The sequence below is a fragment of the Cyprinodon tularosa genome, unplaced genomic scaffold, assembly GCF_016077235.1.
Source record: "Cyprinodon tularosa strain WSP-4 unplaced genomic scaffold, ASM1607723v1 ctg270, whole genome shotgun sequence".
In the NCBI taxonomy this organism is placed as follows: domain Eukaryota; kingdom Metazoa; phylum Chordata; class Actinopteri; order Cyprinodontiformes; family Cyprinodontidae; genus Cyprinodon; species Cyprinodon tularosa.
Window position 1 is genome coordinate 608,834 of NW_024038975.1, and position 70,835 is coordinate 679,668.

The 70,835-nt window shown below is 36.8% G+C and overlaps 5 protein-coding genes across 7 annotated transcripts; 3 read left to right on the top strand and 2 right to left on the bottom strand.

Moving 5' to 3' along the window:
* Positions 1 to 6,566: 6,566 nt before the first annotated feature.
* Positions 6,567 to 27,554, top strand: tfdp1a (transcription factor Dp-1, a). Of its 3 annotated transcripts, none has more exons than XM_038289690.1 (12): positions 6,567 to 6,711; positions 8,700 to 8,770; positions 13,783 to 13,849; positions 14,034 to 14,149; positions 17,198 to 17,319; positions 17,813 to 17,978; positions 18,080 to 18,226; positions 18,324 to 18,392; positions 23,420 to 23,571; positions 25,225 to 25,391; positions 26,177 to 26,252; positions 26,395 to 27,554. In XM_038289690.1, exons 2-12 carry the CDS (start codon positions 8,759 to 8,761, stop codon positions 26,531 to 26,533), a joined length of 1,233 nt encoding a protein of 410 aa, XP_038145618.1. In that variant the 5' UTR covers positions 6,567 to 6,711; positions 8,700 to 8,758; the 3' UTR covers positions 26,534 to 27,554. The 3 variants fall into 3 exon arrangements, with proteins under 3 accessions (XP_038145618.1, XP_038145619.1, XP_038145620.1); XM_038289691.1 differs by lacking the exon at positions 6,567 to 6,711 and adding an exon at positions 7,764 to 7,880; XM_038289692.1 differs by lacking the exon at positions 6,567 to 6,711 and adding an exon at positions 8,112 to 8,301.
* A 4,519-nt stretch (positions 27,555 to 32,073) lies between these two features.
* On the top strand, positions 32,074 to 37,302 carry LOC119786381 (rhodopsin kinase GRK1-like). Its single transcript, XM_038289685.1, has 7 exons — positions 32,074 to 32,961; positions 34,184 to 34,311; positions 34,895 to 35,052; positions 35,203 to 35,286; positions 35,674 to 35,798; positions 35,900 to 36,101; positions 36,274 to 37,302. The coding sequence occupies exons 1-7, from the start codon at positions 32,263 to 32,265 to the stop codon at positions 36,561 to 36,563; spliced, it is 1,686 nt and encodes a 561-aa protein (XP_038145613.1). The 5' UTR covers positions 32,074 to 32,262; the 3' UTR covers positions 36,564 to 37,302.
* On the bottom strand, positions 37,098 to 40,441 carry LOC119786383 (protein-lysine methyltransferase METTL21C-like). The gene is made up of 5 exons (XM_038289687.1): positions 40,341 to 40,441; positions 40,117 to 40,230; positions 39,787 to 39,950; positions 39,303 to 39,420; positions 37,098 to 37,871 (listed from the first exon to the last, which is right to left on the bottom strand). The coding sequence occupies exons 2-5, from the start codon at positions 40,223 to 40,225 to the stop codon at positions 37,474 to 37,476; spliced, it is 789 nt and encodes a 262-aa protein (XP_038145615.1). The 5' UTR covers positions 40,226 to 40,230; positions 40,341 to 40,441; the 3' UTR covers positions 37,098 to 37,473.
* A 3,248-nt stretch (positions 40,442 to 43,689) lies between these two features.
* si:ch211-160b11.4 (ABC transporter F family member 4) lies at positions 43,690 to 49,888 on the bottom strand. Its single transcript, XM_038289686.1, has 6 exons — positions 49,733 to 49,888; positions 47,879 to 48,946; positions 47,554 to 47,636; positions 47,299 to 47,433; positions 46,988 to 47,090; positions 43,690 to 44,628 (listed from the first exon to the last, which is right to left on the bottom strand). The coding sequence occupies exons 1-6, from the start codon at positions 49,767 to 49,769 to the stop codon at positions 44,558 to 44,560; spliced, it is 1,497 nt and encodes a 498-aa protein (XP_038145614.1). The 5' UTR covers positions 49,770 to 49,888; the 3' UTR covers positions 43,690 to 44,557.
* A 5,565-nt stretch (positions 49,889 to 55,453) lies between these two features.
* jam2b (junctional adhesion molecule 2b) lies at positions 55,454 to 65,378 on the top strand. Its single transcript, XM_038289609.1, has 10 exons — positions 55,454 to 55,665; positions 59,485 to 59,550; positions 60,302 to 60,412; positions 60,527 to 60,676; positions 61,772 to 61,953; positions 62,086 to 62,194; positions 62,285 to 62,392; positions 64,043 to 64,061; positions 64,152 to 64,200; positions 64,354 to 65,378. Exons 1-10 carry the CDS (start codon positions 55,623 to 55,625, stop codon positions 64,390 to 64,392), a joined length of 876 nt encoding a protein of 291 aa, XP_038145537.1. The 5' UTR covers positions 55,454 to 55,622; the 3' UTR covers positions 64,393 to 65,378.
* Positions 65,379 to 70,835: the final 5,457 nt, after the last annotated feature.

Genomic DNA, 70,835 nt, shown 5'->3' on the forward strand with positions numbered 1-70,835 from the left:
ATAAAATCTGTAATACTCCCTGCATAAATTATAATAAAGCTATTTAAAAGCATAAATCAAGCGGAACACTATGGCAATAGCCCTACTGCTCTACTTGTGAAAGCAAAATCTGTTGGGCTCTTTTTGGCAACAAGACAATTATTCATATTGCAACATCGCCAGACAGGACACTGTTAAAAGAAAAAAGAAAATAATAATAGTTATTGATGACACTAATATTTATGATTATTCTTTCAGAAAATTCCTTGATTTATTCAAGCAGAGATTTTGTCTAGATGTTGGGTAGGAAAAAGTAGCCAAAAAATTGTGAACTTTAAAACAGGGTAAAAAGTAAATTATGAAATAAAAAAAGTTCCTTCATTTCAAAGGTAATATTTGATGTGCAGAGTTAATGAACATATGCAGAGATAAAAACTGGGGCTTATTTAACTTTTCCTCATGTTTTGGACATTTAGTTAAATGCACCTTAAATGTTGACTATTCACCATTATTCAAGTAGCCAATCGAGATATTAAACTAAGTTATTATGATCCACCCTGTTCCATTTGTAACAGCTGTTAAAAAAAAAAAAACTGTCAAAATTACAACACATGCTCCACGCTTTTACCTTCACACATGACCGCTCTTTGTCAAAAACACATCTTTATTATTCCCCATAAACAAACTACACAGAGCATACAATCCAAACATAGGTAGGTCTATTCAATCATTGACTGTAAAAGTCTAGCTGCCTGGCAAACACAACATGTGATAAAATATACTATTTGATGAGTCCTCATGAAGTTCCACTGCCTTACATAAGAATAGTTTATGGTTATTTCAAAGTTACTATAATTCTTTTTTTAATTATTATTTTTTTTTTTTGCTTTGCCTGTTATTTTCACCCCCATTTTCTTTATGTGTATAACTTAAGAAATATAATCTCTACTAAAACAAGCAAAAAATTTGCTGATGGATTATATATTGAACTCTACCTTTCCATCAAATACATTGTTATAAATTGTTATTTAAAGACCGAATATCAATCAATAATGATTCAAATGAGTCCATATTTTTATTAGAGAAAATATGAAGAGTACAGCTATTTCCTCAGGCAGTCTGAGATATCACTTTTAACATAGCTGTCAGCAGGCACAGCCTCTTTTATCTCGTGTAAAAATGAATCCACCCTTCAACAAGTGTTATTAAAACACCATACAGTAGAGTCACTGATACTTTATCTGTGGACATCAGCTTCCTTTTCGTCGTCGCTGCCAGTTTATAGTGAAAGCAGGGTGAAATAAAATAAGTCAGTGGTTCGATGGTACTCTTATTACTGCAATGCACATGTATAGTGTGTGTATATATATATATATATATATATATATATATATATATATATATATATATATATATATATATATATATATATATATATATATATATATATATATATATATATATATATATTTTAGAGATGGGAAGTTACAAAGTACAAATACTGTACTCAAGTGGATTTTTATGATATTTTTAGTTTACTTTACTACTTATTTTTATGGCGACTTTTTACTTCTACTCCTTACATTTTTACACAAATATCTGTACTTTCTACTCCTTACATTTTAAAAAATTGGCTCGTTACTTTAGTTTTGAATCATTTCAATGGAGTTACCGTTATTATTTTTCACGTCATCAATACCAAATTCAATCTAATTGGATGGGAATCTACATTGCATCGGCTGCACCACTACAAGATGAATCGACAGATTCAGCGGTATTCATTCGCTGCAAACCCTTACAGCTTGGTGGCGGTGGCGTTAGCATAGTAGTATGGACGACGAGATGATTGAAAATTAACACAACGGAGATCTAGTCCTATTGGCAGACATCCATTTAAAATGTAGGCAACGGCATGAAAAAAGTGGTTTCTACTTTTACTTTTATACTTTAAGTAAATTTACAAGCCTGTACTTTGTTACTTTTACTTGAGTAAAGAAGTTTAATCAGTACTTCCACTTTTACCAGAGTACTTTTTAACACAAGTATCTGTACTTTTACTCAAGTACGGAAAGTAAGTACTTTTGCCAAAAAAACACACACACACACACACACACACACACACACACACATATATATATATATATATATATATATATATATATATATATATATATATATATATATATATAGATGTATATGTGTGTGGTTTTTTTTTTCGTTTTTTTTTTTTTTGCCATTGTGGGTTATGGTTTTTCAAATTGTTATTGATTTTAAGCTTGAAAGCTGAAGTTACAGGCTGGTTTCTGGCCTCCCAAATAACAAACCACAAGGGTCTGAGCCCAGACCCCCGACGACATGCTTCATTAAACAAAAACACAGATGTTACTTTTAAAATGCTATAAACAACATGCACAAGACAACCCTAAAAAATGAATAAATAAAAGTAAACTAACTTGATATATAATGATGATGGGGGGATAACCCTCCTACAAGTTGGTTTCGAAAATTCTGTTTCTTGTTTGCCTACTTCTGTTGTACAAACTTTTAGTAAACTGTCTCTACAGGCATATACAAGCAATGCAAAAATCTTGCATGTCAATTTTTTTTATCTGACACTGACAGCCAATTTACCTTTAAAAAAAAAAATCAAATGGATATTATTTAACATGAAGGCCATATTTCTAAAGAAAATGTTCTATATTGATCAGATTTTTGTCATGGCATGTTTTTTTTTTTTTTTTATAAGCACTTAAAAACACAAATCTTTACCTCATAAGATTAGTTTCATTTGGTTCCTATAATAAATTGACTAATTTATTGAATGGGTCTGTAGCACTGATCTCTGTTTATTCACTAGATTGCTGATAGTCAGTTGGTAGAAAAGGGTGAAGTGAAGTCACCGTCCGCCATATAGCTACACAGGTCACAACAGCGGTCCACAACCTTTTTTGCTGCATGGACCGGTTATATGTCAGACAATATTTTCACGGACCGGCCTTTAAAATGTGGGGGGTAAATATGATCATGTAAAATGATCCAACTGGCATAAAATCAAATACAGACATCATGAAAATAAAACTGACCAATATGTTGAATTAGTGGGAGCCCTGAGCTTATTTCTCCAAAACAAGCTGGTCCAAGCTGGTCCGGAGACAATGACACGAAGTGTGCTCCTGATATCCAGTCTGCTCCATAGTTTGCTTTGGTCGCTCTAACTGCAGGAAATAGGATGCGGGTTAGGGTTATAGATAGGATGCCTCTTGACCTGAATTAACCTGTGTCAAGAGGCACAGATGCGCCGACTGATGTAATTGCGAGAGAATAACCCAATTTTTTATATTTTTTAAAATAAAACATCACTCAGACTCTGATCCTCCATAAATTATTATTTTTTTTTTTTCTGTGCGGCCAGGTACCAAATGTACCAAACATACTATACAAATCCATCACAACAAAATTTGTGTTAATGCAAATTTTAATAATAATACAAATTTTCCAAAAGTGCTTAACTGATAATCTACATGTTATATACATGCAATAATTACATTGTTATGGTAATTACATATTACATATAATTTCAAGGTTTTACATCAAGACTTAATTACAAGTACATATCTGTTAATGCTATAGTATTTTCCTATTTGCAAATTTTGCATGCATGATGCCATATACTTTAATACTGTGTCTGTGCATTAGCCTTTAAATCTAACATAGATTTACAATAGAACTAAATTAATGAACCAATGTATTAACTCCACAGAGCTTCAGTTTCTACACTAGTAAAATCACATAAATTGGCAAAAAAACAGGCAACGTGAAATTCATATTGAGTTTTGCTCATAGTTACAAGAACCTGATCATTTGAATATACTATACATACAAGTATGTATGTACACATGAACACAAACACACATACACTATCCAGTGATTGAATACCTTTAATAATTTAAGTTACACATGTAGTGAAAATTCACATTCAAATATACATATACAAAAGTATATGCATTTCAAAAATCAAATATACATGTAACAAAAAAAAGTGTTTTTACACTATACTATCAGATATATCGGCGTATATATGGATTTTCTTGGTTAGTACATCCACTGACTGTAAAATTACCTGTGAAATGTCTTACCAGAGCCAGCAAACTGCTTGTTTTTGTGGCAAAATGCTAAACACTTAGACATTCTTATGGCACGTCTCCATGAGTGTGGGGAGTACCAATATGGCGGCAGGTAACTTCACATTTTTTGGGCTATCAAATATCCAGTGAATAAACAGAGATTAGTAGTCTGTAGTTGATTGTTATGTTTTAGAGTGGTGACCAACAACCTGTGTCTCCACAGCTGCATGTTAAGTAGGGTATCTTAAGTATTTATAAAGTGTTTAGGCAATTTTTAAAATTACCTGATAATGACATGAAAAATACTGTGTATTTATTACGGCTTTTCTTGTCATCCTGACCAGATCATTCACAGAGATATACACAGCTCGTTAAGCCAGACTACAGCACAAACACAACTTAATATGAAGATATGGAAATCGGGAGGTAGCCTTGGACGAATTTTCTTAATTCACAGTACATCCACATGTGACAGGGCAGAAAGTTGGAATGAAACCCACAACTTTTAGAATGCAACACAACTACTATCAACAATGACAAGAAAATTGTAAACATAGAGTCCATAAGAAAGAAAAAAAGACAAGTAAAGGACTTCAAATGAAACTGCTGTAAAATATAAAAGAAACATATGTAAACTGGAAAATTATATATTAAAGTTAAATTTTATCAAAGCCAAAAAATAATACTGTTTTATTTCGTAAAATAGTTCTATCTATACATTATTTATTCAGCACTATTCCAAAACTGAAACAAATAAAATGCAACTAATAAAATCTTCTGATATCTTGTATTTTGTTACAGATTTGTCATTATGCATAAGGCTTGGAAATTAACTGCATTTGCAATATAATGGCAGTTTAGCAAATCGCAATTTTCAAATGCTAGCTTTAGTCTCATTACATTTAAAAAGAGTAAGATGCTAAATTTCTCATGCCAGCCTTTTAATGCACTTAAAGTGACATTGCCACCACATAGAAAGGAAGATATTGTTGTAGCTAAAACCCAGATCCATGCATGAAATGTAAGAACTTTTTCACACTAACAGTAAATTCCTACAACAATGGACTCTGGGCAAGCGATTTTTTCAAAGTCATGAAAAAATAGAAAAAATATCTACATGCATGTGCTCAGTGCAAAGAAAAATCGCAATATTGGATGAGATAATCCCAATTTTGATTTTTGGCAAATCATTTATCCCTAATTATTCATATATAACGTTAGTTTTAACAATACTGAGAGAAAGTACAAATCAAAACTGAGAAACCAACCCGTTAAATCTGGACAAAAATGTAATGAAAACTATGAATATGTTTATAAAGGCTTTATATGACATGATTTTGAGCTCCAGATTTGTTTCTGTTTTCTGTGAACACCATGGTGGGGTATAAAAAACTGTCTGAGGTCCACAGAAAGAACCTTATAACAGCTTATTGTAATAGATTTAAAGGGTCTGGAAAGAATTTCAAATCATCATTTCTCATCTTCAGAAAATAGCCTTAAAGTTGAGGACATTCAAAACAACTGTCATCATATCAAGGTTTGGCTGTCTAAGTAAGGTAATCTCAAATGCTGTAAGATGCTTTAATTCATCAAAGACCCTGCAAGACCCCCACAAGACTTACCGGTATATAATTCACAAATGTTCATATAAAAAAGTCAATATCCATCAAAAGGAAACATGCAATTTTAACTTTCATGGGATGTTTTCAATGAGGAAGTCTTTGCTTTGAAAGGAGAATGTCCACAAAAACCAGATCTTGTGATAATTTTCTATGGTGAGCTCAGCCTATATAACAATTACAGTAGACGGATACAGAAAACTCTATTAATCTCAGATAGCAGTTTATTTTCAGTTGCATTCTTTTGTTACTAGGCTCAAAAGATTATTGTAAGATGGCTAAAAATAGATTAAGAACGAAATCAAAGGAGTGTAGAACAGCCAGGTTTCACTATAAGATAAAGTAAACACAATAACAGGAAATGCTTGCTAGACTTGATAGAAACACCCCATTTGCAAGAGAGCAAGCCCACTTGAAAGATTAAACTAAGGGAATAAATGAATGATATAATACTAGTAATTGCCTGGAGCATAGGAAGAGGTTTTATTGAAAAGCCGTTACAGTTTGCAAATAAACATCAGATACATGTGATGGTTGGCTTTAACTACACAGCATATATTTATATATATATATATAATAAATTTATAACAACTCATTATATTCTAACTAAAGTTCATCTCAGTTACACTAGTTAACTTCAGTTAGTCCAACTTCCGCTGATACTCAATGGAGCTGCTGTGCATTTACTTGAAGGTTTTGGGTTTTGTATACAACAGAAAAGCAGAAGCAAAGTGCGGGAAAATAAACATTACTGTTCTACTCCTATGCCGTAGGTGGCGCTAACTGCATTTCAAACACCGATTCCTATCCACCAATCCCAGGAGATGCAATGGTGTGGGCGCTGACTTCTTTACTGTTTTGCTTTCGTCTCCTCTACGCTGACCAATCAGAAGAAGCTGTTGCGAGACACCGCCAAGATCAGATTATGAGAGGCGCTGCTGTGAGCTGGGCTATTAACAGAGTGCATTTGCTACCTTGGAAGTGCACCGGTAAGATGCGTTTACTGACTTGTTGGTCGATCTTCACCTGTCGTAGTCCAAATCCGATGTGATTACGCATTAACCGAACGAACGTTTCTAATGTTACATGCAAAAGCAGCCACGAAGCTAGCGACGCTAACTTTAAGCTAATTCTAGCCCAGATCTTGATGACAGCTGGGAGTTAGCTTGCTCGCTAGCAGCGGGGCTAACAAAGCAGCGGAAATCGCAGTTTCCTAACTCAGCTAGCTCCTAGCTGAGCTGACCACATAACATAACTACTTATTGATCTTCTGTACATGTTTGGGTATTTCAGAAGAGAGACTACGGCTTGTATATCGAACATGTCAACAAACAGTTCTGATATGGCTATCGCAATAGTAATACATAATGTAGAGCTTTAGTGGTGTCTTTACAAGGCATTAACGCTTAATTTAAAGTAAACGTATAGACTATGTTGAAGCTTTAGCGTAGATTTCGCAGTTAATACAGCCATTATTTCCTCTATAAGGGCACTTATTGATTTCAAATGTTAAAAAGAAAAACACCGTGGTTCAAATATCTTGTAAAGAACGTATTTATCTTTAAAAATGCAGATTATGTTAGGCTAGTGTTTTTGTTTTCGTGACTGTGATGTGATTCTTGGATTAAAATGATAAAAGCAAATTCAACTCGAAAAAATAAATAGTGAATACTGTTTTATTTTGTCATATTTTAGGCTTTTTTTGTGCTTAAACCTGATCAGTTCACCTCTTAGTACACATTTTATCCATTCAAATCGTCCTGTTAAACTCAGATGGTTTACTCATTTATCACTATAGCTGCAGAGCAGAGGTAAATGAGTTCCAAAGTTTGGTTTATTCAAATCTTATTTAGTTACTTAACTATAACAGCCTTGGGTTGTAGTCAGCACCGATTACAAACTACCAGCTGCCATACATGACCAACAGGCAAATTCTGGCATCGCTTACCGAATTAGCATACACAAAGACAAAACATAACACAAACCTTTAAAAAAAAAACGGTTCTATCAGTAAAACGTATATTTTCGATTTATTCCTGAAACGAATTAAAAGTGCATCGACATTGCATAGTTTCCTGTTTAGATGGGAGACACCGACACCTCTTCCTCCATTCTTAAATGCCAACAACAGCCGTCGAAGAGACAAGAGAGTGCACTCGTAAGTGCACAGATCGAGTGATATTAACTGTGCTTAATGTGGGGAAAAGCACATTTATTTTCCCCAAAGGCAGCTCTTGGTCAGACGAGGCTTTAACGTGCAGCAGGGGAGCAGGGATCTCTGAATTTGTCGGGAATCGGCTGAAAGCGTGCAGGGGCTAACTGGTAGCAGGCTAACAGCAACGCTCGCTGTTAGCAGAAACGGTTAGCTAGCTGCAGTCAACAAAAGATTTCTACATTGCTGTCAATATATGATGTGAAGGCTGCTGTTGTAGCGTGAGGCTCTACGGTCTGTCACCATATCGGCCTCTCAGCGAAGCCACGCCAGTAGTTGTTCACTGTTGTGATAAAGTTAGCTTGTTTTCGTGACCTGTAGCAGAAGTTGGACGATGCCTCTCCTCCGGACGTGCTCTGTACCTGAAGTAGGCCTTGTGCTCTCTTAGCGTAGTGAAAGTTCACAGCATCTAGGGATGATCAAATGTGCATTTTTTTAAATATACAGGACTCATTCAGATTAATCGACTTTAGGGGTTAAAAGTAAAATAGCCGAAGCACATCATCCGTATGTTTGCCAGTGTGAAAATAAAAGTGGAGCTAACCATAGGGATGTAGTTAGCTTTGAATAGTGTGGTCCCAGTCAGCAAATCAACTGGGCCTTGGGTTTTCTAATAAGTTGGAAGGATCTTCTGGAGACATTTTAGTTTTTATCTGAACTAGCTTTAGTTTTATTATTATTGTAAAATGATGTTCTTTTGTTAAGCTTGAAATGTTCCAGTCTTTTGTATTTTTTACATTTTTCCCCTTCTTTTTTTCTTTGCAGGAGTCTGAGTATTGAGTGACATAAAATATTTTTTTATCCTGACACAGAACTTTGGGGTCATGGCTAAAGATGTAAGTAAATGTTTATGTTTATTATGAAAGAATATGTATATGCCTCCTTTTGTTTAATTATAATAATAATAATGGAACTTTAATGTTCTCAAATAGGAGAAATTTACCTCTGCATTTAACCCTTTCCCTTGTGGAGCAGTGGGCTGCCATTGTACAGTGCCCAGGGAGCAATCAGGGGTTAAGGTTCTTTCTAAGGGACCTAATTTGAAGGCAGTGGGATTCAAACCATGTACTTGCAAATCTCTCAGAGCACAAGTGGACTGCTCTAACCCACTAGGCCGGGATCGGCAACCCGCAGCCGTGGAGCCGCATGCAGCTCTTTAGCGTGCCGCTTGCGGCTCCCTGGCGCTGTTCAAAAATGTATGAAAATCTATATATTGTTTTTTTTATATGGTGTGCAGGAGGTTAAAGAAAAATTGTGTTTTTAATGCTGTATACATTTGTGTAATAAAAACATTTAATCAATAATTTGCATCATAGCCATAGAGATCAGTCGTTACAACTGTGCGGTGCCAGGCAAACAAAGCGGCAAAGGGAAATAAGGAAGATAGCTAATGAGAAAAGAGGATTCAAAGAATGGACCGAATCGTTTGCTTTCATTATCAATGCGGAAGGATTGCCTGCATTTTTGCTTTATAATGAGAAGTTGTCAAAAAATAAAAATTTGGAAAGGGAAGGCAAGCTAAATATACAGCCGATGACCAAGTTGGGAGGGAGGGAAAAAGTGCAATTGCGGAACTTCTGGATAAATTAGTGGAGAACAAAGATAGATTTAAGAATTGGAATGCATCTCCAAACTCCACTACTGCTGCTAGTTTTGTTGCAAGGATGGAAAACCGTCCATAGATCAAACAGGTACCGCTGCAGGTATGTTTACTTTCTTCAATTCTTTCCCCAAATCCTAAATAAAAATCACACCAAAAAACGCTGGTGATGGAGGATGTGGGATCAAATTTGTTTAAAATTCTCTCTATATTACCTGAGAAGATTTTTATTTATTTGTTTTAGTTTATTTTGATACAGGCCCAGTCTTATCCAAGCCTGGCATCTCACCTGATCCTGATGTAATTCATTCATTAGTTACCCGCTGAGGCCAGAAGTAAAAACTTATCGACTTGAAAATGTCTCAACTTTGAGAATTAGGCATTCATAGTAAACTCATAAATATTTAATTAAATGTTTATATGTCAATAAATGTATCTAAATAAAGTTTAAACATTTTCAAGGCATACCTAGTTTTATTTACCCAGTGTTACATAAAATCCATACCATCTTAAGGCACATTACTTGACATATGGGTACTTTTTATATGCAGTTTAATAGAATTCTATATCGGTTTAGATTTATTTTTCGCGAAATAAGGTCATGTTATTATAATTAAATCCTCTATCTGGTTACACACAGTTCAAATTGAGTCCGATTACAGTCAAAATCAGTTGATATTTTGCATAAATCTTGTATTTTAAAAGATCAGTGATGCACTACTCGGTTGTTAATGGATTAAAACCAACCAGTTTTCCATCATCAATCAAGAAATCCCCAGATTGATTATTAGGAATCTTTTTACATGTTTTTTTTATTAATTGAATTAATCAAAACTTTTTCTTTGGGTCATAACAAAATATTTTTGTTTCTCCGTTGGGTTTAAAGCTACCATCTTAATTGAAAAACCTGCAGAACATTTTATTTTTCTTCTTGCTTTTTACCAGTTGTAAAATTTCTCACCCCAATTTCTTTCCCAGGTCTGTCCTTCCTAATTCATTTGTGTTTTAATGCTAGAAGCAAGCCATTTTGTACCTATTCATTTAATGTTTTTATTACAAACTAACTGAAATACTTGAGTCTCTCTGGCTATTTGGTTTATTTCCAGCTTTTCATTTTTTCCTAAAATGCTTATATTTGCAGCGTTTGGTAGTTTATTTTGGCTTTGATACATGTTAAAGGTCAGGTGAGCTATATTGCATTTTCAGATTTTGGATCCTGACCCAAACCAAAATGAGTGATGAAAACCACATTTCCTACCGAGAAAGTACAGACACAGTTTCATTTTTCTGTTACTGTTATTTGCTTATTATAAATGTTAATGGAAAAATAAATATAAACTATATTTAATTTAATAAAACTCTTAAAGGGAAACTTCGAGTTGGTCAAAATTTTAGTCTGTAAGGACAACCTAATAGAAAACTTCAATATGTCACTAAAAACCTGATTAGTGCGTCTGTAGTGGGCAAAACAAATAATTTTTGTAAAAGAAAAGGCTTCATGATTTGGGAAAATAATGCAGTGGTGATGAGGGTAAATATTCTGATGATGCTATTGGGTGCAATGGATGCTTATTTTCTTACATTTTCTCATCTGCGCTTCTCTTTCACCCTCTAAACAATTTGGTCAATGTCACACATTTCTGGTCTTGCCTTTTTCTTGCCCTTCACATTAAAATCTAGAGCCCTTGTAAAAGCAAATACAAATATATATCTAAGGTGAAACCTCAAGCTTCACACCAAACTATCCTTTACCAACCTGTTCTGTTCACAAGAGTAAAAACTACTCATCTGAACTTTCACTGCTGAAGCTTTGTAATCTGTTCGTCCTCTTCACATTTAGCAAAAAGCTCCTAAAACCTCCAGTCCAGAAGCACATCATCTGACCTACCTTTCTATTAGAATTTGAAATCATGTCTTTTCTTTTTGGTAAAAAATGTTTTAGCTTAAAGGTTAGCGCATTATCAACCAACATTTTAAGATGATAGTATTAGTATAGTATAATAGCATGATAATAGTAATTATCAGAAAAATATATCTACAATTACTCCAGATTCAAGAAATATTCTGCTGTTGGTAGATCTATGATCATACCTCTCAGGTCTGAATAGAAAGATGTGCAGTTTAAACCAGGTATTTAAATGCAGCATACAAGTGTATCTTTTATCATTTATATGCAGTATTAAATTAGACCAGGCATCCCCAAACTCGGTCCTCAAGGCCCCCTGTCCTGCAGGTTTTAGAGGTTTCCTTGCTCCAGCACAGCTGATTTTAATTGAAAGCTGATTAACAGGCTTTTGGTCTACTGCAATCATTATAACCAGCTGTGCTGAAGCAGAAAAACCTCTAAAACCTGCAGGACAGGGGGCCTTAAGGACCGAGTTTGGGGATGCCTGAATTCGACTATTCTTATTTTTAGGTATGTAGGTGACCTTAAATATTCTGTTTATTTAAAGTCATAATTATTTTCTTCTTATGTATATTCTACATATACTAAACAGAACAAGTCTTTTAGTTTGGAAGAGCCCAGATGAGGATTTCATGTTTTTGTAGGGCTCCATTTTGAGGTCATCTTTACACATCTTAGATTTATTTTTTTTAAATGCCACTATTCGAACACTCTGTATTCCCTGGAACATCCTTAAAAAGCAGATGGAAATTAGGAAGAAAAGCTTGTGAAGTCTGAGAGCGCCCTCCCACCTGTAAAGTACAAGATTGGCAGCATCATTTCCTTTTGATCCACTTAGTTACACGGAGGGCATCTTGAGGAAAGAAATTATGGAAAGATCAAAGCACTGTCTTGATATCAGAGAGGAAGTGTAATCTTGGGCTCAAACAGGCTATGGAAATGGAGAATGGCTCAAAGCACAGAACTACATTGGTTCGAGTTTGTGTTCTGTACTGTGGAGTTGCTTTCACAAACCCTGATTTCAGTCCAACAGGAAAGTGTGGCCAGAGCTAAAGTGTATTAGCAAAGCGGGACAAAAAAAAATGACTAACACCAGTTCCGTCATGAGGAAGTGCCATCAGAACACTGCCATCATTTATAGCAAGTCATGTAGAATAAAGGTTAAAAAGTCTAATCACCAAATGCTGAGGAATGCAAAAATTTTAAATTGAAGAACAACAAAAGAGGCTGAGGGTCATTTGTTTTCTTTCCTGTATACATTATATGTACACTTAAACTGTTAACATGAAGACAAATTAATATTGTCCTTTAAAATTAGTATATTCATATATTGCCCTAAAGGCAATATTTAAACTGAAAAATGAAAATAGTTGGTCAGAAATGTTGTCATGCTACGCTGCAGATCAAAACCTTAAGACCAGTTAAACAAAGGCAAGACTTTTTGTTTTGCTCTGTTTGATCCTAATGTTTTCAAGTAGAGACCCTTCATGTTAAAAGGAGAAATGGGAGCTTGAGAGGAACAAATATGTCTAAGCAGGGAATTAATTGGAAAACAGTTTAACGAGAATGGGCCTTTCAACACACTATCAAAAGTTTTATACCAGAGCTAATAAAAAACTAAAAACATGTTCAGTTGATCACTTTCAGCACTGTATTTCAAGTGCTGAAGGCGATGTCATGAAGGGCTGTCGCTAACTTCGAAGCTCTTCTCTTTGCAGACACTCTGATTGTTTCCGTGCTGCAGTCAGCACCAGTAATGACCTTTATTTTGGCCCAGAATCATCCTGCACAAGGACTGGCAGCCTTTTACATAATTCCTATAGTTTTAGTACTACAAAATTGTTTTTTCTGGGAGTCTGTCCCTAGACTTTTATTACCATAACCCTCAAGACCGCCTCGCTGCATCCAACTTTGGACAGAGTAGAATGTGGTTACAGGTCCAGCTCATAATGAAGCTCAGCTCCTTCCATCTCCAAAGTCAGGGATCATTTTGCCTTTGCCACCAGGAAGTTTTGACGATGGAAATACTTGGCTGAATATGACATGGAATCCTTATTTTTATTTTTTTTAAAGACGATTCCAGTTGAACTTTGTACAAATTACCTGCTTTAAAGTGTTTTTTAATTCTCCTTTGTCCGTCTAGCATTATGGAGCTCTACTTATTAGGATTGGATTGCAGTCTTAGTTTTGTTGCTGGTCTTTAGTTGTAATTCAGGACTGAATTTATTGGTGTATTCTAAGTTGTTTGACGCAGACCTGTTTCTATTTTGTTAAGGATCTGCTTCACTTATTCGCATATTTTTTTCTATATCCATAATTGTTTCTGTTTTTTGTTTTTTCAGGCTGGTCTGATGGAAACAAATGGAGAGCTGAAAGTTTTCATCGATCAGAATCTTAGCCCTGGCAAAGGTATTCCCTAATGTTTGTTAATCTTTCAGTGTAGCAGTATATTTTTTTAGGCTAATCTCTTCCCCTGGTGTACTTCCATTTCTTTCCAGGTGTATGCCTTGCTGTTTGCGAGTGAACAACAGGGGGCAATGGAGTTTCATTCAATAGCCCTCTTCATCACTGATCTTCCCTATGTCTTGTTTAGGTGTCCTGTCTCTGGTTACTGTCCAGCCTACAGCTGCTCCCAAACAGCTTCTACCCAAAACCCTCGGACCGTCTAACGTGAACGTTGCTACACACATGCAACATGTGCCACACATGGTGAGTGCACCTTAGGCCACCTTAATAAACGATTACCACAGATTCATTTTTTTTCCACAGCTATTAAAACTTAGTTTGCTTGCAGTTCTTCATTTAATGTTGTGTAAGCCCCCCTATTATCATTGTGAGGTGACCGGGCAGAGGGTAGGTGCAGCCAGTTGATCCTAAGCCTATCAACTCTGCAGTCAGCAGGATTACACCCATCATCTCATTATGCTGAAGCAATGTATACACAACGGAAATCAGCTTAAATATTACATTAGCAAAGGAATAGATCACTTATCCTCTGGAGGCTTCTTCGTGTTAATATTGGTGAGGCTGTTATTTACCAAATGACAAAATTTTTTTCGCCAAAAAGCAGACATTGGATCCATTTGGTTATGTCTGTATATTATAGCAATAAAAAACCTCATTGAATTATAATTGTCTACATAGTAAAGCTGAGTATTGTTTACATCGAAGGGTCAGTCTGAGTTAAATCTCCCCCATAACCATTGACCCTCAGATGTAGCTCTTCTTTTCCCTGACATGAAGCTGACCTGAAATGTGCATCATGGTGATCCTGACTATCAGCTTGGTGATATTCATCCAGGGCCCTATCATAGTCTAAAGTAACATAGCTTTTGATGTAGAATCTGAAGTATCCCTGATCATATCTGCAGTTGTAATAATATTTTAGGTAGAACAAAAAAATGGCTCTCATTGTAAAAGTTAATTTCTCTGTTTGTCAGGGCCGTTGCAGGGTTTTTTTTCTTTCAGCATCTGATGCAATATTAATCAAATGGTTATGAAAAGTCATTATATGTTCAAATATGCTGAAGTAGAGAAATATGGGTTAAATTTCATTGAAAGCCCCTGTCACACCTCGACAATTTAGCCAGTATATGTCTGACGTCCCAGAATCTTCTAAAACGCTGGCATATGCTGAACTTTCTGTTTTTTTTTTTTATTATTTTGAACGTAGACATAGAGTATTAATAACGAGTCCAGAAATTATGTCCGACGGCCTAACTTATGCATAACGCATGGCAGCATAATACCCACGATATGTCACAGGCCAGTGTGCTGAGGGGGGCAGCACACTGGCCTGTATTAAAAGATTTCTTTGATCGCCGTATTAACATAGCAGCTGTTTACCAACCTCCCCTAAAAATAAAAAGAGAGTGGGTTTGCAGTTGCAGCAGATTCAGCTTTATGTCTGTTATGAAGTTTGTTGGTTGTGGCCTTCACCTTCTCACTCACCCTACAAGTGTGGTAAAATTGATGAAATCATGCTGATGTTGGAGGGCAGCTAGTATCTGTTCCCATCTCAGCCTTGCTAGATCGTCTATCTCGTTAAATCTCTGAAGTCTGGTGGAAAACTGACTGTTTACTCCTGTGAAGCCCCTTGTATACCAAAGTGCTGCCAATACACCTTTAAACAATAGCTGTAAGTTAGAAACATGTTCATTGGTCGTCTGGAACACGTCAGATATGTTGATATGCGTTGTAAGTTATGCTTTATAAGTTATGCACAAGTTACTCACAGGTTTGGAATAAGCTAGGGGCTGTGACTTTAGAGTAACTTACACTTAACGTCTGTCCACGGTCAGATGACTTACCTGTAACTTATGGCGCACGTATGGCAACGTTGGCATACTTGCCATATGTCGATGTGCTAGCTTACTCATAGGGCTGGGCGATATAGAAAAAAAGCTTCTCGATTAAAAAAAATGCATATTGATCGATATCGGTAATTATTGAAAAGATTTGAAACCATATTTTATGTGCAGCTATGCCTGGACTTTTTATAATATTGCTAAATGATTTAATTTTAATAAAAAACACAAACACAGACTTCCAATTAAATATTTATTTAACCAACTTTTTTAACTATAACAGAATTGTTTTAAAGAAAAATAACTTATGAGACCTGAGTTATGTTATTAAATACTGACAAAGAATAAACTAAAGTGACCAAAATAAATGGATCCCCCCCCACCACCGCTGCCCCATTCTTCTAAGCTGAACCAGGTTCAGCTTAGTTTCCTGCTTTAACCTGAGTTAGTACTTTGAAGTTTCTGGCCCCTCAGCATTTTTCTCTCAATTGTTAGAACTACGTGGGAAACTGCCCAGAACTTAATATATATATTTTCCCGAAATTCCCGAAGATTCCTCGGAGGAGAGCCGCACCGGGGCCTACACAGCTCGTACTCCTCCGGGTGTGAGCGGCTGAGATGATAAAAAAAATAAATAATTGGTTGCGTTATCAGACTTGGTTTTCACTGGTTCCCTACACATTTTACAGATGACTGTGGTTTGTTTTTTGTCCGACTTGCCATGACCGAAATACTGCCAGACTGCCGAACTACAAAAACCCTTCTTTGGAATAATTTCCTCCGCCTCTCCTTGCTGCATCTTCATGTGCTCTGTGTTGTGGTTTGAGAGGGCGGCGCTTGGTGACGGCATTCCTGGGTCCGCGATTGTGATTGGTTGGGAGGAAGCAGTGACTAGCATAAACCTACATGCTAGGCTACAATAAGAAGGAAGGAAAACTGCGTTTCTTTTTTATCGAACTTTTATCGAGCCTATTTTTTTTTATTGCGCCACACGTCTATCGATCGATATATATCGTTATTGAATTATCGCCCAGCCCTACTTACTCATAACTTATACAAAACTGACCCATAAGTTATCCAACGTATGCCAACGTTTTTGCAAGATATGTTTTGTACATCGAGCATATGCTGGCTAAATCGTCATGGTGTGATGGGGGCTTAAGCAGTTGTTTAAAGCCCAGCTCTTATTCAAACTTTGGAATGCTTCTAAACACCCATATAACATTTGATCTTATATTTAGATGCTTTAAAGACCAACAGCAAGACAGAGACGTGGTTAAAGGTCTCTTCTTAGGTCAGCAGAGCGAACCAGATTCCCTTAGAGTTGCAGGAGCCCAATATTTTCCTGAAACCCCGTTAAATAATGTGCATGTTTAATATCAGATTAAGAAAAGCTCATACAATGACTGGTCATTCTGATTTATTGTCTCTGCTTACCTCTCCATCGTAGGTGATTGGAACACCGCAAAGGCCGACGGTATCAAACACGATTTTAGTTAACAGTCCACACACGCCAAGTTCCCAGTTCCTAACTCAGAGTCAGCCCGCTGATGCCTCGCCCTGGTCATCAGGGTAAGTTCCTGGAAAGTTGAACTAAAACCATGTGGATAATGATGCCTTTGCTTTCATTAGATACAAGGAGAACCCTGAGTGTATTTTATTGGGATTTCATCCCAAAGACCAATACATAATGTGGAATGAAAAGGTTTTTTTTAAAATACATAAAATCACAAATAAAATCGAAAAAAGTTTACTCTGTGAGCAGCTGCATGTCATTTGGGCTACGCCTGCACCAGATCCTCCTCATCTGGTCTCAATGATACTGTTTGTTCATTGATGATCTTCAACAGACCTTTAAGTCCCTCACATACCAGGAGTTGTATATTATTGAGATTAGGCTGGATTCTTATTCTCATTATTTTTCTGTAAAATATTTTCTCCGTTTAACAACTAGGCACTCAATTGTTTTGATTTTTTTCATTATGTTTGTGGATTGTGAAACAGTTCTAATATTCTACCAAGTAGTTTGACTCTATAGTGACATGTTGATGACTTCTGTTGCCAGAAAACGGGGTAAGAAAGGGGAGAAAAATGGGAAGGGCCTGAGGCATTTCTCTATGAAGGTGTGTGAGAAGGTGCAGAAGAAAGGAGTCACCACCTACAACGAAGTGGCGGATGAACTGGTGGCAGAATTCAGCTCTTCAGACAACCACATGTCTCCTAACGACTCGGTGAGCGTTTGAGCTTGGAGATGTTCCCAATGTGGCGTACAGAAGGTTTGAAAGCTGGCCATTTTTATTAGTAAACAAGAAATGTTCTGCTTTGTTTACAGCATGTGTACGACCAAAAGAACATACGGCGGCGTGTTTATGACGCGCTCAATGTGCTCATGGCCATGAACATAATCTCCAAAGAGAAGAAGGAAATCAAATGGATCGGCTTGCCCACCAACTCTGCACAGGAGTGCCAAAACCTGGAGGTAAAGATGCAGACGAGACTTTTTCCATCTTGGCGTCTCAATAAATGTATTTTTCCCCGTGGTTAACTATCAAACTTTTCTTTCTGTTATTCTTCAGGTGGAGAGACAGAGGCGACTTGAGAGGATTAAGCAGAAACAATCACAGCTTCAGGAGCTCATACTGCAGGTGAATCTGGTTCTTCTCCTAAAGCTGTTGTTTCTTTCAGATATAACCTTCTCTGGCATAAAATAAGATTTTTTCCCCCTCTTTAACTGATAACAGTAAATTCAAAAAGCATTTTTTAAAAACATATTTTTTTTTTTTTATAAGTTAAAAAGAAGTGGTGCAATGATGATCATCAATTTGTTGACTATTTCGGTTCATTTAGAACAATTTGATTAAATCCAGTTTAGTGACATGAATTCGATTCAGTAAATCATTAGCCAAAAATGTAACCAGTGAGCCTGTGAAATTAATACCTGCATACTGGAGATCTAGAGTTTTGTTGTTTCGTTTAAGGGAACTTGAGTATAAATAATATAAATATTTTACTTGAAAATATTAAAACTTTAACCCGAAAGTAAAGTGCAAGCAACCCTTCAGGGAATCAAAAGTAGACTCACTCTCTGCTTTCACTGCTGTTGTTCAACATAAACGTGAAAAAGGAGCAGCGCATGAAACGAACGCAACCCACGTGAATTGAACCGAGACAGTCGAACCGAATGGTTCGGACGCTTTTCATGAACAGTTCCATCCCTAGCTTATAGTATTAAATAATTTATGTTAGCAGAAAGACAGCTGCCAGGTTATAATTGTGTAATTAGATATTTTACTGATAAAGAGCAGCAGGAATTCACACTGTGTCACAAACCTCAGAACACTGCAAAATGTGAATGCTTTAATTTTAACAAAAATGTATGTCTAAAAGGTGTAACGTTTCCTTTCCTCCAAAGCAGGATGCATCTCGCAACCAACAAGATTTCTGTTTTTATTTTAAGTAGGCCAAATCACTTAAAGCTACAGTGTGTAATAATTAGAGGGATATACAGTCAGAAATGTAATATATTATACATAACTATGTTATTTATCATCATCTACGAGCTCAGCCTCTTAACCTTAATATTTGCGTTGCCTTAGAATTCGTTATTTATAATTACATAGGAGCGGGTCTCGCAGCCATGGAGGCAGACATCTTTGCGCTACGGCAGCGCAGAGCCAACAAACTAGCGATTGCGAGATCGCCCATTGCAATAACATGCTGCGTGATGATGCTGTTACTCTCCAGTATACTTATTCAGCCACGTCCCTGACGTTTCACAGGTAAATGATTCAGTAATTTTCTGTAAAATAATTTTCTGCATATATACCTCGGTTACTTCTCTCCGGCTCCTTTGGAGATCTTCAAGCCTTTCCTCCTCTGCTCTAGTCACCCCGCTGGCACCTCTCCCTCGCCTGGCCCTGGCTGCACGCCCACCCCGGCCTCTCTGCCCTCTTCCTCTCCCTCTTCCTCGCCTTGTAACCCCCGTGCCACAAACAAGACTTGGACTCTAAACGGGGAATATATATTCTTCTAGCGAACACAATCTCGCTGTTAAACTAATGACTACAATTACTTCGTCTGTTTATATCACCATGCAAAGCAGCTCACCAAAACGTCACAACGACGTAGAAAAAATAACGGGTATATTTATTATCTTAAGTCTACATGAAATCTATACCCTACACAGACTAATGAAATACTATCTGTAAAATTATCTATGTAAACAAACCTCATCACTTGAGAAGGTAGGTGATGCGGACGTCGTGGAAGACATTTTGTCCCGTAACGCTCGCCGTACTGTTGGGGGGGAGAAGCGGTGGGGGGGAGATGTTCATGTTGCTGCGGTCTGCAGTCTGGACGTTAGATGTCGCTGAAAATTACACACTGTAGCTTTAAATTAAAAGTAAACTAAAGGAAATGGCTGCTGTAATCTCTTATTCTCTTAATAAGCTATGTAACTTTGTATGATCCCGGGTTTAAAAAAAAAAAATTTATATTGATATGTGGCCTCAGCAAGCACCTGCAGCAAGCCTCTGATATTGCTCACAGTGGTCCTCTGTTAAATCAGGGGACTTGTGTATATGTCGACATGAAAAATTAGAGGGACCACTGATGTTAGCCTTATACAGGTGCTGGTCATAAAATTAGAATATCATGAAAAAGTAGATTGATTTCAGTAATTCCATTTAAAAAGTGAAACTTGTATATTATATTCATACATTACATACAAACTCATATATTTCAGATGTTTATTTTGTTTAATTTTGATGATTACAAATGACAACAAATGAAAATCCCAAATTCATCATATCAGAAAATTAGAATATTACTGAAGACCAATAAAAACAAAGGATTTATAGAAATGTTGGCCAACTGAAAAGTATGAACATGAAAAGTATGAGCATGTACAGCACTCAGTATTTAGTTGGGCCTCCTTTGGCCTGTATTACTGCAGCAATGCGGCGTGGCATGGAGTCGATCAGTCTGTGGCACTGCTCAGGTGTTATGATAGCCCAGGTTGCTCTAATAGTGGCTTTTAGCTCTTCTGAATTGTTGGGTCTGGTGTATTGCATCTTCTTCTTCACAATACCCCATAGATTTTCTATGGGGTTAAGGTCAGGAGAGTTTGCTGGCCAATTAAGAACAGGGATACCATGGTCCTTCAACCAGGTACTGGTAGCTTTGGCACTGTGTGCAGGTGCCAAGTCCTGTTGGAAAATGAAATCTGCATCTCCAAAAAGTTGGTCAGCTGCAGGAAGCATGAAGTGCTCTAAAACTTCCTGGTATGTGGCTGCGTTGACCCTGGACCTCAGAAAACACAATGGACCAACACCAGCAGATGACATGGCACCCCAAACCATCACTGACTGTGGAAACTTTACACTGGACTTCAAGCAACGTGGATGAAGTGCCTCTCTTCTTTTCCTCCAGACTCTGGGACCTTGATTTCCAAAGGAAATGCAAAATGTACTTTCATCAGAGAACATGACTTTGGACCACTCACCAGCAGTCCAGTCCTGTTTCTCTTTAGCCCAGGCAAGACGCTTCTGACGCTGTCTGTGGTTCAAGAGTGGCTTGACACAAGGAATGCGACAGCAGAAACCCATGTCTTTCATACGTCTGTGTGTGGTGGTTCTTGAAGCACTCACTCCAGCTGCAGTCCACTCTTTGTGAATCTCCCCCACATTTTTGAATGGGTTTTGTTTCACAATCCTCTCCAGGGTGCGGTTATCTCTCTTGCTTGTACACTTTTTTCGACCACATCTTTTCCTTCCCTTCGCCTCTCTATTAATGTGCTTGGACACTGAGCTCTGTGAACAGCCAGCCTCTTTAGCGATGACCTTTTGTGTCTTGCCCTCCTTGTGCAAGGTGTCGATGGTCGTCTTTTGGACAACTGTCAAGTCAGCAGTCTTCCCCATGATTGTGTAGCCTATAGAACTAGACTGAAAGACCATTTAAAGGCTTTTGCAGGTGGTTTGAGTTAATTAGCTGATTAGAGTGTGGCACCAGGGGCCATCAATTTTGAACCTTTTCACAATATTCTAATTTTCTGATATGATGAATTTGAGATTTTCATTTGTTGTAATTTGTAATCATCAAAATTAAACAAAATAAACATCTGAAATATATGAGTTTGTATGTAATGTATGAATATAATATACAAGTTTCACTTTTTAAATGGAATTACTGAAATCAATCTACTTTTTCATGATATTCTAATTTTATGACCAGCACCTGTAATAGAAAATGGCCACGTGTATTTTCCTGTCAGATGATCAACATGATCTGGCTGTAGTTCTTTGCATATGTTGTTTTTCTTTCTGTCTAAACATCCTGGTGAGCTTTGTGCAGAGCTGCTGGTCAGCTCTCCAGAAAGGAGGACGTTACCTTGATGCAGCTGCACCATTACTGTTGATTGTTAATTATCGTTAGTAATCTCAAGCTCTGTGACTCATCATCCATCTGGCAAGTTGTTTTGAAGTCTGCGCTGCTTTTCATCATGTCACAGATGGGCAGCGCCTTAAGGCAACTGCCTAACCGAAAGAATGCGCCTAACGGCAGCGTTCTTTGACACGCATGGCCTCAGTCAATCGTTTCCTGATAAACGGTTTGTACTGAAACTGAAATCTCAATTACAATGCAAATTATAGTAAACAATAAAGGTGTATTGATTTACTGAGACAGATGAATTTAATCGAGTCTCGTTTAGTGCCTCTATCATTAAAAAAGCTTACCGTACATAAAACTCATTTAAAAAAATAAAAGTAAACCACTTCTTCAGTGTTATATCCTAATATCAATAATATCGCTTAATTACCTTTTAAAACAGTTTGACACTGGTTCATCCAATTTTGTTTATTGTATTTTTACAGGAATGAAAATTGATTGAACGATTAAACAAACAATTGTTACACCCCTAGTAAAAAGCTATTTAAATGTAACCATGCCCTATGTATGAATCCTATAAATGAATCCTCCTCACTGGTTTATAGATGAAGGTTTTTTGGTCAATGAATTCCATGTCAATAGCCATACACCTTAAATCTAAACTTGTTGAATCAATTTTACTTAAAGAGTTAATTAAATGGATCTTCTCCGTTTACATAAAGTAGGCTAGAAAACTTAAAAAGCAAAGTGTCTTTTAAGAGAGGTGAAAGGCTTAAGGTCTCCCAGTACGAACATAGACTATTGGGGAACTTTGTCCACTGAGATTCACGAGTGTAATTTAGTTCTATAAACCAGGATGTTACGGAAAACCTTAAAGACTCAAATCCTTATTTTGCACAACAAAAAGTCCGCCTCTGAATAACTTTTTAATGTTTTGGAGTGGTTTAGTCCAAGACCTGTGACATTAAACAGGCCTTTCACTAAGAGTAAAACTCAGTAAAGAAGAATGGGCAAAGATTCCTCAAATCCAGTAAAAAAAGCCCTTTCTAAACTCAATTCTAGCTCAAGGAGAGTTCGTACAACTAGTTATGTCTAACTTTAATATTTCAGGTTTAAATATATCTAAAAGCTTACAATATGCAACCTACAGAGCATTGAGAGGAAAGTTGTTACTTAAATTTAGGAGTAGAGCTGGTACGACATCTTTTACTCTGATGTAAAATCTGATGCTGAATATTAAAATGTCTGGTAGCTGCTTAACAGTTCATGGTTTGTGTGTTTACAGCAAATAGCCTTTAAGAACCTTGTAAAGAGGAATAAAGAGACAGAGCAGCAAGCAAACAGACCCCCGCCTCCAAACTCCATCATTCACCTTCCATTTATTATCGTCAACACCAGCAAGAAGACGGTCATCGACTGCAGCATCTCAAACGACAAGTATGTGACCTTCAGCTCTTCTATGTTTTAAATTAGACCTCAGGTAGACGAGAGAAAACATGGCATTAGCACATTTTAATAGGGACTATGGGTGGTCTTCCAACCCAACAATGATCGAAGGAACACAAACTGAGATTATGAGGATGAATTGTACAAGAAGGCTTCAAGCTTTTAAGGTGTTCAAGAGGAGCTGAAGGAGCAAGAGTTTTTTGCTTTTCATAGAAAAAGCAACTACCTTTGCGTTAAAGGAATAGTACACCCAAAACATGATTAGCCTTCATTTTCTACTCACCTCCATGCTGAACAACACTCTGGAGTACTTTTTTGATATCTCAAATGCATCTGGAGATCTGGGAGGCTTCTTGCTGTCTGCTGACATTCAAATAATGGAGGTCCATGGCGCCCGAGACAGAAAGGTCCATAAAAGTCCACAAAAACGTGTCAATATTCCTCCATACTGCTCGTCCAATGTAATCCAAGTGTCCTGAGTGGGTAGCATCCAGAATTTACTCGAAACGAAGTCATTTAGAATGTTTTTAGAGCATAAACAGTAGTGTATAGGATTTCCTAATAGCGCCCCCATGCGCGCTCACGATTCTACGGAAGCCGGCAGACCAAACCGGAAGAAAGTGCGCATTCAGCGTCTGGTCTGCCGATAATGCAAGCGTAGAAGAAGAAATGTGCTGTTTACCTGTGCAAAGAAAGAAACAACGAAAGAAAAATGTCTGAGGACTTCAGTGTTGAGGAAGAGCATGAGTTCTTTGCCGAGCTGAATGCGCTGGTTTGGTCTGCCGGCTTCCGTAGAATCGCGAGCGCGCATGGGGGCGCTATTAGGTAATCCTATACACTACTGTTTATGCTCTAAAAACATTCTAAATGACTTCGTTTCGAGTAAATTCTGGATGCTACCCACTCAGGACACTTGGATTACATTGGACGAGCAGTATGGAGGAATATTGACACGTTTTTGTGGACTTTTATGGACCTTTCTGTCTCGGGCGCCATGGACCTCCATTATTTGAATGTCAGCAGACAGCAAGAAGCCTCCCAGATCTCCAGATGCATTTGAGATATCAAAAAAGTACTCCAGAGTGTTGTTCAGCATGGAGGTGAGTAGAAAATGAAGGCTAATCATGTTTTGGGTGTACTATTCCTTTAAGCTCAAATAACACATAATGGTTTCATAGATTAGTGCTTTAAGGAAGGGTCAAAAGCTAAAAAATATCCAGTAACTTTGATAAGTTCTTGATTAAAATTGTACGCATTACTACAAAAGATAAAAATGTATAGTTTTCAGTAAGTTTATGAGAAGTTGGAAAATTTTCCACCACATTTAGTAAGGTTGTTAATCATCAAATCATTACCCCCTTATTACTTCAGTAATAATGGGGTAATAAGACTTTTGCAGGGACCCTGAATGTGTTTAAGCAAAGCTGTCTTGATTTATTAGCCTTAAACCCTTGGTTGCTAAGACAGGCGCTAGCTTTGGAAACAATGCCTGTTATTTGTAGTCCCCATTTTAAAATTAGTGGAACAACATCGTCACACATTCTGATGCATCTCAACTAATTCCAGTCTTTTCCATAACTAATTTTCTTTCAAATGAAGCCTCTGGAATCTTAACTATGTCTTTGTCCTGCTCCTCATCTCCAGGTTCGAGTATCTGTTCAACTTTGACAGCATGTTTGAGATCCATGACGACATCGAGGTGCTAAAACGTATGGGCATGGCCTGTGGTTTGGAGGTGGGGAAGTGCTCTCCAGAGAATCTGAAAATTGCACGGAGCCTGGTTCCAAAAGCCCTGGAACCCTACGTTATAGGTAAATACTTCATGATTTCTCAGTGGAGACGTTATTTCTAACTTTACCTGTGTGCAAATAACGGTGATGCAAGGACACCTGCAAAAAAAACATCTCCATGGCTACGTTCACACGGCAGGCTTGGTGCTTAGTTCCGATTTTATTTTGTGAAATCCAATTATTTTGTGTGTAGTTGCTCACATAGAAGTCATATCCGACTTGTATGTGTGATATCCTGTGTTAACTGCATTCATACAACAAGTGTCCTGCATGCGCAGTAGGGGACGCAATGACGTCACAAGCGAGCATGCTCTGTGTTTAGCAAACAAAGATGGTAAAGCTGGAATACATCTAGCGATATTTCCCAACCTCAGCCAGTGTATTAAAGAACACAATCTTTCAAGGTGGTTGAAAATAAAGACTGCTTTCCGCATTATCGTCCGTCATGGTGGTTGTTCTTTTTTACATTTCTGCTTAGCAAGACGTAGTATAGTGATCTTTGTCGAGTATTAATGGCGTTCAGGACCATATAGCCAAGGTAAGCTGGGGTCGCATTGGAAAGAATTGGATCTGTGTTTTTCTGACTGTGATGAAAAGGGCAAAAAAATCAGATTTGGGTAAATTCAGCCTGCTGTTTGAATGTAGCCTATTTAAATTAAACAGTTTGACCTTTTTGAAGGGATTAATGGAGAAACTATTCCCCTTTTACACCAAGTTGTATAAATCTTAGGGGGACCTGTTATTTAAAGTAGTGAATACAATTTATTTATTAACTGCCCCCCCCCCCCCCCCCCCTTATTTCTTAGAAATGTCGAAAGGACCCATCAGCAATGTCTACATAACTGGAGGCTCTTCAGCTAATGGAGCTCGATACACTGCAAGGTGAGTCTTGGCTGTCATGTCATCTAATTGGCATCAAATCTAATTTTTCTCATCTTTTTTTTTTTCTTGAAATTAATCCAGCTTTATTTTAATGAAAGACTTCATTTAGTTTTTGTTTTTTTTCCTTTCGACCGTTTTCTAGTGACGGCTGCACCGATGGCACCATGGCATCCAGCTCAAATGACTCTCACTACAGCGGCTCTCGCGTTGAGACCCCAGTTTCTTACATGGGGGACGACGACGATGAGGACGAGTACGAGGAAAACGACGACGAAGACTAACTCGCCCACAGCTCGCCACTCCAACGAGCACAGTCCTTCAAAACCACAGTCATCATGGGAGTTGAACCCCACCCTTTTTGTGTGCGCTTCTTGAACCCCTCTGTCCCATGCCTGTATTTCTGTCTGGCTTTCTCAGGGCTGTAGATGAATATTGAACAAGCGGAGGCGGCGTTTGCACCCGTAAAGCTCTGCTCCTGAATCACGTGCACCTGCAGCACAGCTCTGGGGGAGGTGTGATCCAAGGGAACTGTAGTTGTTTTCTGACTCGTCCACCCGAAATCTTTGTATGTCTAACCCATTTTTTAATAAGCCATCCCTCTATAAAAACACACTGCTGTTGGAGAATGTAAAATGTTTGAGTAGTTACTCCTTATTTTTATTTTTTTTTTTGCTATTAACCTTTGGCAGACAGACATTATGATCAAAATGTTTCCTAGTCTGCCTTAACATGCTGTGTTTAGTACCCCACAGCGGGTCTTTAACGCCGTCCCTGACTGGGACTCCATCCGACCCGTCTGTACATTTTTTGTGTTCTGCACAGTGACTTCAAATAGTTTCCCATCAAGTTGGGTTGGCTTCCTCTTGTTCTGTAGGCAGCTGCTTTTTGATCCTGATTGCTAGTTTTGTTTTGTATCTGTCGTTTGTTTTTGTATTCCTGGAGTTGAGGATTTTTTTTTTTTCACCACCGCCCTGTTAATGCCTTGGTAGTGTTTACAAGAAATGGCAGCAGCGAGGTAAAGACTCATAACCCAGGCTCCTGATAGGTAAATAAGCTTTGTTTGTTAATTAAATATATAAATCCTACAAAGATTGTAGCTTATAGTATCCTGTAGAGGCCAGTGGTTAAGATAGACCTTCAGAAATTATTGATGTAACACAATGTGTGGTTGTACGGATCTTTGTGTATTCCCTTCAAAGATCCCCCTTTTAAAACTGAGCAACACATGTACTGACTCTTCCAAATACCTTTTTCTGTAATCTAATATAAGTTTGCAAATTAAAATATAGATTGTTTTAATAAGTTTGCATCAACTATTTTGTTAACCGAGGTTAAAGACGAATGTGACTGAAGATGAGCTGCTTGGCTTCAGTGGATTCATTCAACATGCTGCATCATGCGCCCTAATTTAAAATACTGACCAAATACTGTTTTTAACAGGTTTTATTCCAATTTTTATGAATTAAAATTTTGTATTCCTATTTCATTTCGGTACACATTTTTTTTTTTTTGCACCTATTTGTTTAAGCTATGGTGTATAAAAAACAAAACTGATGACAAGTCTTATAAAACATGAAAAACGGGACTCTTTACGGAATCAAGACTGACTAAATATTTAATGAAATCATAGCGAAGCCAATGGAATGCATCATTTTATATACCGTCGGATACAAAGCTGCAAGGTTTCTGCCACAGTTTTATTTGCCTTTTTTATTAAACTGTAAGATTGATGAACAATGGCTTGGATAATGTGCAACATTGCTGCATATAGAGCTGTTTTAAAGAAGCAAGAGAAATGTAGATGGGCTCATGCATTTTCGTGCAGTTTTAAAACAAAATCTGATGGATTGTTTTAACCCTGATTTTCATTTATTTCAGATTGAATCGAATAATTACAAGGCATTTTTAAATATAAGGGAGAAAATGCTATTCAACCTAGCCTTTGCATTTTTATTGAAAATCTGAGATGAAAACTTCAAACCAAGGCAGCTATAACTGTAAAATCTAATAGTTCATGTAAAGCTGATTTAAAATTAAATGGGTTTAAAATTAACAGTGGTCGATGTTCAGGTCTAGAAAGTCTTCAAAAACGTTCACACTCCAATTAAAATTGTGAAACTGATCAACCTTTGAAAGGATTGCCAGTTTACCCATGTCCAAGAGGACACACAGACAAAACGACAACATTTAAATCAATGCAAGGTTCAGATCCTCCATGTTGAGGTCTCTGTTGGAGTTAAAAATATTTTATGTCCAACATTGACCTAAAACCTACATTTTTGATTAAATATTCCAATGACGTTTTTTTTTTTGGTCTGCTAATACAAATTGAGAAGTGGACTCATGGTAATAAGTTGTTCGGGGATTAGGACAGGATATTCTAAAGAAGAGACTAAAAAAATAGTCCTAAGTGATATCAAGGGCTGAAATTGTTGAAATAGTCTGAGGAAACAAATATTTTCTTAATTATCTTAAAATCCATGGTTAACCGTGCTGTTACGTTACTGGAACTACTTTTTCTCCACTCTTGTTATACCAACTTTTTCTCATAGGAGGCTCTGTGACAGTAGTGACACTGCACTGGAAAAAATCTAAATCTGGATAAGTCATTTTTTCTTAAAATATGTACATTTGAAATGAAAAAGAAATGTTGCCAATGAAACAAGACAATCTACATTTAAAATAAGAAACACAATTGCATTGTCTTATTTCAAGTGCATTTTATCTAAATACCATATTAAGAGCAAAAATACTCATTCCATATGTGAATATTTTCATTTACCTTCTCAAATTAAGGCTAAATAAACTTAATATGAGAAATTTTTACTTATTTCTAGATCGTTTTTCCAGTGTGTTTCTTTTCAGCTACAGACTAGGAACTTTTCAAAGATGTCCAAAAACTTGAGCTATCCCTTAGGAGACTGGAATTTTACAAAATATTTGTTAGAACAATGATTAGGTACATGTTGAAAGGACATTCAAGACAAAAGTAAAGTTTTGGAATGGCCTAGTCAAAGCCCAGACTTAAATCCAAGTGAAATGCTGTGGTATGTCCTCAAACAGGCTTTCAACATTTTATACCAACCATGCTTTAGTGTTGATTTTTTAGGACTCTGACCAACAAACATTAAAATAAACTTTATATTGTGCTTATTATACAATTCTAATAAATGAAATCGATAAATTGGAGGTCTTTTAACAATTTAAGTTTGAACAGGTATTGTGTTCTTTTATAGTTCACAAGAGCTGGCTGAAAAAAAGTAGGAAATGTAAAATTAAGGAAATAAATGTCATCTATGCAAATGAAGTATCTACAAAATATATTTAATCACCAAAAGGAAAGAAAAACTCAAGTTTCCTTTGCAGCCATGAAGAGATGGTAAAAGTTATGTATTTCCATAATTCCATAATCCTAATCTGGAAGAAAGATGCTTTTTACAGCTTTTATTTTGTTAAAAGCATAATATATGCCATTGTTTTCCTATCGTATTATTTTTAATTTGATATGTCTATCTAAAATTTGCCAATCACATCTTGATTTAAAATTAAAATATAGATAAAATCAAGAAAAGTCTGAAAAGTATAGTTTAAAATAAAAAGTGCTTTCACATTGCTATACGCTTTGTTTCCTTTTAAAGAGAGATCCTAGTGCTAATATTTTAGCTTTAAAAGAAATAATGTAAATGAACTAGATGTTTGCAGGTCAGCTGGAGGCCAAAATAAACATAAAAAGACTTAATGAGGTTTACTGGCCAATAAAGTCTGAAGTAAAATATATCTATTTTTTTTTTCATATTTTGTTTTCTACATCATATATTCCCATGATTTGAGAATTCAAAATTAAAATTCCCAAAGGATGGGGCCACTTCGGTAAAGTAAAGAACAGCATAGAAGCTCTGCTATGTCCTTTTTATATAATCTTGCATCTTAATAATAATAAAGGTATGTTGAGTTGCTCTGTTATAGAATAAGTTTTGAAGCAAAACGACCTCACCTTTTCAAATAAAAAGCCTGTGATTTTACGTATATTTTCATATTTTATAATGTAACTAACATCATGGCAGTTTAATAGTACTTAACCAGTACTTTTTTTAAGACAGTTCTTGTACAGGTGTGTTTTGCTGCAGTATCTCTGCAGTGTAATGCATCAACCTCTGTCTTACACCATGCACATGGTGTGTTCTGTATCTTCGTTTTTTTCACAATCCTATACTTCATATCGAGACCATGAAGTGACATTTTCATGTCATCTAACCTGAGCACACCCCATCAAATGTTTGTTGTATGACATAAAGCTTAAAATTCTAAAAGTAGCTTTTATTGTCATGCATTTGGCGCAATGTATGTTATTTTCTAAATCAAAACATTAAAAAAAGGTACAGATTTTTTAATCACCTTCACATAAAACAAACAAAGCAAAAATGTCGGGCTGTTCAACCAAATAGCAGCCCGCATTATTCTACGCTAGCGGAAGTTTTCACTGGATAAAATGCAAAGTCTGCAGGATTTATCAATTCTGTGAATCAATGAAGCAATATTTAGACTTTTTCACTTAAATACTTGAAATCTTCATTGCATTGAGTCTACCAAAGTCTTAGCCCTGGGAGCAGGAGGGTTTAATAATTCCTCTGCATTTCTTAGTTCTGCCTCAAAGACTGCATTTTTTATGTCAGCTCACGAGTTTTTACTCAGATTAAGGTCCGGGAATTAGGCTGACGACTCCATAAGTCAGAGTTTGTTAATAAGAAACATAGATGCTTCTGGCTGGCTGGTGTGTTTTAGGAAACACCCGTTTCAAGTGTATCCCCTCTTCTGCATAAAGGAACATAATCTCTTAATGTATTTTGAAGTATTTTATCCAACCAAAGTGCTCCATTGTGTGTAACATAATGACAAAAAAAGAATAATATTACGTGTCGTCTAACAACCTGCCTGTAGTCTTTGATAAAAAAAAACAAAGTTTACAGAATGTTTCTCCATTTCTTTTTAGATCAGCCGATATGTTCTGTGGCACATTTAACCCTCTGGCTTCTTTCTGTTAGATTAGCTTTTAATTGTCAGTGTTAAGTTCTGAGTTGCAGAGGCCGTAATGTTAACTCTAACAAAAAGAGCAATAGGGGCTGTTAGTATTTTGAAAACAACTGTAATTTTAGGGAGATTGATTAGTGGTCACAGATATGTTTATTGTTTAATAGCTAAACTTTGGTTTAATCCTCATTACAATTCCTTTCATGTCAGTTATTATTTTTTTTTTAGTTTTTATGGTATAGTTGCTTGTTTTTATAGACAGTAGGCTGACAGGAAAGTATGAGAGAGGCAGAAAGACATGCGGGAAAGGACCACAGGCCAGATTCAAACCCAGGTCGCCTGTGTCGAGGACTAAGGCCTCCGTACATGGATCATGTGCGCTAACCACTGCACCGCCAAATGTCAGTTATTTCTAACATTAAAACCAATGTAACCCTTTTGCACCTTGTCAGAGTGAAGGACTGCTCTGTCTTGGTTGATTCATTTAATTTATCATTTTATATCAGCTGCAGATTATTCTGCTTTGCGTTTTGTTTTTTCCCCTCACAGTATGACAAACGCTAGTAAAAATGTATTCTCTCTCGCATTTCTTTTCTTTTAAGTGAAGCAGAATGAGTTTAGTCTTTTTGTACCAGTTGTCTCCTGCACACAGTTCTGGAGTTGTAGTGTTCCAGTAGGTGCTTGCATACTTTGTCTGGGGCATTGGGGTGTTAATGGATTACTGAAAGGTGTTGACTCAGGTGTGTGTGTTCCTGTGTGTGTATATGTGTGTGGTGCCGTCTTCAAAGTGTGCTGCAGTCTTCTCCAGTTGCATTTTCTCCCTCATGCTCCCTCGGTCACTCCTCTGTCTCCCTTCTCCTCGCTCCTTTCCCCCCTTTTCCATCCTAATTTCTTAAAGAGTAAATAGAAGCATTCATCATCTGCCTGTTTCGTCTTTGCAATGTCTTCCCTCAATTTCGCCTAACACTCACCTGCTTTCATCATGGATATTGGAGGACTGACCACTGTGGTAGCAAATTCTGCGTACATCAACGCACGTGGAAGCATTGATGGTTCCAACCCTGCAACAGCTCGGGATAAGAAGTACCATGCTCGCCTCAAATTGCCCCACATAACCGTTTGCGAGGGCCTGAGGGACACCCTAGATTTGGCCTTTGACTCGGTCTGTGTGGAACAGCCGATCGGTAAACGCCTCTTCAGGGAATTCTTGGAAGCGAACAAAGAGTATCATGGCGCTTCTCGTTTGTGGAAAGACATCGAGGGATATGACCTGGCAGAGGACTCCGACAGAGGAAAGAAAGCCTCCAAGATCGTCCAGAGGTACATGGACCCCTCTGCCAAACACTTCTGCCCGTACCTTCCTGAGGACGTCATGGCCAAGGTGAAAGAAAACCTAGAAGCTGTAGGGGATGATTTGTTCTCTGAATCTCTGGCCAAAACCCTGGAATACCTGCGAGAGGCTCCTTACACCTTCTTTCTGGAGAGCATGTACCTGAAAAGGTTCTTGCAGTGGAAGTGGCTGGAGATGCAGCCCATGGATGCTGACTGGTTCCTGGACTTCCGTGTGCTGGGGAAAGGAGGGTTTGGGGAAGTTTCTGCCTGTCAGATGAAGGCCACCGGGAAACTTTATGCATGTAAGAAACTCAACAAGAAGAGGCTGAAGAAGAGGAAAGGCTATGAGGTAAAAGCCCAAAGTCCATTTGTTTTTTTTCCCCCTAAGTGTTTTGCCTAGCTGCACTGAAACCAAAAACACAGATATGTAGACTTGTTTAGGAAAACATTTATTATGTGTTCTCTGTTGATGATGCTACCAATGGTTCAGAACTGCTACTGTCTGTTAGTACAGAAACACAACATTGCAAAATCATTGCTATAAATGTACAATCTGTTCACTTTCACTCTCATCATCTCCAAGTCTGCACCTCTCAGTGTGTGGCTGATCTCTACACTGCAAAAAATATAAATCTCAATAAGTTATTTTTTCTTAAAATAAGTGTGTTTTTCCTTGATTTGAGGAGGTAAGTAAGACACTTTGCCAATGGAACAAGACAATTTCCTTTTAAAATAAGAAAAAACTATTTTATCGTCTTATTTCAAGTAAATATTATCTAACTATCTTATTTTAAGAGTGAAAATACTCATTCCATTGGCAAATCATCTTATTTACCTGCTCAAATTAAGGCTAAATATACTTAATTTAAGCCATTTTTTACTTATTTCTGGATTGTTTTTGCAGTGTAGGAAAACAGTCATTAACAGTTTAAATGCATAACCACTATTATGTTGCAGCTTACCAAATATCACATCCCAGAACTTTCTCCTGACTGGGACATTAAAGACACTGATTAAATGATAGTTATTGCGATTTGATATATTTTGCCGTGTGCAAAGTGCATCAAGTTCAGCAGAGTGCATACTTACGACTATTTTGTAGATAAGCAAACATTAGATTCGTTTTTTTTTATTTCAGTGCTTAAAATGCTTTATTGCATATATTTATCAATGGGTTTCTTGGCTACTTTATTGATACACAGTGGTCTGAATAATAAGTATTGTGTTGGCTTTATGCATTAGTAAAAGTGTTGGCCAAGCTGCACTAGTGCTAATCATCTTTGTCCCTGCCTCAGTCTCGTTTGGCTTTAGCCTGCAGAATTAAACACTGAGACAGGGATAGAGTGATTACAAGGGGCTTTGCTGAAAAGCTCCTCTGAAGGGAACTCCTTGCACAGTTATATCATGCCCTTGACTTGTCTGAGGTCATCTTGTGAAATGTAGCTCCCACAGCCTCCCGAAAACTACATGGACCATTAAACTAATGCACAAAGCTCTCTTGTAATTTCTGTTTTTCAATGTCACTTATGTCATTTTTAAAACTTCGTCATGTTTTTTTTTTTCCCCTGTAGGGAGCGATGGTGGAGAAGAGAATTCTGGAGAAAGTCCACAGTCGCTTTATTGTCTCCTTGGCTTATGCCTTCCAGACAAAAGATGAGCTTTGTCTGGTCATGACCATCATGAATGGAGGAGACCTCAAGTAAATTCACATTACAAAACCACAGAGAAACTGTTTTTTAAGGCTTATTCTTCATCATATTAGCTTTGAGCATGAAGGTAACTGATCTGAGAGGTTTGAACTGAAGGGAGCTGAGGGGTCTGGCAGACTTTCAGCGATTATCTCAAAGTCTGCGTTGCAGATCTTAATGGTGGATAAAACTCTGCCATTCAAATGAAGGATCTCAGCAACATTCATTTACAGCAGGAAGGCTCAAGTTCAGAATCAGTTGACCGCAAAGGAATGCTTTGAATGCTATTAAGATAAAACAATGAATCTATTTGAAAGGAAAAGCATAGTCTTTGGGGTTCCTCTAACGCTCTGACCTCTTATTGTCATCGAAAGTTAAAATCAAGTTCACATCAGTATTTACTGAAAAATCTGACTTCTTAAAAATGTTTTTAAATTTATAGTTAATATTCTTGTTGAAGACTAACTTAAACCTTTAAAAACCAGAACAGAATAAGAATTATATTATCCGTATCTCTCATCCACATACAAAGCTCCAAATGTTTAGCAACATTCTTTAAATGAAACCTGGAAATCTGTTGTTTTCTCTGCTCAGATACCACGTCTATCTGGTGGATGAGAACAACCCCGGGTTTGATGAGCCTAGAGCCTGTTTTTACATTGCTCAGATCATCCAGGGCATGGAGCACCTCCATCAGAAAAGAATCATCTACCGTGATCTCAAACCAGAAAATGTGCTGCTTGACAATGATGGTACATTTTTTTTAGTAAAACCTAAACAATTAAAAAAAAAAAAAAAATATATATATATATATATATATATATATATATATATATATATATATATATATATATATTGGTATTTTATTTAATCAGATAATACAATCTGATTGTGTTTAACAGGTAATGTTCGTATATCTGACTTGGGTCTTGCTGTAGAGCTAAAAGAAGGAAAAACGATGACTAAAGGCTACGCTGGAACACCAGGTAGGTCCTAATGCCAATAAATCAACTCAGGCTTTCCTGGCTGCTTTTAGGGTTGGTCATTTTTTTTATTTTTTTTATTTTTATAAAAGCAGTCCTTCTATATTTTTTCTCCACCTCTTACAATATTAGTTTCTTCATAAATAGCATGGCCTTTCCTACCTGCCATATGTCCCAGATGCAAAAATCACACATTTATATGAAAAAATAAAAATAAATGATCACACTTGGGAGCTCTCCATTGTTTTCCCATATACCAAATCTGACACATCATAGTGCAAACAGATCCACCCTTCTGTTTGGATGAGCTACCAGGACAGGACTCAAAAACACACAAAAAAGTTTAATCTTAAAATATATATTTAACAGTTTTTTTTCTTCCTCTTGCAGGTTACATGGCTCCAGAGATGCTGAAAGGAGATAAATATGACACCTCAGTTGACTACTTCACCTTGGGGGTTACTTTGTATGAGTTCATCGCAGCTAAGAATCCATTCAGAAACCGAGGAGAAAAGGTTTTATTTTATTACAGCTTCAGGTGTTAAAATATGCAAAAAAATGTTTAAGTTAAGATGATAAATCATCTGATGAGTTTTTTTGTGTGTCTTCTGCTCAGGTTGAGCGAGAAGAGATGAAGGAGCGCATGCTGAACCGTGTGGTGACCTATCCAGATAACTTCAGCGAACATGCCAAGTCTCTGTGTGACGGGCTGCTGGCCAAAGAGGTTGGCCAGAGGATGGGCTTCAAGAACAACTGCTGTGATGAAATCAGAGCACATCCTTTTTTCAAAGATATTAACTGGAGGAAACTTAATGCAGGTACACATTCATTATTTATCATGTATGAAGCACACGCTTCCTTTTATTTATTTTAGAAGAGTCACTGTAATGAACCAACACAGTTTATTAACAAATGCTAATTATAAAGCAGGAGGATAAAGATACATTTTTGTTCCAGCTTTAATGCATTTCTCTTTTCTCACCGTCTCAGGTATTGTTCCGCCTCCTTTTGTTCCTGATCCTAAGGTGGTCTACGCCAAGGACCTGGATGATGTTGGCGCTTTCTCCTCTGTGAGGGGCGTTACCTTGGAGGATCCAGATAAGACATTTTTTGACGAGTTTTCTACAGGCAACATCTCGATCCCTTGGCAAGAGGAGATGATTGATATGGGAATTTATGGAGAGCTGAACCTCTGGGGCCCTGAAGGCACCGTCCCAAATGATCTCCGCAGAGAGTCCATCCTAGAGCAGCCAAAATCCTCCACCTGCTGCATATCGTAAAGATGCTGGAAAAATGTTTATCCGGAACTTTCTAACTACAGATGGGAAAAGTTTTGAACTGCTTTCCTCAATGGAAATGTGGAGAACAGAATAAAAGCGGAGCTTGGATTTGAAGAGGACTTCATTTAGTTAATAACATGTAATTACAAAAAACATAACTTCATTTAATGTGTTCATGTGGTGAATTGATACTATGCTTTTAACTCCAATACACTTTAAAAAAAAAAACATTACTGAATTAAGATTTAGTGTTGCTGCATCCGGTGCTGCCAGTAACTTTCTAAAAATACACTTTTGTTGTTTTTTTTTTTGTTCCTACTGCTACAATAGAGTATATGCCACCTATGTTAAAACATTTTCTTTCTTTATGTGTGATAAAGATATGATTTTACTGCATCCTCCAATGTCCAGAAACCCAAACTTTCATGCTTTTTTTTCAATATTTCTTAAACCTTTATTTATTAATCAAGCACTTCAATGAATAATTATGATTAAAGCACTTTGTTGGGTCAGTATTTTGTGGGGTAAATAAAAACAATAGGAGACTAATTAACAGCAAAGTGATTTATTTCTCAAAAATATATATTGTTCAGATGTAGGAAATGTTTAAAGTTTCAAATAAAAAAGATTATTCATATGAAAAATTGTGTCAGGAACTTCGCTTTTGCATTAACTAATATTTGTACCCCATCAAGGAATGTTATGCAATCACATATTAAAACTGGAAGGGTGCTTGGAACGTATATGTGTCCTCTTTCATGGGTTTTAGTCATTCAGGGACATTTGGTTTAGTTTTATTTAATATTACTGGCAGGTTTAGCATTTTTTTTCTTCTTTCTTGATTTGAAGCATCAAAAGAAAACATAACTTAAATGTAGGGAGGTTGTAACAGACCTTATATATTATTTCTTTACTCTCTTGATGTGGCCTTGTATATCCACACATTCTCCTGCGGCAGCTCAGCAAGCAGTGTCGTGTTAAAACGACTTTTAAAACACTCTATGAACTGTAGATCTGACTGGAATCTAATTTTGTTCGCCCAAAGCAGGGTCGTCCCGCTGCCCGGCCTGCAGAAGTGGAGCATGGTGGTCAGTAGTTCCTCTAGGAAGTTATGGTGATACACCACATCGGCTGCAAGCACGTAATCGTAGTGGTAGGATGGGAATGGGAAGTTTCTTTCTAGGCCTTGACCCCAGGAGAGGGCAGCCACCTGAGGGATGTAGCGGGATCGACCTTTGGTATTCTGCCGAAGGTTGAAGGACAGATTAGACAAAATGTCTGGTAGATCAGTAGCTGTCACCCAAGCACCTGTTAGAGAGTCAAAGTCAATAAAAGACATCAGAAATCTGGCATAATCCATTTGATTTCATCCATCCATCCATCCATCCATCCATCCATCCATCCATCCATCCATCCATCCATCCATCCATCCATCCATCCATCCATCCATCCATCCATCCATCCATAGATCGGCGGGTAAATTGTTTTTAAATAATTTTTTAATCTCCTGAACCACTGCATTCAGACTGTTCAGACCAAAGGTATTAGACTTGGAGGAGCTTGGTCTAATCCGAATCGCTACAGCCTGAAGTTGCCACCTTAAGGCTCTCAAACCAGACTGTATTTACCACTCTAATGCCAGTCCAGACTGAATCTGTGATTATCATATAATCAGAGAATAAAGGCAGCCCCAATGGAATCCAAACACACTGAGAAATAACACAGGTACTCCAGATCCAAAACAACAAATGGACTAGATAACCAAATGTGCTCCACTGTTCAATGGGCGCGATGAAAGTCAGAAGCCTTCCCTTTCATCTGATGTGAGGTTTTCAAGGAACCAAGAACAAACTGCCCCTGCGTGACTGAGAGACCCTCAATAGATGGCAGCAACTCTCAGCTCCTCCAATCCCAGCCAGCCTTCCATGCTATACAGGAGATCTATGGATCAACTATGACCGCCCAGATCTTTCATCATCCTGGACCAACTGGTGTCCATCTTGGAGCCTTGTAATTTCCTCTGCCATGTTAATGGACCTGCCTTCTGAGTCATTAGACCTCAAGCGTGAAAAACATACTGATCAGATTTTAGAGATTCTTAGGCTAAACCTTTTACTGCATGAAAACATCCTCAGTTCACATTAGCAGTTTACTTCTCTGAGTCGAAGGAATTGTAATTTTAAAAGAAGTGTGCAGAACCCCAGAAAGTAAGTGGGTGGAAGGGTTCAGGAGATATACAAAAAATTTGGATAACTAGCACTCTGAGATTCTCTATTGATTTCATGTAGCTGAAATGCATACTTGCCCCTTTTTTGAATTTAGAAAGACATTGGAGAGCTGGTTATCCAGATTTCTTTACCTTCTCAAGAACTTATCTGACCTTGATAATCCATGTTTCCCCAAACTATTAAAAGGGGAATTAATTACTAATAATAAACTATCAAAACAGAGTAAACACATTTTCTATTTCCAGCCTGTTGCATTAGTTTATTGTATTTTAAAGATACAATTATATTAGTTTTTATCTCAAACTTTTAAGCCTGACTAAAAAAAACAAAGGAAGAAAAAAAAGAAAGCAAAACTAATTTTAATAATCAACTCCTTGGTTATAAATGATTCTAAATTGTAGGATTAATTCTATTTGGTGAAATAAGCAAAATATTTTTTATCCAAATATTTCAATATGAAATAGCAATGTTTTAATATAAAACAGTTCATATGAGGCAAAAGCATTTTTACCTAACAAGCTTGCCACTATGGAAACTAAGCCAGTTCCAGCTCCAAGCTCCAGCACTGCTTTGTCCATCAGGTTTATTTGTTGCTGGTTGTTTTCCAAGAACTGACTCAGTGCTATTCCCTGTAAAAAGAGACACATCTTTTATTTTTTCATTGATCAGAAGAGGCGATTTATGATATGAGTCTCTAGAGCAGCCGCTCAGGGCATTATTAGAAACGGGAGGGAGCAGAAAAACATAAGATAAAGAAATTAAAATGACCTGTGCATGTTAAAGAAGTTTTTAAATTATTTTTAGACATGCTTCTACAAATTCATGTTGAGGTTAAGATGACTTTTTTCACTTGCAATGTGTCTGGCAAACATCTTAGATGATATACTCTTTTGATTGGTTGGGGGGCAGCTGAAGGTGTGCCAACTCAGGGCATCATTCATGCAAGAATTAACTCTGTTGTCTACTGATTTTTCAGAATAATGTAAAGCTCTTACCCCGGGCCAAATCAGTGCTCCATATGAGTCCATAGATTCCCGGATGTTGATTTCATGACCTGCAAAATTAAACGACTCCTTTCCTAGGGCATAGAAAACACTCGGCTCCCAGATATTCCTTCTGTCCAGGCCCTCTCTTCTCATCATGTCTTGGTCTTGTAAAGCTTTTTCACAAGAAGTCACAACAGATGCATAAGCACTGATGATATCAACATCTTTTATCTTTAATAAATTAAATTATGAACACAATTGCTCTATTTTTTCCAGATGCAAAAATAAGCTTAAATGCAGAGGATTTAATTTGATAAGATCCTTTCCAGGTGAATTTACCCTGATCATTTGTCTCATCCTTCCTCTGTAGTTTCTTATCCTGATTCATTTCACTGGTTTCTGAATGTTTTGGCAGGAAAGGTTGGTGGGCTGATAACCGTCCTTCCATGACTTCTGAATAATGAGAAATATTAACATCACAGAGAAATAAAAATATTAAAAATGCTCAGAAATCACATGCAAATTCTGAGGACATTGGCGTTCCCAGGAAATGTCAGACATACCTGCAGAAAGATGGATCGTTCCTTACTGATCCTTGTTTTGTTACAGAGTGTGCACCTTTGTAAGCGTGCACGTGTCTTTATAGAGATGGGGTTGTCTGCTGTTTGTGACCCGCCTCTGAGAGAAGCAGGGGTCTGTGCCATTCGGGCTGCAGACTGAGACCCCTCCCATCACTTTAACAGTAACTTCTCCTGCAAAATGCTATATCCATATACATGTCCAGTAGGATTAGGCACCATCCCACCTTTTCCAATCCATCATACAAATTCTTCCTTCTTTGATTTTCTGGTGTTTTAATCTTTTATGCAACAGGGGAAAGTGTTCAATATTTTCCTATTTTTCTTCTAGAGCCTAACCCAAGTATTTGATAAAAAGGATACTTAAATATTATGTAACTGATTCTTAGATCTGATATTTAAAATCAAGGACAAATCAAAATGTAAAATTATATGGATATTTTGAAGACTACGCTAAAAAGATAAAGACAAAAAAATATAAATGAAAAATAAGAATTCTTGCAGAGGAAACACTTTTTCCAAACCCGTTTTCCTTTTTACATAAAACATATTCAACTAGTACCACCAGTGAAAATATTTAGTCTTTATTGTGTATCATCTTGACCTCGATATATCATAATAGGTTTAAGAAAACGTGTTTACCAAAAGAAGAACACCCATGTTGACATAAAATTGTAAGCATTTGCCTCTGGTTAGATGATTTTAATATGATTTAGTAACCCTTTCAGTGAAGTACTTTGAAATTCAAAATTTCAAGGCAAGAGTGTTTTTTGGAGGACAGAAAAATACCTATTACTTTTGTAACATAAAAAACAGTATTTTCAAAATTAAAGTCAAGATAATTAACAAAAAGGCCACTTTCTCTAATATTGTAGAAAAATGCCAAAAAAAAGGACAGAAACAAAGACTTTTTTTGGTACAACATAACATTAAATGTATGAAACAGGATTTTCCTCTGAAATTAAGTATCCAGATTCATCTTAAATGTCTTAATTGATGGATGAAATTTTGCATCAAAATCCATAAACTCTGGCTGTGGTGGGGCCTAACAAGCATTAACCAATCTACTTTGCCTACTGTTGAAAGTGGATTAGCTACCTGGTAATCAAACATTTTGCGTATGTGTCCCCGGTAGGTTAATTATATAAGCTCCAAGCGTAACTCTTGTGCTGTTTCGCTAGCAGATTTGTGTAGCTATTGTTTACTGTTTTGTGTACACTGGAGAATCAATGGTCAAAAAGAATCCTAATAACCCTAACTGGAAAAGATCGCCTGTAGTGGAAAAAAGGGACAGAAAGCGGGAGATAAACTGAGGGATAACTTAGCTTATTAAGTTTTTAACTTAATTATGAACTTATTAACATTAGGCAGTGTTAGATAATTAGTGGTGTTCTAAAGCAGCTTTAAGACAGAGGTGAACTTAACAGACCCTGCACATCACATTTGACCCCACCATTTTGCCTTGTTTGATGCCAAAACTGGTTACTTGTGCAATTTTAACCATGTGATAGAATCAATGCATCAACTGATTGTTTAGGAAGCCTGTCCTACCATTACAAATGTAAACCTGTTGTGTTTGTAAAAGCTACTGAAATTTTTAACTGCAAAAGTTTATTTTAGCCAGATTAAACTAAAATGGATTAGTATGAATATAATTGGCTGCATTTTTATTATTTTGCTATTTAATCAAAAATGTAATGATTTTGATTTAGCAAAAATCTTCTCATGGTGTATTTAACATAGTGACAATTGTGAGTACATAAAAAAAGTGCTTAAAGACCATTCGCTGAATGCTGCCTTGGATGTGATTCTGCTGGCAGCACAGTCCGCCCTCCATGAACTACCTGCTGGCCGAGGGTGGACTCAGTGGTAGGATTGTAAGCCAGGCTTTTTAGGTGGGAGGATTCGCAGCTTTGCGACTGATCGCATAAACCCATGGAGCGAAGCTGGCATACAGGCGGCAGTGCTGCACGGGGCTGGAAAAGGGCTTGAACTGACAGATGGTGGGCCCAAACAGTGAGTCACTTTCATCTAAACAGCAACACTGATAATCAGTGAAAATATGAGGGGGGATTTCCATTAGAGAAGCATGATCCCAATTGTAGGAATCTATGTCCCTCCTATCCGGTGATCTATAGTCTTTATATTAATCTTGTTTTTTTTTATACTTCAGGTATAGCAAAGCTATAGGAGCTATTTATATGAGTAACAGATAACAGATGACTATCTATTCATGATCTCCAGCAGCGGTAAATTTTCCTGGTAAGAGCGAAGTGGAAAGCCTCAAAGAGCTCTTGTGGCATTTTGAACAATAGTTGACAAAAGTCCTTGTCATCTGAATATTGAGAATGGCTGATGAGTGTGTGTGTTTGTGTGACTGTAAATCATGCATTCATAGGTGGAGCAGTCAGCAAATATAACAGCAGGATAAAGACCTTAGAGTTTGTAATCCTCATCTCTGTGTGCAAAGGTCAGGAAAAGATTGACCATGGGTCAGTGGAAAATGACTCACACAGCAGAATGTAAGCCTCAACAGACTTATAGTAGCTCTATTTGCAGCATGAGTGTGTAAATATATCACTAAATGGGTGTTGATCCCCGGTCATTTAAAGAGGTGGCTGAGGAATCGCATCCAGTGGACAAATGTGCTTCATTACAAGAAGATAGCTGTCAGTTGTCATCTGTTTGGTGAACAGTCCTGTTCACTTTTAACAGTTGCACAAAAACACAAATTTTGCTCTAAGAACAAAGCCGAATTACTTTTAATAAAACTATTGAATTACCTTACCAGAAATACCTCTGCACTTAAAAAATATGTAAAACTAGCACTTTGACAGCCTATGTTTTGCCTGGCAGTCGTTTAAATTATTTCTCAATAGAATTTGACATACAGCAATACCTTAATCTTGAGTTGAGATGATTACACAAGAATTTTTACATAAAGGATAAAATGATCAGCCAGAAGTCTCCTGATTTACTGTGGGATAAAAGGTCCTTTGCTTGACTTTATGGTTCATCATTGTATTTTATAAGGTTCTTGACGGATGCAGTTAAAGGCAAAAGAACGTTTAAATTTCAGGTGTTTGTGATCACTAAAAAATGAAATTTAAATTTTGCCTTAAAGAGGGACTCTAACATATACTTTTATCAATGAAGATTTTACTGCTAAAGTGAGTGTTTTGGGCCCCCAGGCCACCAGAGGTCCTCAGGCAGCTGAAAGTTCACCTCTATCTTAGCCTAGTTTTGCCTTTTCTATCTCTTTTTTTATTTATTTCATGCTTTAAATTAAACCCAAAGCTTTTGATGGCTTTACAATAAAGAAGTCTTTCAGGCAAACATTTGCATTTTATCTTTATTGAAACTTTTATAAAAAACATGCCAAGCTGACATCATAAATGTAGCTCTTTAACAAATCTAAAACAAAAGACTGTAGCTGAAATCCTATTACTCTCCGTTATTCCAAGTTATTTCTTTTTAAAGGGATGTTTTATTCTTTAGAGTATATAACTTCAAAAACATTGTTTTTTATTTAATGTATGCATAATGAATAATAATTATTAATCATAGTTGATCGGTATGTCTCATGCCTTCCTGACAGTAAATACTGTAGATTTTTCATACCTTGATATTTATCTTTACAGTAAAACATACAGCAGCCTACACATAAAACTATATACATATTATTACCTTTTAACTCTATCATGCTAGTATTCACAACCAAATTACCAGTTAGTGTATTTTTCTTCATTTAAGGACTTCTCTATTAAAAAATTATGAAAAGAAATCTAACAACTCTATTGTTTATTTCTTTGAGTATGGGCAAATGGTTTTACTGGAAGCAGCAAAAGAGCACAACCAGCTGCCACCATTAAATCAAAAGTTGTTTAAATTTGATTGGAGCATACCAACCATGTGACATGACCATGTTATATAATCAAATAAAACACAGCCATCTCTACTGTTGGAGGCAAAAAAATAAAATAAATTTTTTTTTCTTTAAAGTTAACATTATGCTGACTGACAGACACTGACTGCCTTAATCACACAGGGGGTTGTATTTCATAGGAAATGTTTGCCTGTGAATTTATATCTTGATAATTACAGAATAAAGCAATGGAAGAAAAGAAAAAACCCCAGCAACCTTTGGATCAAAAACAATCTGGTAAAAAAAAAAAAGTCAGGCTGTTGATCTTCCTCTGGATTTATTGAGTAGGATAGGAGCAGATGAAAGCTTGAAGGTTCCAACATGGGAAGTCATTAAACTTTCCATCACCTGAGAAAAACAAAAATACATTTAAAAAATATACACTTAAAAGTTTTCTTCTTTTTTTAATACTTAAAAGGGTCATAGAATGATACTATAGGTTATTTGCTTAAGTTCTCTGAATAGGGTGTATAACATTGTTTGGGCTGAAAATGGCATATTTGCTGTTCTATGAGCCTTAATGCAAGCCTGGTTATAAGCCCTAGAATGAAACAACAGGTTTTCTTCCTTTTATGGTATGCTCATGAATATTTAGATGAGCTGTGCGCTGACTGGTTGGTTTACAACGAGCAAAGCTGCTGAGCAAAGACACATCATAGCAACAAGCACTCACTCACTGAAACATCAACATTGTTAATATGGTAGGGTGACCAGACGTCCTCTTTTTCCCAGACATGTCCTACTTTTCATTCCTTAAAAAAATGTCGAGTTGGAATTTTAAAGTCATCGACTACAGAGCAGCACGTAGTTGAAACGGACCAGGCACATCAGCTCCGGGGCTGTTCCAGGAACCCCAGGCGGACGGAGGCAGGGAGACTGCGGGGAACGGAGCGACCAAACCCTACCTGGTGATGGTAGTCTGGACGCCGGTGGCCCTGTGCTTCCCCCTGCCTGGCCTACCAGCCCCCAGCTCCCCTCCTCCGGCTAAGGACGGGCGGCTCAAATAAGGCATCATCCCCAAGTTTACGTCAACTCTGGGTTTCGTTTGGATTTGCCCGTTTTATGGTGGAAGTTTAGAATTGTAAGATTTGCAGAGAAAGGAGGTGTCAATGGGTATTGAACTTCTCTGTACGTCCATTTCACCCACTGAACTATCATTATTCATCTATGACAAGGTAAACCTTTTGCATTCTATGACCACTTTAAACTTAGAATAATTAAACAAAGTAAAAAAAGCTCCTAAACCATCATGTAACAGTGCAGTGAAAAATAATTTGCCTCTTCATAGATTTCTTCCGGGATTGTTTTTTTTTTGTTGTTGACATTTTATGAATTTACCTATATCAAAATTCTTTTTTATACAAAATAAAGCAAACCTAAATAATTAAATGGTAATAATATTAGTATAATAATAATAATTCAAATTTGAATTTACTAGCTGAAAACAGTGCAAACCAAAATAATAAAAATAAAACCAAATATCAACTTTTCTCAACATTAGTGGCAGCACCTGTCATCATTTGCAATAACTTGTGATGAGTTTTCTCAGTATGGAGGAATTTTTTGCGGAATTGTTTTAATTCAGTCAAATTCAAGGGGTCTTTTGAGCATGAATCCTCTGCTTATGGCTTTGTTACTGAAACTAAATTGTTATGGTGACAAAGCTGCCATAACAATTTATTTGAATACTGACTTATGAAACAAATTTTTTACTTAGTAAAAAATATGTTTCATAAGAGCCTTTAGTATTCACTCTGGTTGTCTTTGACGCAAGAATTTCTTATTTCATGAACTGAAACATCAATGTTCACAAAAAGCAAACATAAGTACTTTTTTAAAGGGCAGACTCTTCTTCTTGGCACTGTATGATATGATTACTAAAGCACAAAATATTAACCTTACAATAACACATTTAAACTTCATTAGCCATGAAGACTGAAATCCGCTGCTGGGCAGAATAGATTATTGCTTCTTATAAGATACAAATAATTAGTTAATTAAGCCCTGGAGAAAGAATCCAAAAGGCTGAAGAATCTATTGGCATAAGTTTGTAGAATAAGTCAAACACATGGAACGTTTTTATACCAGAGGGCAACCTTAGGGAAGAATACATTTATTTTGTTGTTATACCATTTTGTGGGAGTCAGTCAGACATGCGTCTGCTCTGCCTATTGAAGCCCATATTGATAAGGGGGAAAAAATCACTTCCAGAATGACAGATGTCATAATAAGACTTTGCAGAACATTACTTCCTTTATTTTCTTTTCATTAAAAAGACTGTTTGGCTTCCCGGCTTTACAGCTACTTAGCTTAAAAAGTTATCTGGATTGAGTTATAAATCATAGTAAACACAAAGGTAGTTTTAAGCACCAAACTGGTTGGTAATGTGTCATAGGTTTAAACCCCAATATGAGTTTTTAAAAAGGTTTTTTTTTGGCACTAGATGCCTTTTATTCATTAAGACACAGACAGAATAAGTAATTTATAGCAATAATTCTTCGGGGTCTAATTTAGTCTGAAGGGTGAGGTCTTCTACACTGGAGGCTTAGATTCCAGCATGTTTCTAAAAAACGTTTTATATTTTTGAAAAAATTAAAATATTACCAGCCTTAAAATCCCAAATGATTGCAATAAGTGTGAAAGCTAATTTTGTTTTAAAAAACATATGAATCTAAAATATACATTTGAAGAGCTTGATATTGCTTACCCAGGATTTCTACACAATATTCCACATTTGAAGTGTGATTTGGCTCCCCTGAGAGCCAGTCTTCATAGCTCCAGCGGGAACCATCCAACCAGACAAAGCGCTTCTGAAATATACCAAAGTCCACATGATAAGTTTACTGTTTGCTATTATTTTTTGGAAAATGAACCATTCTAAAGATAAGGCAAAAGCCAACGTTTATCTGCATCCACACAGTACATGTTAACCTGCTGCATACTAAGGAAAACTTCAATAACCTGCATTTTAACAGAGATAAGATATGAAATATTGTTCCCTGACTGAGTAATACACACTTCTATTCGTAGTCCTCCAACCCAGGTGCGCGTGTATCTTGAGTTTTGCTGAACCAGACTCATCAGCTGTTGGTGAAGGTGTTGGCTTGTGATGGAGGCCAAGTGGCCACCTGAAAATTGCTCCTGACAAAAGAACTACAGGGAAACACAAACAAAAAGAGAGAAGAAGGGGCATGATTCATGTGATCATCATAGTTTAGAAAATAAGTCTAAAAACTAAAACCTTCTTGAATTGAATGAAGAACACAATCATACCTCAGCATCCTCAAATGTCTTAAGTTCCCCAAAGAACTGGTGACACTTTCCATCCGTAACAATGCCTGGACAATAGCGCGCCCCTGTGGCCAAATAACAAAAGTGCATCATTTCTCCCACATAAGTGTAAACATTTACTTATTCGTAAAATTCAAATGAAAAAATTATTTCATTTTCAATAAAAATTAATAATTTGACTAAATTACTTTTTATTTTTCACAATCTCAACCAAAACTCAGGAACTGTGTCAGATTTACATAGATATAATGTAGTTCAATATAGAGCTTTGTTTTAAGATTGTCTAAAATGTTTTATCTTCACCTACCTTGCCTGTATTTATCATCTCCCATCATCTTTGGAAAACCTTCTTCCTCCATTGCAGGTTCCTCTAAGAACTGCTCGGGTGCTGCTCCATCCCTTACGTACATCCCCATCTCCGCCTCTTCTGCTGGGAAAGAGTTTTGTGGCAGAGGGACTGCCTGCTGCATCTCTGGGTCGATTGGTTCCTCATCAAGAGCTGCAGTTTCTGGTATGCCATCTGGACTCTGCTCTCCTGCCAGTTCAGGCTCCACTTCCTCATCTGAAACTTGGTCTTCATTCTCTTCTTGGAGATTTTCCTCCCCATCAACCTTATCCTCCTCCTCCTCCTCTTCTTCCTCTTCCTCTGTCAAATGTTCAGCAGGAGTTTCCTCTTCCTCAAAGGCCTCTCTAAAAGCCATTTCTTCCTCTGAGAGCACTGGTTTGCTCACTTCCTCTCCATGGACATCACCATCATCCAGTGGTTCTAATTCCATGATGGGCATAGGTTTCTTTTCCATGTCTATATGTCTTTCTTCAACTTCCAGAAACTGTTCTGGAGCTGCATTTAACACATGCACCTCTTCTGGTTCTAGCTCCATCTTAACCTCGGTTTCCACCCTAACCTCTGACTGCACCCTAAAATCTGTCTCTTCTTTATCTTCTTCTTCTTCCTCCAGCTCATATTGAGGTTGTCCTTTAACTTCGACTTTGACCTCAGATTCTACCTTCAAATCTGGCTCCTCTATAAGCTCTGACTCTGCCTCTGGTTTAGCTTCTTCCTCTACTGGTGCCTCTGCTGCTGGTTTGGGATCTGGTTTTAACTCTTCCTTCTCTTCAGACTTCATGTCTGTTTTCAGTACCTGTACCTCTGTAAGGCCTGGCTTCTCTTTGGGCTCAGCTTCAGCCTCCTTCTCCTTCTGCTCCTCTGGATCTGGGTTCTCCTGCTGCTTTTTGGGGCTCAGTAAAACCTGCGGTGCAGGATGCTCCACCACCACATGACCCTGGGCTGGTATCACGTCCCCAACAACTGGGTGCTGGTTTTCCTCTGGATTTTCTCCCACCTTAGATTGAAAATTTGGCATCCCTAGCACCACTGCAAAGGAAACATTTAAACATTTGCAGAAAAAAATAAATAAACAAACAAAACATGAGATTAATTTAGCAAACGTTATTTGGAAATAAGGCTGTTACATGTTTGTAATGTTTAACCTTTTGTATTTATAGTCACCTGACAAACCTCAATGAACGAGAGTTTATGTAAAAAAAAACAACACAAAGTTGCATTATGAATTATAAATATGACGATTAGTTTCCAAATTTTAAATCCCATAAAAAAAACTGTAGTCCAATAGCGTGTAATTTTAACCCCTACAGGGTTATCAAGAGGACCAGGATAAAACTGGAGGAGTTGCAAAGATTCAACGTTCAGATGGTAGAATTTGCAAAAAAAAGGCAACTGTCAGCTGATCAGCTGAGAAAACCATGAAAAGGTGCTCTTATTAGATTATCTCAAAACTAAATATTTTGGATTATATGCAGAAAGCTGTTTAGCAGAAAACACTGCAAATGGCTTAGAACATATCATCATTACTGTTGTAGCAGCATGCTGCTGTGGTTAGAGGAAGATGGAGGAAGGCTGTAAATATGAGCAATTCCACTAGAAATCTGCTAAAGCCTTCATAAGACTTGAGACCACAGAGTACAGTACACAGGTTAAACAAACATAACTGAGATTCGGAGTTTACTGTCCAAAAGCTCAAAAACTACTCTGAGCAGGAGTTTTTCATGACAAGGGCTTGCATGAGCTCCAATTAAACAATGCCTTCAAGAGAGGATTTAATCAGTTCCTTTCCTGGAATTTTAAACCTAGCTTTCTTACCTGTGATGCTCAAGACGAGCAGCAGCAGCTTCTTCATCTTGATCTCTAAAAGTTGGTTTGGGATACAGATTTTGTCTCTTGGAACACCTCTGTTGTCTCTCTGCTCTCTCTTTTGCACAATAACCTGGCTGTGTATGTCTAATCTTTATTAACAGCACTCATCCTGCCTCTTTTTATTTCCTCATGTCTAGTAAGTCATAAAGCACGTGTAGGGTAAAAAAAACTTAAAAAAAACTCACTATAATCCTGACCTGAATTTGTCTAAGGACCTTGTATTTTTCCCTTTTGTACTTCCTCTTGGCATTGTTTCAGACATGATTATGAGGCCATAAAGTTTATACTTTCTTTATAAGCACAACAATTACATCCATCCATCCATGCTTGTCCGGGGTCGGGTCGCAGGGGTAGCAGCTTAAGTAGGGGGGCCCAGATGTCCCTCTCCCAAGCCACGTGGGCCAGCTCCCCTCGGGTAACGCCAAGGCGCCCCAGGCCAGCCGAGAAACATAGTCCCTCCAGCGTGTCCTGGGTCTCCCCCTGGGCCTCCTCCCGGCGGGACGTGCCTGGACCACCCCACCAGGGAGACATAAAGGAGGCATCCTAACACCAATTACATTAATATTTTTAATTGATGAAAGATATAAAGATATAAATTCTTGGTATTTACAGTTTTTAAACATCAAGGAATAAAACGCTGTTCGTCAATCCAGAATGCAGGAAATAAAGAGTATTTTTAGTGGTTCTAACCAGAGTTCGATACATGTGGAGCTAAACTACAGTTTGTATAGGAATTTCTATGAAAACAGTGGTATTTGAAAAAAAGAAAGAATAAAAATAAACGCACAGTGGATTTAAACTGAACTTTCCAGGAAGCTAAATAATTGACAGGTAATCAGGAGCTGGACTCTGACCTTCATTTCAAGCACAATGATTAACTGCTGCTCTACTGACCTGGCTTTTTCCTTGTCTTTTTGATACAACAGATCCCATAAAGATCACCAGTTAGATTTTTCTTTTTTCTTTTTTGTTACTCTGTTTTTGAATGTGTTTTAAAGTCTGATTTCAATGTCGTTATAAGTGCTCCATCTTCCTAAACTGCAGCAAAAATGTGAAACCATGGAACATTGTTAGGTTAGGTATAGAGTCTGTGATGCTGTGGGCTCGGTTCCTGTGTATTCCATTCCTCAAACACTCTGCTAGGAAGAATATTATGGGATTTTTACCACACACATTGGTTGAATCCAAATAGAAATGTTCCACTTGACCCAGACTAAACATCTATCATGGTCATCTTAGTCCAAGATTGTGGTTTACAACTCCCCCTTTGAAGGTTGCTGGAACATTTGGTGATGATGATCTGTCATCGCAGAGCCCATATGTAAATCCAACACGGAAACTGTAATTAAACCCAAATGAAGCTAAAATATAGATCTGATCAATCAACTCTGTGTTAGACGTGGGCACGTACGTCAATTTTTCCATAAATAAGATTATTTATTCTCTAAAAATGAAAAAAAAAATCTTTTTTAATATTTTTTGGTTGAGATTTTAAAAATGATAATTAACTTTTTTGCATCTTTGCCAAAAAAAGCCCTGTAGGAGGGCTAAACATAGCTGCAGGGGAATAAAGACTGTTTGAGATGGAAAATCAGATGAATTCATCTGTTTTCTTAATATAAAGAGGGAAAAAATATAACATTATTTATTTATGCAAGATTATACTGGGAAAAAATGCAAAATTAATTTAAAAAAGTAATTCTTTTCAAATATTTAGTAAATATATTAATTGATTATTGTGATATTTTCAGACATGACAACCTGTAAAGCTTGAAAGTTAAGACAACACCTTGTCCTAATACAGTTTTCAAATACTATCAATTTTAATATGGCACATTAAAGACACATTGGGAATTCCCTTACAATGGTGGCCCTAAATGCAATGATTGTTCCACATTTTGTTTATTGTATGACAAGTTGGTGACCGGCTTGTAAATCTGCTCACATGCCATTTGAGTGATTACATAGAAGTTCTCTAAAGATCCACCATAAGGAGAGCAGATAATTCCATCACTGTCATATCCTCATAAAACACAAATTTCTCAGCTTTGAAAATCTAATAATAAATACAAATCTGTGTCTGATGTATAAGATCCTTCCTGACACCGCTAGTCCTCTACTAAAAGAGTTTATATCTTTTGGCTCAGAAGCAACAGTTCCAGCCACTAATCTACAGAGCGAGGTGAATGCAGGATCCATAAACGTTCTGGACAGCATTTGAAAACTCTGCTTTTTCTTGTGTGGCCTTTCTAAGTGGAATATGTCGCCTACGGAGCTGAAAAAAGCAAAGAAACGACCCTTGTCAAATCAAACTTGCACCCACATGAGACCATGTGTGTGCGTGTGCGTGTGTTCTGAGGTCTATCAGACGAGTCCTTAGTAAATGAAATGTGTGAATAAGAGTTTTAATCTGATGCATGATATTTTTTCCTGGTCAATGTAAATGCAAATATCCATGTGTGTATGATTTTTTATCTATTTTACTGTAAGATCAGCCTGCCCTGGGACTGAAGGAGGAAATAGCACTTGAGCTATAACCTGGTGCAATGCATCTCTCCCCTAGAGGTTAATGTCTATTGTACACTGTTGCTGTTTTTGTAAATAAATAAACTGAACTAAACTATTCTGTAGTAAAAAAAAAAAAAAATCAAATATATACTATATGTATATTTTGATTTCAGGGCATTTTGTGTGAGGAAAGCAGCTGTTGAGCTGATGACTGAGGTTGCACGGCTGGTTTGCAACTTTAAGATATTTCATATGAGCCGCTTCATTTCAGATAGTTTGTTTATGCCAAACATGTCAAGTGGAAAGGGAGCACATATGTCTGTGTCAGTGTGTCACTGTGTATTACATGACATCAGTGTGCCCTGTGCGGAGCAGAACAGCTGGGCCTGTTGATTGTGAACAGGTGCTACGGCAGAGATTTTAGCCGATAGCGTTTCACTGTCCCTCTCTGTGTGTGCTGTCCCACACGTGTCCGCACGAGAGGCTTATCTGTGTGTTGCTGTGTGCATAAAGCCACAAGTGTAAGCAAGTGTGCACATTTACAACAGCGAGCAACAATGTGCTGTTGTGTGCCTGCTGCTGGTTAGAAATCTTATAGCCAAGGACGCTGAGGCCCAATGGCAGCTGTCTCATCCCTGTACCTCACCCGACACTCAACAGTGTTGACATGTGGGAACCTTCTGTGTTTTCCTGTATGCTCAGTTGGTGGACTGCTTTCTGCTGCTTTCTGTACACTTTAAGGTGATCCAAAAAAAGAAAAGAAAAGCAATGCTGTCAATGTGCAAAAAATATGTAGAAACTCCCTGTAGTACGGTGGTACTCAGTGCAGGGCCTGTTTTACTGGATACAAAATAAACTATGACAGCACATCCTGCTGTTAGGACATTGAATATGGAACATTGCTGATTTCAAGCAGAGGTTGCAGATGGACTTATTAAAATTTGAAAACAATGTTTTTTACTTGATGTGCAAAATTTGTGGAACTGCAAAAAATAGAAAGACAAACTCTAAAAGTTACAGAAACCACATCACCCTCAGGTCACACCCGCTCATACTTGAAGTACCGTAACATTCAGGATGTCTCTTTAGTCTTCTGAATACATCAAGTGTGTCCAAAAGTTTTGCAATGGAGGCCAAAAAACAAAAAAAAAGAATTGTTGATTTTTAAATGCTTAATACTAAAACACAATATTACAATTAAACAAACAAATGAGACCAACTTCTGTAGAAAAGTGATTTGCAAGACAGTGCAGACATAAAGATAACATTAAAAAGGTCTCACAGGTTTGCCTGGTTATAGTAAAAAATATAAAAACCAGCATACCTTATCTTTAACTATCTTGGTCTGAATTTTTGTGGGATATTTTTAATCAGCAAGAACAGGATGTTGCTCACTCTATTTACTCAGCCTGATTTAGTAGGGACTGATTTTAGGTCTGATTTTTGGGTAAAGTTGCTGGGTGATTTTTGTTCCCATTGAGGTCTAAGTCAATATGTTTGGTAGAATATTTTATTTGAATCCTGCATTTTGCATCAGTAAAAGTGAGGCTAACATTTTCTTTTAGACTAAGTTGGGAAACCAAATTCATACCACTCTTGAATTATGGTTGAAGGCCTATCCATGCAGTACATTCAATCGAACTCAATTGCTTCAACTCAAAGTTCAAACACAAAAAGAGATTCTATCAATCAAGTTAGCAGCTTGCGTATTTTGCCATTAATAATATCGTCATATTCAGTAAATTAGAATATCATATAAAAATACATTTATTTCATAAATTAAGTTTGCTCTTTGATTCAGTTTAGTTTATTTATATAGAGGCAATTTACAACACATGTCATCTTAAGGCACTTTAGAGACAATTCAGTCAAAGTTTTCTAAGGAACCAGCTGATTGCATCGACTCATGGACTCCACAGCAATCCCTCACACCGAGCATGCTTTTAGTGACAGTGGAGAGGAAAAACTCCCTTTATTACAATGGATTTCACTAGATGAAAGAAAATCATATTTAGTTATTTCACAAAGTTTTTAAGGTTTGACTTTTTGCAAATCATGACAATTAGTAACCTACTGAAAACCCAACATTTAAGATTAGATATTTAGGTGTGACCAATAAAGCTATGTTTAATAGCTGATTAAGAAGAGTTATTTTAAATACATACTTTATCTGATATGAATGTATATGTGGTAAAAGAAAAATATTCTGAAGTTTTAAATAAACACCAGAGTGGGAAAAAAGAGATTTAAATGACTTAACATGGCAGTAGTTTATCATGCTTAAATTGTATGAAAACTGAAATTTTGAAGTCAATGCAATGATAAATCTAAATAAAGATCTCAGGTGAGGTTCCTCAAGGCTTTATTCATGTTCCCCCTTTATAAAATATCTACATTCCCCCCAAAGCGCTCTGATTATGAACCATAAAAATGTAATGATTGGTGGGTGGTTATCAGGGTGAACTTTCTCAGCCAACCAGAGAGAGAAATTAAACTTCATATTTCTCTTTTAACCCTTTTCATTTCTTCAAACAGTCATAATTTGCTGGAGTCCTTAGACAGCCTATAGATCTGACTACTGTGTTCAAATAATTTAAAAGATGAGAAGAAACCAAGCTAAATGTCAGAGGTTTTAACATGGCAAACCTTTAAAACAAAGAGTAATGATGTTCCAATCATGCACATAATTTCTCACAAAAAAAATAAATTTTAGATTTTTTTTATTTAGCTTGTATCAATGATTTAAATCATATGAGTCTCTTTGTGTTATTAAAACTGATATAAAATATCCTTAGAGAAACAAAAGGGGTATCCTTACTTTTCCACGACTGCCTGAAAGAAACTCCTTTAGTTATTTTACCCTAAATAATGGAAATCCAACTTCAGTGATGTTTATAACTTTTGTTTGCAGATTAAAAATAAGCCTTTTTCCTTTGCACTGATCATTATTTTACCAATGTAATTAAAATGCTAAAGGATTCTTGGATATAAATTACATTTTTCTTATAGGCAAAGTAAACATGATAAACCATAAAAATGTCTAATACATGCACTCAGTTGACAAGAGTCAAAACACAGACCCTTTCCCTGCTTGTATTTCCTTGGTGTGTGTGTGTGTGTGTGTGTGGGTGTGTGTCTGCAGAGCAAACCCCTGTCTCCCTCCCTCACACCCTGTCAGTTGTCCAGTATACATGAACCCCCACAGTTCCTCCTGCAAATTAAACCTGCTAAAGAGGCTGTAGAGAGTTTGCAGTTAAACTTTATCATCCAGACTGGACAAACGCCCTCAGAGCTGAACTCCAGAATCAGGAGGAACCTTAAAAACACCATGAAGATGCTGCCGCCACTCCTGCTCCTCATCGTTTTTCACAGTAAGTTGTTCTGGATGGGAAAACTGGAGATCACTACTCAGATTTAAAACTAAAAGTAGTTTACGATTCTCCTGGCTGCAAGAAATTCAGAAAAGTTTAATTTTGAATATTGAATATTTTTACAGAGATTGTTCTTTTAATTAACATTTTACTTCAAACATTTGAGTTAAATTTTATTTAATTAAGGAAAACCGACAAGCATAGAGTACATGAAAGAATACTTTTTTTAGATGTGCAAACATGCTTTGAATTTGATATTGCTGCTTTTGTGTATTTTTATACCAAAACACTTTCATTCTAAAAAATCAGACTCACACTTTCTTAGCCATCATCTGATAAAGTAAATGGTAAAACTATGCACAGACCAAGAGAAATTACTCTGATAATTTACTGGATTCCATTTGAGTTAGATCTACTTGGCTTCTTTTTACTGATTTATAGTCAGTGTGATTGAGCCTTTGCAGACCCCTTGTGCAGCAGGAGGAGGGTGTTTTGTGTTCAGAGGCCGAGATTGTAAAGGGAGTGGCTGTGTATGTTTACACTGAGCGTTCTCTGATGCTGTTTGAACTGCAGATCCACATGCTGATGAAAAGGAGCTACAGAGGAATTTCAGATCCTGTCGTCTTAGTTAGAAAAGTTGGCCTTGGTCTGACCCAGTTGTTAATTAGAGTGAGATTAGATTAACTGCTCATAATCAGTTAAAAAAATATTTGATCTTGCTAAAGGAATTTTAAACAACATGCCTTTTCTCAGTGATTGCAGCTTTGGTATTTTCGATTTTCCTCATCTTTCCTAGTGCAGAGCAGATCTCCTTATGAAAGTAACAATATAGATTTTATTTATTTATTTTTTTGTGGAATAAGAGATTTGCTTTGGGTATATAGAATTTAAATGTTTAGTTCTTTCAGATTCTGAAGTTGTTCCGTTTACAGTATGCTGCATCTGAAGTACACAAGAAATGAAAAATAAAACAACAACTCAAATATCTATGATTTGCCATTAAAACATATGCTTATTTTGACCAAATAACATTTTAAAAGCTCTTTTAGGTGAATTTTAAAGAGAAGAAAAATAGCAAAAGTTATTGGTGAAGATAAAACTTATAGTTCAGGGTGTCAGGCTTCAATCAGATTCTTACAAATGTTCATGCCTCTGTGTGTGGTGTGTCAGCTGAGGCGGCTAAGGTTACAGTCATACAGTCTCTCTTTGTGTGCAGGCAGAGCACATGCATGATGTACCAACACACACAGGCACATCGACTGAAAGACATCTTCAGACAAATTAGGACACATGTGCCTGTAGTAGGATCTGAAGCTGCACACTGTCTCTCGTTAATGTATCATTTGAGATCTTTTTCACATGTTCTTACAGCACCATATATTGGATTATTTCATTGGGAGTCCATGAGACTGACCAGCACAATTTAAAATATAACTAAGGGAAGACGGCAGAAGGAGATTTTTAAATTTTTGACAAATAAAATCTTAAAAATGAGGCATCTCTTCCAGTACCAAAGCCAGTGCAGCTATTTTCTAATAAAAAAAATTGGTAATTTATGCAATTAAATCTGATTATAAATATATGCAGAGTTAGAGGTCCACCTAAACTGACAGATCGGATAAGGAGCGCATTAATCCTAGAGGCAGCCAAGAGGCTCTAGGTGCATCTGGAGAACCTACAGAGATCCACAGCTCAAGTGGAAAAATCTGCAGACAGCTCAGAAAGCTAAGTCATCATGATTACTTGGTATTAAGTGGCATAAAAGGGATATATGCACCTTAGATATGGAGTCTATAAATCCCTGATGCAGATGTGAAGGGTTTGATTCCAGACCCTTGGATCTATGCAGCACGTCTACCTTCCTTCTCTCTCTGACCATTTCCTGTATGGAAACTAATGGATTGTACCCTAAACACACCATCCCCTTGGCTAAACATGATGGTGGGAGCATCATGTTTCCTTATTGTTGGACAATAAAGGGATTTTCTATTCTATTTTATTCTATTCTATGTTGTTGAGATGCTCCCCTTTGAAATGCTGGACAGTGTAATTGGGTAGTTGCATAGAGGACAATGCTGAAAGAAAAATTGTGAGAGGCTGCAAAAATTTTTATATCTTCTCAGACTGGAGCTGCACACTTGAATTTAGAAATGAGCAAAACATTATAGTCTTACTTCATGTATTGTGCACTAATTTTTGACTGTTAACTTTGTGCATGTAGATATTTGTACAGCATCTGTGTGTGTTAGAGTTTGAGCAAAGCTGGGAGAGACAGATCACTGAAGAAGGTTATCAGGTTGTGATAGAGGAGTTTGTCAGGAGATGATTCATCACCGACATTCCTGCATAGCACCGCTCCTGGCACCACCAGGATGTAACCACACACTCTATATGTTCCCCTCTCATTCTGTTCATATGCTCACAGGCTGCTTGGAGACTGCACCTGATAACTGAGAGAAAATGTTTGGTTGAGGTTTTAGGTTTCTGGTTAGAGTTTAAATTGGTTTGTGTTTAGACCATTTGGATTTGGATAAAATACATTCAATTGAACACGCTATCACATATTTGTAGAGTAAAGTATTTGGCTTAATCTGATAGATATCTCAAGACAAATCTATTTTTTCTTTTGTGAACTTTATGCATATTTTGTGGATATCCGGACAGTCCGGATCCTGATGTTTACATTTTTATCTGTAGCCAATAAAGTATTACTGTCAAACTTTAGCGTCAACCTTAGCTCATTTCAGTAGAGGAGTGGTATTTATTCATCACTTAAAATAAATATAAAACTCTGAAGAAAATGTCAATAATATTTGTTGGGGCGGATTTGTTGTACAGTTTAGTTTTGCTATCAAATCTTGTGCTTATGGTAAAATAACTCTTACATGCTACTGTACCTTATACACTCATGATAAATTATGTTTTAACCTTTAACTTTAGAACAATCAAACATATGTTTCCTATAATGGGCTGTACTATGGGGCAGTGAGTAGCACTGTTGCCTTGCAGCAAGAAGGTTATAGGTTTGACTCCGGGCCCAGGGTCTTTCTGCATGGAGTTTGCATGATCTCCCCAACGACTCCCTTTTCAGAGGCATTTGCCAGTATCGGGTATTGCAGGCCTACATTGATCTTGACGATTCCCCATTACTAAGGGGTAGACCTGTTTTTTTCGGGTTCAATTTGCATGCTTTCTAAGCCATAACAGCATTTTGTTGGGTTGCTCTATAAAGCTTGAAACTAAATGCTAATTCAGACATTTTGAATTGAGAAAGCTTCTTGGATGGGAAGCGAAACATCTTCATACTTGGAAAACAAAGTCCAGTGGATTGTTTTTTAATTTTTTTTTACTTTTTGGGATGACATGTCCTCCCTGTACATGTGTGGGTTCTCACCGGGTACTCCAGCTTCCTCACATAGTCCAAAAACATGAGTGTTAGGTTAATTGGCTTCTCTAAATTTTCCTTAGGTGTGAGAGCATGTGTGCATAGTTGTGTGCAACAGACTGGTGACCTGTCCAGGATGCACCCTGCCTCTCGCCCATAGACTGCTGGAGATAGTCACAGGCCCCACCGGGACCCTGACAGGACTAAGTGGGAGAAAATGGATGGATGGACATTTCCTGTATTATAATTTCTTCTTAAGTTCCTTGTTCTACATTTTACTGCTCTTTGAAGGACAGCTTGATAAAAGGGTTTTGGTTCGCTATAAAATGATCAAGGTCCACTGTGACTTATGAAGATTACATGTTTGTAAAAGTATCACAGCCTGTACTAGATAAGCTGAAAGAAATATGACTGTGTTGTTCTTTCTGTTATAGGTCACACATGTCTGTCGGTGACAGTAAGCACCAGCACACCCAAAGTGGAGATCCATGAGCACACAGGTATGACTGCACATAGAAAAAAAAAAACTTTAAACAGTAACCCCTACCACTGGCTAAAGTATACTGTACATTGATTAGATCCATTTGTATGTTTTCAGTTTTATCTTATATTTATTTAAGCTTTAGCTTTAACACACCTGTTGATTCATGACCACAGATAAGGTCCTGATCATTAATCTAGTAACCAGTGAACTAAATGCCAAAGACATCATATACAGTCACTCACTTAGAATATTTTTTTTAGTTAAACTAGTTTTTTATGTGAAAAGAACCTTTTCAATATAAAAGAAAATTAAAATACAGCCATGAAACTGACTTTTGTATTGATCCGGTGTAATATTATTATCTTTAAATTGCTAAATAATTAAATCAAATAAATACTAAGACATTTATAACATTTGCTTCTTTCCATTCCTTTTGGACATAATCTTTTTTTTCTTTAAAAAATTTCATCCTTTATTTTCTTCTTTTATACATATATGCATAAAACTAGAAAGAAATAACGAGCAAACATAAAATTGTATGTTTTTAGTTGTCTTATCTGTGTTTGTTGTGTTTTACTTAGTGAAATGTTTTGATTATATTCAAATACATTGAACTGTCTGACTGTATGAAACCAATGGTCACATATTTAAAATTTGTTTATTTCCTCTAGCAGAATATCTTTCCTGACTGGATGTGTATGTCTTTTCTCCTTGTTCATTGGTATTTTTTAATCGTTTTTAACCTGTTTTGTTTTATGCCCTTCAAGATGCTGTGTTGCCCTGTGAGTTCAAGACTGAAAAAGACCAGAACCCTCGAATTGAGTGGAAAAAGAAAGGAAAAGGAGTCACTTTTGTTTACTTTGATAAGACATTTCCCAGTAGGTCAAATACCTTTAAAGGACACGCTTATTTCTCAAGCAAACCTCTTTACCTGTTGTCCCAAAATTGGCCACCTTTTTTCCATCCTAAGTCAGAATTTCTCTTCTTTGCAGAGTCATATGCGGGTCGGGCTAAAATAGAGGGAGCAACATTGACGATACATTCTGTCACCCAGAAAGACTCGGGAGAATATCGTTGTGAGGTGACTGCCACTGAAGACCATGTTAACCTTGGAGAGGCCACTGTGATCCTCAATGTACTTGGTATGGAAAACTACTGTAAGCTCTGACAGAGCAAACAGTAGCTTAGTTATGACTTGCTGTTGGCCAATCTATTGCTTTAGATTACTAAGTGCAAATATTCCTTTAAGTATTTTTGTATTATTTGAAGTTACTAAGATAAATGTAACTGAATTATGTAACCAGTTACTACCCAGCTCTGTTATCCACTGATGGGTCAAAATATGTCATGCTAGTAAAAATTCATAATAAGGGTTGTTTACCCTTTTGTCCAAAAGAACCCTCTAAAATACTTCATTTAGATTTAGAAGTGGTTGTATAATCTTTAGAAGATAACAAATAAACCTTTGATGTACTATTAAAACAGCTGGATCATGCTTTCTCTACAGTCTTTTCATCTCATTTTTTTTTTATGCCAAAATAACACATCTGTAACATTTAATTTATTATATCTGGTTTATTATAAATAACTTGGGTGTTCTGATGAGATACAAATGAGAGATTGTGATCCAGATCTGGATGGTACAGAATAGGAGACCCAGAAAAAAACTTTATTCTTTAAATCTTACAGCAGGATTCAGTTTCAGGATTCAGTCCATGCAAATCCCTATATGCTATGGCATTTTCTTTCTGCAGTGAAATAAAAACTATAACAAATAGCAGCTTTTCAAAAGGTTATAATGTTTGTGGTGTCGTGGCCAGCTGTTTATGAGATAGGAATGCCAGAAACTTAGGATTTTATCTACAGTATGAAGAGCTAATCCATCCTACATTCTGAGGGTGGCAGGTTTTTAGTAATCTTGCACCGCAAGCTGGATTTTCGTGAGATCTGAGTTTTCAGTCTCACAACAAATAAATGAAAACATAGAACTCTACTCAGTTTTACACGTGAATCTGTCAACTACCAGGTTAGGTTTTTAGTGCAGATTTGACCTTTTCAGCATTATTTTGAGTTTTAAAGTGTAGTGAGAATAAAGCCTAACCCCAAATAGTCACAATTTGCTTGTTTCTCTTTTCTTTTAAAGTCTTTTAATAATACAGTAAGAAATGCAGAAACTTTACAAGCATGTGCATAATTCCTTGTGCATATTTAGCTGATCTTTCTCTCTTCCTCCTAAGTGCCTCCTCATGTCCCGTCGTGTGAGGTGCCAAGCTCTGTGTTTGTCGGCAGCAATCTTGAATTGTTCTGTAAGGACAAGCTCAGTGTGCCTCCTGCCACCTACCGCTGGTACAAAGACAACAAGGCTCTGACGGCCACAGGAGATGCTCCATACAGCGTGGACACTAATAAGGGCACACTGGTGAGAGCTTTCAAACAATGCTGCAATATCTGTTTTTGCAAAGCAACCAATTACAATCTGAGTGACAGATGTCCGGCAGGTCAAGCAGCTGATCTCTCCTCTTGTCTGAATTTGTCTGATGGTTTGGAGCAGAAGTTCAAGAGTGTTTCCAAAGAAGACACGGGGATGTACCGCTGTGAGTCCTCCAATAGTGCGGGGGCACCAAAGAGCTGTGTAGCCAAACAACTCACAGTTGTTGAAAGTTCGTATATTTGTAGAAAATACAAAAAGAAAAGTAATTTGTAATCTACAACTTAATAGATGACTGAACATGTGGTACTGTCTTTTTTAGATCCATGGAATATGACAATGTTGATAGCAAGTACATCAGGGTTTGCGGTACTGATCCTTTTTTGCTGCATCTGCATCTGTATCTGCCGGCGCCGAGGCTGCTGCAAGAGTGAGTGCTGACATTTTACTACAGACCTTTGGGCTGAGTTGTACAGGAAGACACTCCAGAGGGGACGGAGTTTACGCATTAAGTTCTACAGACAAAAAACATACATAATGCTGTGGTATTTAGTTCAAAACATGTTAGCACATGACAGTCAGACAGACAGACAGACAGACAGACAGACAGACAGACAGACAGACAGTCAGTGAACGTACAGTGATAGTAACATTTACCAGCCTTGTTAATATCCAAAATCTTTATATAGCAAGTAGTATTGTTAGCAGATTACTTGTACCATATTGAAAATATTGATATTTTGGGTTATGACCCTGTAAACTGCAATATAGTCTCCTTTTTTGTATTTAAACTCTAATTTTTTGTTGTGCATGTCACATGTTATAGTCAAATTTTTATTTGCTGTACTTCTCTTGTCTAAGAAACCACAGCACCAGTGTCAATGCTGCCTGTCATGTTTTTGTGGTTTGATTTTTCCCAACTTGAGGCTGAACTTTAGGTGTGTGGTTAAAAGGGTGAATATTAGGATTTTAAGAAATAATGAGAGAAAACTAACAAGTCCAGTGCAAAAATCCTTTTATAAGAGTAAATATTTCTTCCTTATTTAAGAGGGTAAGATTCAAAGATTCAAAAATCTTGTTCCATTTGTAGATCATTTTAACCACCCCTTTATGTTACAAAAAAGTAATTATTTTTTACTTAGCATTTTGCAGTGTGAGGTTTAGGAGAACCAATATTACCTAAAATCTGACAGTTTTTAAATGAGTCATTTAGGTTTCACAGCCAACTTAAAGTATTTGAATGTTCAGTTCATTATTTTAACACATCCTGTTGGAGAAACACAGGCTGAAAACACTGCTGAGATAGCTGTGATGTTTAATTACACCTCCGGGACAGGATTAGTGCTGAGCGCTACCAACTTGTGTAATGTGGCGATTATTATCTTAATCAACAGATTTCAGATCTTTTATTTTTTTTCCCCTAGAAAACATGATTTCATGCTTCTTACTTGACATTAACCATGTAAACATTTATAATCTCAGGCATAAGGGACAAAAAGGCAGTTCCTGCTAATTATATTTTCTGATGGAAAATATGAAGGAAATGTTTCAGTTTTAGCATAAACAGCCAATCAAGAGTGCTAAGTTAAATTTTTCCTGACAAACGGATCTGTTTTTTTTAAAGATTATTTTTATCATCTTCTAATCAGAATCAGAAAATTCTTTATTGATTAGTTTGTTCGACACGTATAAAATAGTTTTGGTGAGTGGGTGCTACACAAAGACACTAAACAAACATTTAGTATAAATTGATTTTGGAATTTAAAATTAAATAAGACAATATGAGTTGTACTGGAACAAAAACATGGCCCTTATTAAGATTAAACAACAATAATAAGATATTAGTTGAAATTGTACAGAAGAATTGGCTCTCACTTGGTAGGCGTGGGTGAGTATTAAGCTTTTTAAATAGAACATTTACTCAGGAAAATCAGATCCAAACATATCTGTAAGTAAAATATGTCTATCTGAAGACTCCATTAGTAAATGTTTACCACTTTAAACAGATAAAAATATTTATGGTGCTGATTAAACCTGCACATGCATTCATTTCCTGGTATCTTTTTCCTTTTGTTCACAGACAGCAGAAAGACAAAAACGTGAGTAACTCCTCTGGCTCTCACTTTAAGTCCTATGAGTTATACTATCTGCTTCAGGGCTCATTTGAACTGTCACCCTTTGTCCTTCAGCACTAAGTCCTACAACCCTCCCCCGCCTCCTCCTCCTCCCACCATCAACGTAAGTCACTGAAGCAGCTGTTGTCTTGCCAGGACTTGTTTTGTTTGAATTACTTTGTGTTTGCCATGTAATGCAGTTGACGGTTTGCTGATAACAGCAGTCACTGCCTAATTTAAGAAATAGTTCATTGTATTTTCTCTCTGCTCCCTACAGTTCAAGCACTACAAACAAACTCAGTCCTTCATGATCTGATCCGTCAGCTGTCCAAAGCGTGGAGCAGGAACGTTTGCCAGCTCTGCAGCAGACAAAGAAATCTTAAGTCATCAGACTAAGGCAGAGATATATTTCATACCTTTCTGTTTATGCAGTGACTGACTAATCAGCTTCTTTTTCAAAGACTCTGGTCCAAAGACCATAACTTTAGTTTTGTTTGCATACAGAAGCAGAAAGTTAAGAGTCATCTAGGTTTTTATGTCCTCAAAACATGCCTCTAGTCTATGTGATGGGTTAGCTTCATCTGGATTCATAGACAGATATAGCTTAGTATCATCGGTATAAAAGTGGAAATTAATCTCAAGCTTTTTTAATAATTCTACCAATAGGGGGCATATATATAGTAAAGTGAATTGGTCCTAGCACTGATCCCTGTGGTACTCCACAGGTAACCCTGGACCACAAAGAAGATTCATAAATAATGTGAACAAACTGATATCTGTCAGATAAATAGGATTCAAACAAGCCTAGTACTGTTCCTTTAATTCTTACAAAATATTAAATTCTTTCTAAAAGAATATTATTATTTGTCCCGTCAAGTTCCTGACAGTGCAAAGCCAAGTGTACAGTTTCATTATTTATCTAAATCTTGTTAGATATTTGTCTGTATGCCCCTTTTATGTTTTTAAAATCTTGTTTTGGAAGCAGGTAATGTGTTAAGCTCTTCAGCTTAATGGTAAATGAAAATGTTATTTTGCTAAAACTGTATATAAATTACATTACAAGTACTTAAGTTTGTTATTTACATGTAGATGTTTAACATTTAATGTTTCTTGTCTTTTTTTAATATCTAATGAAGCAGTTTGTTTATCAAATCCTATTTTTCTTGTAATTTTTTTAATGATTGGTTGAACAGGTGTCTGTACACACTGAACAGTATTTTAAATTTGTAAAATCTAGTATGGTTATATTTAGAAAATTTAAGTTTATACTCAATAAAGAATGCAGGAAGCCTGTCAGCAACAGTGGAAGTTTTTTTTAATGCGACTTGCAAGCATCTAAGAATGCTGATAATCTGAGAACTTGAATAAAAACTGCTCAAAATGGCCTTATTCTTAGGGTTCAACTTTGGTAAGCTACTGCAAAAAATAAATAAATAAATAAACATTTGCACTGAGAAAAGCACATGGTTCTGCTGGCCCTTACAAAAAAAAGTTTGTTTTTTTAATGCTCCTTAGTGCACCTAGGAGCAGCAGTATTTCACTGCATCAGTTCACCTGTTCTGTAACAGATTTGTGCTAAGGATAGCAGACAGTGCTCAACAGTGATCTTATTCTTACGTCTTTCTTTATCCCGCTGCCTGCACTGGGTAACGTGGGCATCAAATAAGAAAGCTGCCATCCCTAATCAACCTATTTAATCAGTTTCTGGCTGTAGATAGGCTGCTGCTTCAAAAACGACATCATAGAAGATGGCTTATGCCACCATTGACATAAAAAGATGGTCTCCAAGAACACTCCCTGAACTCCGAAAAAAAACCTTAGCCTCCTTAGGAGGTAGTTTGCTCTCACCAATTCCTTCAACACAGGACTCTTACCCTTAGGAATCATTGTTGTTTCTCTAGTCCAATTTATTTCTTAGGTTAACATCACGAACTGTTAAGGGCCAAATTTGAGCTCAGTTCTCTGGGTTTTTAGGGTGTCAGGATGGAAGGTCTGTACCTTTGGAAATCCGATAAATGCTCCTGGGTTTTTCCAGCATTAATCAGGATAGAGTGCTGTTGGCATCAGTACACAAAGTCATGTGTCAGAGAATGTTTATAAATGGCTCCCTAGGAAAAACATGATCATGACAGCGCTCCCAGACTTATCCAGGTGGGTAAGATCTATTGTATAAAATGTAAGAAGCAAAACACACACCAAAGTATTTGCAAGTTCCAACTCCTTGCTCATGCATCATTATTAGCAGCAGGGTTTCTTAAACTGCTAAACATCATTGGTACATTATCTAAAAGGAAATGTTTTTAGAACCTAATATTTTTTGTTCTTTTTTTTTCCAGTGTTATATTTTTACCACTAGAGTGCAGCAGAGCAACAACCAAATGCCCACATACTCAGCTGCCAAGAAGGTTCCAAGCTGCCAGCCATTATTCATTATATCTGTATGAATAGATCCTCTATTGTTCTCCTCCTTTTGTACTAATTGTTCTTGTCATGTTGGTGCTCATATATTTTAAGCTCTGGCATGGCCTTTTTCCTGCTGTCTAAAGAATCTGCAGAAAACACACTGACTGTGCATGTCCTTGAGGGGGTTACACATTGGTGTTATTTGGTACACACCCTAAATGTATTCCCATTTGATCTCTAGAAAATCTATACCTGCAGACTTTAGATAATAACAGAGATCACATGATCTATTTAATAACCTTTTGGAGTGATTACAGGGTAAGAGGAGCTTATTGATCTGCATATCCGACTGTACAGTGCATTAGCTGAAACGATCAACATCTCAGGCTGCAAACAAACGACTTTTGCTGTGCTCAGAAATGCAAATTGGAATGTTGTGGCAGCTTGACAAGAAATGGATCCTGGGTCAGAACAGCTTTTGCTTTCAGCATAATGACACAATGACAACACATTAGTATTTTGTTCAGTGATTCACTGCTGAACAGTCAGGGACTTCTTTGTTTCATGGAATGAAATAACAGTTTCTTGTATTTCTCTGTCAGTCTGTGCACTATTGCTCAGTTGGAGACCATTAAATGAAATAAACTCTACACGATGCATTAGGGTATTTTGAATGTGTCATGCGGGGTCTATCAATAATCTCCTGACATGCAGAAAACAAAAAAGAGGAGAATAAAATTAGGGGAGAAAAAAAATCTAGTCTGCTAATGTGCACCGCAATAAAAGTTCAGTTTCAAATTAATCTTAGACATTCAAACTGAAAAATGTATTAAAAATAAATCATATTAACATTTCTTTCACAAAATTCTTTGTTAAAATCTTTTAAAAAATCCTTCAACAATTTTAATGCAGTCCAAATATAGCATTTTTTTTACTTTTTGTCATTGTCAAATAGTAAAGTATATAACTTTTGACATAATTAGTAATTTTAGAAGAACTGATTATCAATTCTATGTGGATCAAAAGAGCTTCATACAAACTCTTAATACACAAAACAGGGTGTTGAGCAGGGGATGACATTCCCAGTGATGATAAAGAAGACCAAGACTAAACAATATGGGCAAAAATTTCTGAACACCTAGAGTTTTCTAATCTTTCCAGCAATTCTGTCAGTTTACAAATGTAGTAACAACAGTTTTTGAAGTGTGATGCTTTAAACATTCTGGAACAAAACTGTTAAAAAAATTTGGCTGTGACACCCTCATGGAGAGAAACATCAGCTGTACTGCTGCCATCAACATATTTGTTTATAGATGTTGGAGCTTGGCCTGTTTTTCAGTGTTGTCTTGTTTCTCTGACTTTGAATAACTGTATGTGCTCTCTTTCATTCTCTGACGTGGTAGCTGGCTCGGAGCTTGTCTGTCTAGCTGTGTGTTTACTGGACGGGGCCGCCTTTTTAGCTGATTGACAGTTGCCTTTTGTATCTCTGCTTCTTTTTCTCTGTCTGCTTCTGTCTCCTTGAACCCCAGTTTGCCCCAGCAGATGGCCGCTCACACTGAACCTGATTCTGCTGCATGTTTCTTCCTATTAAAATTGAGTTTTCATCTCCACTGTCGCTACAAGCATGCTTGGTGTGAGGGATTGCTTTTGTGTCTGACATATGTAAAAGAAAAAAAAAAAACACAAAACAGACTGTCTATTACGTGAGGGCAAAGTAAAATGTGAGAAATTATACCGAAGTATATTTCCTCCAACATGCTGTAACATTATTTACATCTAGTTAAAGTTTTAGTGCTTCCATTATGCCGTTCTTTAACTAAGTTTATTACCAGCAAACAATTTTAAGGATCTGCAAGAATAGCATTAAACATGATTTTTTTTAAACAAATAATTCTCTTGTCTGAGCACAAAAAATAAGTTTGTCTTCAACCAGTGTCAAAAGATCATTGAACAGGAAACTACTAATTGTGGCCCAGAGAGCCGTAGACTTCAGGTTTTTCCTGCTGGTGTTGGGCTAAACATGTCTATGTTTGGAAATAACAAAACAGATATGGACGAAGACAAAAAAATGGAACTAATCCCCATTACATTAGTGATGCTATTTTGTTTTTATCTACTCTACACCTTTAATGTTGAGCAAAAATTTAGCTTTAATATTTAAGTTTAAATACTTACCATATTAGTATTTATTAAGGCGTTAAATCAAATATACTTAAAGATATGAGTTATAATTTGAAAATTCTGATGTTTTTTTGATAACTAAGTTTTTTCCAGAAATTCAGTTGAATCAAAATTAGTTAGAATAATCTTTTTAGAGCTTTCGTTTATTTTTTCTTTTAGTCAATGACAGATTTTTTTAGGTTAAGTTCAGAGAATAGCAAATGTTGCTGCCCTGGAGACAATAAAACTCAATAGTTAAAATAGTTATAAAAGAGACAGATAATGGAAACACATTGAGGTTCATAATGTAAATCTTGAGGATAAATAAAACCTGTCTTAAAGTAGAAAATGCAACAACTTTGAATTTATTTGCCTTAATGTCTTGTATAAGGCAACAGCTTCACTTGATAAAGCCAAAAACTAATGATCACGACAAAATCTGGGCGTAGTGATGGACTCAGAACTGAACCATTATAGGCACCTAGACAATCCCAAAGCTTTCCACAACCTTAGGAGTTAGAGCACATTTTCAGTTTCAAGATTAAAGGGTTAATGTCTCAGAAGGATCTTGTAGAAGGAATCAATGTGTCTTCTATGGAAAAAGTAGAATTCTAATGCTTTTATCATCAGAATAACAGCTAGTCAGAATGATGACTTCCTGGTAATCAGTGGATTAATCAAGATATAAATTCCCTGTTTTATGGGCTTAAGTTTGAGTCTGAGTTTTGCTCGGTTTAATTTTGTGTCAGTGGCCATTGCAATATATGCCCTGACACCAGAATTCAATGTTCCAAACAAAAGGTCCAAACTCATTAATAACTTTTGGTCATATGTTCGACCTTCATTGTGCTCACTGTAACTCTCTCTTCCTTTTTTATTGAATTTTTTTTTAATATACAAAAAAATAAATATATTCATCGTCTGCTGGAAGCCTAAACAAACCAGATTAGGAAAAACTGGATTTTTGTATTCAACACTAAAGGGTCAATGATCTAATTAAGTAGCCAGCAGCACAGTAGCACCACAGGGAACAGTAATCTCTTCAATCCTTTTTACTCTGCACACCTCTGACTTCCAGTACCAGACGGTCCTGTCTTCTTGAGAAATACTCAGATAGCTCTGTATTCAGCTCAGGAAGCTGAATACAGAGAGCTGGCTTACCACTTTGTGGCAATGATGTGGAAACAATCATCCTGCAATCTCAATCATCCTGTCAACAAAACAAGGGAGATGATTGTAGATTTCAGAAGGAAGAAGCTGAATCACGTTAACATCCTGGTAGAAAAAGTGAAGGTGGTGGAGGAGTACCTTGATGCACACACTGGACTGGAGATGCAACTGTGCAGGTATCTGCATGAAGGATCAGGGCAGATTGTTCTTCATATGCAAACTTAGGTCCTTCTGCATTTGCAACGAGATGCTACATATTATCCATAATTCTGTCATTGAGAGGGTGATCTCTTCCTCCATCACCTGCTGGGGTAACAGTATTAGAGATAATAACTTAAAAAAAGCTCAAAAAGCAGATAAAGAAGGCTCACTCCGTTCTAGGGACTCGTCTGTGTAGATTATTGATAAAGTGAAGAGTATTATAGACAACATTGAGCATTGTTGTGAATTTATTTGTTGAGGACTTATTATTTCATAACATATCAATGATAAGTTACTGAGTAAAAAAATATAAGTTAAAAATAAGGTTGATAACACAGTTCATGTGTTAACTGTGGTTAAATGTGGGACTGCATTTATTTAGAATTGCATTGAGGTGGACTCTATTACCCAAGATGCTGGAAGTAGAGGAAAAAAAAGGGTTGTATTGTTGAGCCGAGCCGACTGGCGCACGCTGTATGTTATTCACCGTTCATCACTAAAGTTCAACCAAATGAAACTGACTGTCTCGCATCGTCATTTTTTGTTGTAAGTCACAACAAGCATCCTCTTCAGAAGATTGTTAAATGACAACAAAGTGACTTCAGTCAGAGGGATTTCCAGACAGAATGATAAAGAAGATCCTTCCTGCCTACTACTTTCAACACAAACAACAACTGGTTAAAAACTGGTTACTGCAACAATAATTTTCCTTTGGGATTAATTACTGTAAGTCTTTTTGAATTTAATTGAATTGAATCCACCGTGTATTCTGCTTGTAATGTTTCTTAAAAATAGAAGTAAAAGCTAATAAGCTTAGGTAACTAT

What these genes read in the sequence shown, in the direction of transcription:
- tfdp1a (XM_038289690.1), top strand. An exon ending in AGGAGTGCCAAAACCTGGAG is followed by an intron (nt 18,227 to 18,323) that starts GTAAAGATGCAG and finishes GTTATTCTTCAG; the next exon opens with GTGGAGAGACAGAGGCGACT. An exon ending in TTCAGGAGCTCATACTGCAG is followed by an intron (nt 18,393 to 23,419) that starts GTGAATCTGGTT and finishes GTGTGTTTACAG; the next exon opens with CAAATAGCCTTTAAGAACCT.
- LOC119786381 (XM_038289685.1), top strand. Translation starts at nt 32,263, where the DNA reads ATGGATATTGGAGGACTGACCACTGTGGTAGCAAATTCTGCGTACATC. An exon ending in ATGAATGGAGGAGACCTCAA is followed by an intron (nt 34,312 to 34,894) that starts GTAAATTCACAT and finishes TTCTCTGCTCAG; the next exon opens with ATACCACGTCTATCTGGTGG. An exon ending in AGGCTACGCTGGAACACCAG is followed by an intron (nt 35,287 to 35,673) that starts GTAGGTCCTAAT and finishes TTCCTCTTGCAG; the next exon opens with GTTACATGGCTCCAGAGATG.
- LOC119786383 (XM_038289687.1), bottom strand. Translation starts at nt 40,225, where the DNA reads ATGGAAGGACGGTTATCAGCCCACCAACCTTTCCTGCCAAAACATTCA. An exon ending in GGATGAGACAAATGATCAGG is followed by an intron (nt 39,951 to 40,116) that starts GTAAATTCACCT and finishes CTTGTGAAAAAG; the next exon opens with CTTTACAAGACCAAGACATG. An exon ending in CATAGTGGCAAGCTTGTTAG is followed by an intron (nt 37,872 to 39,302) that starts GTAAAAATGCTT and finishes ACTCTCTAACAG; the next exon opens with GTGCTTGGGTGACAGCTACT.
- si:ch211-160b11.4 (XM_038289686.1), bottom strand. Translation starts at nt 49,769, where the DNA reads ATGAAGAAGCTGCTGCTGCTCGTCTTGAGCATCACAG. An exon ending in AGACATTTGAGGATGCTGAG is followed by an intron (nt 47,434 to 47,553) that starts GTATGATTGTGT and finishes GTTTCCCTGTAG; the next exon opens with TTCTTTTGTCAGGAGCAATT. An exon ending in TTGGAGGACTACGAATAGAA is followed by an intron (nt 47,091 to 47,298) that starts GTGTGTATTACT and finishes GGTATATTTCAG; the next exon opens with AAGCGCTTTGTCTGGTTGGA.
- jam2b (XM_038289609.1), top strand. Translation starts at nt 55,623, where the DNA reads ATGAAGATGCTGCCGCCACTCCTGCTCCTCATCGTTTTTCACA. An exon ending in GCTCCTCATCGTTTTTCACA is followed by an intron (nt 55,666 to 59,484) that starts GTAAGTTGTTCT and finishes TTTCTGTTATAG; the next exon opens with GTCACACATGTCTGTCGGTG. An exon ending in TGTGATCCTCAATGTACTTG is followed by an intron (nt 60,677 to 61,771) that starts GTATGGAAAACT and finishes CTTCCTCCTAAG; the next exon opens with TGCCTCCTCATGTCCCGTCG.